General features: G+C 34.9%; 5 protein-coding genes and 1 non-coding gene across 8 annotated transcripts; 3 read left to right on the top strand and 3 right to left on the bottom strand.

Moving 5' to 3' along the window:
* Positions 1-20,537: 20,537 nt before the first annotated feature.
* LOC145612520 (hyperosmolality-gated Ca2+ permeable channel 1.1-like) lies at positions 20,538-30,351 on the bottom strand. The gene is made up of 12 exons (XM_081667872.1): positions 29,975-30,351; positions 28,736-29,131; positions 27,910-28,056; positions 27,073-27,208; positions 26,406-26,507; positions 26,194-26,313; positions 26,028-26,108; positions 24,565-24,905; positions 23,660-23,905; positions 22,917-23,241; positions 22,222-22,455; positions 20,538-21,055 (listed from the first exon to the last, which is right to left on the bottom strand). The coding sequence occupies exons 2-12, from the start codon at positions 29,047-29,049 to the stop codon at positions 20,807-20,809; spliced, it is 2,295 nt and encodes a 764-aa protein (XP_081523998.1). The 5' UTR covers positions 29,050-29,131; positions 29,975-30,351; the 3' UTR covers positions 20,538-20,806.
* Positions 30,352-35,527: 5,176 nt separating this feature from the next.
* Positions 35,528-40,621, top strand: LOC145611987 (vacuolar iron transporter 1-like). The gene is made up of 4 exons (XM_081667365.1): positions 35,528-36,010; positions 36,523-36,608; positions 38,234-38,348; positions 40,124-40,621. Exons 1-4 carry the CDS (start codon positions 35,775-35,777, stop codon positions 40,419-40,421), a joined length of 735 nt encoding a protein of 244 aa, XP_081523491.1. The 5' UTR covers positions 35,528-35,774; the 3' UTR covers positions 40,422-40,621.
* Positions 40,622-41,999: 1,378 nt separating this feature from the next.
* On the top strand, positions 42,000-43,671 carry LOC145610372 (chaperonin-like RBCX protein 1, chloroplastic). The gene is made up of 6 exons (XM_081665716.1): positions 42,000-42,262; positions 42,431-42,525; positions 42,790-42,907; positions 43,009-43,025; positions 43,102-43,164; positions 43,423-43,671. The coding sequence occupies exons 1-6, from the start codon at positions 42,115-42,117 to the stop codon at positions 43,489-43,491; spliced, it is 510 nt and encodes a 169-aa protein (XP_081521842.1). The 5' UTR covers positions 42,000-42,114; the 3' UTR covers positions 43,492-43,671.
* On the bottom strand, positions 43,535-50,284 carry LOC145610371 (uncharacterized). The gene is made up of 15 exons (XM_081665715.1): positions 50,120-50,284; positions 49,820-49,929; positions 49,270-49,360; positions 49,039-49,165; positions 48,767-48,947; positions 48,095-48,239; positions 47,916-48,006; positions 46,962-47,020; positions 46,784-46,861; positions 46,341-46,424; positions 45,950-46,137; positions 45,040-45,168; positions 44,759-44,831; positions 44,433-44,518; positions 43,535-43,852 (listed from the first exon to the last, which is right to left on the bottom strand). Exons 1-15 carry the CDS (start codon positions 50,192-50,194, stop codon positions 43,765-43,767), a joined length of 1,605 nt encoding a protein of 534 aa, XP_081521841.1. The 5' UTR covers positions 50,195-50,284; the 3' UTR covers positions 43,535-43,764.
* Positions 50,285-51,225: 941 nt separating this feature from the next.
* Positions 51,226-51,298, bottom strand: TRNAV-UAC (transfer RNA valine (anticodon UAC)). The gene has a single exon. It is a non-coding gene; the product is annotated as a tRNA-Val (tRNA).
* A 10,229-nt stretch (positions 51,299-61,527) lies between these two features.
* On the top strand, positions 61,528-68,738 carry LOC145610125 (protein STRUBBELIG-RECEPTOR FAMILY 8-like). Of its 3 annotated transcripts, none has more exons than XM_081665390.1 (16): positions 61,528-61,941; positions 62,870-63,002; positions 63,119-63,190; positions 63,274-63,339; positions 63,436-63,507; positions 63,611-63,682; positions 63,833-63,904; positions 64,001-64,066; positions 64,207-64,272; positions 64,350-64,669; positions 65,570-65,826; positions 66,306-66,577; positions 66,665-66,800; positions 67,227-67,366; positions 67,449-67,605; positions 68,126-68,738. In XM_081665390.1, the coding sequence occupies exons 1-16, from the start codon at positions 61,848-61,850 to the stop codon at positions 68,276-68,278; spliced, it is 2,148 nt and encodes a 715-aa protein (XP_081521516.1). In that variant the 5' UTR covers positions 61,528-61,847; the 3' UTR covers positions 68,279-68,738. The 3 variants fall into 3 exon arrangements, with proteins under 3 accessions (XP_081521516.1, XP_081521518.1, XP_081521517.1); XM_081665392.1 differs by lacking the exon at positions 61,528-61,941 and adding an exon at positions 62,397-62,406; XM_081665391.1 differs by lacking the exon at positions 61,528-61,941 and adding an exon at positions 62,424-62,759 and having other exon boundaries at positions 62,870-63,027.
* The last annotated feature ends 3,181 nt before the right edge of the window (positions 68,739-71,919 follow it).

Genomic DNA, 71,919 nt, shown 5'->3' with positions numbered 1-71,919 from the left:
GGAATGAAACCTGTAAAACAAAAGTTACGTCGAATGAAACCCGACATAGCTCTTAAAATAAAAGAAGAAGTACAAAAACAAATAACTGCAGGTTTTATCAGGGTATCTAAATACCTCGAATGGGTCGCCAATGTCGTCCTGGTTCCGAAAAAAGATGGTAGAGTTCGAATGTGTGTCGACTATCGAGATCTAAATAAGGCAAGTCCAAAGGACGACTTCCCTTTACCACACATCGATATTTTGGTAGATAATACAGCAAATCATGCGCTTCTCTCGTTTATGGATGGATACGCGGGATACAATCAAATCCTCATGGCTGAAGAAGATATGGAAAAGACGACGTTCATAACACCTTGGGGTACTTACTGCTACATGGTAATGCCATTCGGGTTGAAAAACGCGGGTGCTACTTACCAACGAGCAGCGACCGCCCTACTCCATGACATGATGCATAAAGAAGTGGAGGTTTATGTAGATGACATGATCGTAAAATCAAAAGACCACCCAGGACACCCAATAGCCTTAAAAAAGTTCTTTGAAAGGCTAAGAAAATACAACATGAGATTAAACCCCTCCAAATGTGCTTTCGGAGTCACTTCAGGAAAACTCTTGGGATATGTCATAAGCTCTAGAGGAATAGAGATAGACCCCACCAAAATCAAAGCAATCATGTCCATGCCACTGCCCAAAACCGAAAAGAAAATTCGAGGATTCATTGGCCGGTTGCAATACATAAGTAGGTTCATATCCAAGCTAACCACAATATGCGAGCCAATATTCAAAAAGCTTTAGAAGAATGTACCAATTATATGGGACGATGAGTGCCAAAAAGCCTTTGAAAAGATCAAAGCCTATCTCTCGAATCCTCCCGTATTAGCTCCAGCACTCCCTGGAATACCCCTAAGGTTATACTTGACCGTCACAAAAGAAACAATGGGAGCTATGCTTGCACAAGAGGTAGAAAGTAAAGAAAATGCTATTTACTACCTAAGTAAGAAAATGCTTGAGTATGAGACACGCTATACACCATTGGAAAAGTTGTGCCTCGCATTGGTGTGGGCCACAACTAAGTTAAGACATTACATGCTTGTACATACCGTTTACGTAGTCTCACGAATGGATCCTCTTAAATATCTATTCGAAAGATCTACACTTAACGGGCGTATCTCAAGGTGGATAGTGAACTTGGCCCAATTCGATATAAGGTTTATGCCTCAAAAGGCAATCAAAGGATCAGTAGTCTCGGATTTTCTAGCAGATTTCCCAATAGAAGATTCGACACCCTTGGAAGAGAATGAATTCCCAAATGAAAGTTTAATGATGACAGAGGATGATACATGGACTTTATATTTTGATGGAGCCTCAAACCAAAAGGGATGCGGCGTAGGAGTCTTACTAGTATCACCTAAAGAAGAGCATGTTCCTATATCCATTAAGTTAGATTTCGACGTCACCAACAACGCGGCCGAATATGAAGCATGCGTGGTAGGCCTCGAAACTGCTCTAGCCTTAGGAGTAAAGAAACTCCGGATATTTGGAGATTCTTCTTTAATCATTAATCAAATCTCAAAGAGATGGAAGGTTAGGAGTGAAAGCTTAGCTCCCTACCAAACATATTTGGAAACCCTCACTGATTAGTTGGAAAAGGTGGAATACACTTATCTACCTAGAGAGGAAAACTAATTCGCCGATGCCTTAGCAAGACTAGCCTCAATGGTTAGAATTCCTAAGGAAATTGAGCAAATGCCTTTAACCATAGAAAAAAGGCATAAACCAGCATACATTCAAGCTATAGAAGACGATGAAGTGATTCAAGAAGAAGAACATGACGAAGAACCATGGTTCATAGATATACTAAATTATGTCACCAAAGGAGAATATCCTCCTCATGCTGAAAAAAGAGCGAAAAGAGCACTAAGACTTTTAGCTTCCCAGTTTGTACTCATAGGAAATGAACTACACAAAAGGGTACCTAAAGGTCGAGCTTTATTATGTGTAGGCAAAAAAGATGCTCAAAGAGCTATGAGAGTAGTCCACAAAGGGATATGTGGAACACATGTTAATGGCAAAATGCTAGTCCAAAAGATAATGCGAGAAGGGTATTATTGGACTACCATGAATAAGGATTGTCATCAATATGTAAAGAGATGTCCCAAATGCCAAATTTATGCAAATTTGCAACATATCCCACCATCTCTCCTCTACACCTACACTTCACCATGGCCTTTCTCTACATGGGGAATAGACATAATTGGAAAGATCACACCTCCCGGAACAGGAGGTCATGAATACATCTAGTCGCAATAGATTACTTCACAAAGTGGGTAGAAGCACAATCATATGCTAAACTCACTGCCAAACATGTAACACTCTTTATCGAAAGAAACATAATTTGTCGATACGGAGTCCCACATGAAATGATAAGTGACAATGGAACTTACTTTCAAGCCGAATGTAAAGAATTGCTACAAAAGTATGGTATTCAACATCATCATTCTTCTCCTTATAGACCTCAAGCAAATGGAGCAGTTGAGGCCGCTAATAAAAACTTAAAGACAATCATTGAGAAAATGACCGAAAATTATAAGGATTGGCCCGACAAACTTCACTTCGCACTGTGGGGTTATCACACGTCAATCCGAACATCATTAGGAAATACGCCATTCAACCTAGTATATGGAATGGATGCCGTACAACCTATATAGTTAGAAATACCTTCTCTACGCATTGCGTTAGAAAGTAAACTTGATGAAGTCGAATGGACTAGAGCACGGTATGAAGAGTTAATTCTACTTGATGAAAAACGACTAGAGGCTCTACATCACACCCAATGCTATCAAACCTGCATGGCTAGACATTTCAACAAGAAGGTCAAGACTAGAAATATCAAGGTTAAGGACTTGGTATTGAAAGCATTAAGGAAAAATGTTTTGGACCCAAGAGGCAAATTTAGGCCTAATTGGTCCGGACCATATATTGTCAAAACAATCCTGTCAGGAGGCGCGGCTAAGTTAACTGCCATGGATGGTAATGAATTTTCAAACATGACAAACCTTGACCAACTTAAGAAATACTACCCATAAGTACTTGAGTAAGATACTCAAGAGAGCTACGTTTGGCCTGATTCCTTAAACAAAGGATACGTAGGCAACCCGGACAGGGTGCAGCCACTTTAATTTTTCAAGATTCTATATCCCTGAGATAAAAAATACATGTCTGCAAAATTTCAAGACTGGCGCCAGAAGATAGCCTCTGTCGCCAGACGACAGTTTTGTCGCCAGGCGACAGAGCCAATCTGACAGCGACAATGGTTCGGATAGTAGCGCCAAGTTTCTGCGAGTGTCTGGGAAAGTTTCGTATATTCTGGAAATTTATTCGACTTCTGTACTTGAATTAATTCTCCGAAAAATAAATATTGTAATTGTTTTCATTGCTTTAATTGAAAAGTTAATTAAAATAAAAGCTGAAATTTTATTAATTAATAAAGAAATTACATTATTGATGAAATAAAAGCTGAAAAATTAAATAAAACAAATTAACTTTGTCTAATAAATCAAAGGAAAAGCAATGCTCTATTCTTTTTTCTCTTTCTTGATTCTCTTCCAATTTTTGTTCTCATTCTCTTCCTCTTGATCCATAACCTTTGCTAGGAGGCATCCATTAGAAGATCTACACTCTATTTTAGTATAGATAGTTTCCCCTTCCGCTAAAACCCCATGTTTCTTCTCTACCCAAACTTTCTTTTCCGTAGAGTCAACCTTCCTTTTTCCTTTGTCTTTCTTAGAGCTTTTCTTCCTTGGCATAATAGGAGTTTTGAATTCACTCCTTTCTCCTAGGCGTTCCTTAGCAGGGACCTTTTTGTCACCTAGACGATTCTTCACATCGGTCTTCTCAACCTTGACTTGGGATTTCTGGAATTTTCCATCAAGCCATTGTTTAACTTTGTTTGACAAACAAGGTGGATCCTTGTGGGTAACCACCTCCCATAAGGGCCTACCACTCCAATATTTGTCAAAGCGCTCAATCTCTTGTGACACAGGAAATTCATAAGGACGACGGAGATCTCCTGTAGGGATGTTTTGTGCAAGACCATATTGTCTCCTAACTCTACAAGGAAAATAGAAGGTCAATCTTGATAAGCTCGGGAGACGACAGTATGCTTGGCTATTACAACCAACCATCGCCTCAATCCTCCACCAAGGGATGACCCAGTTTATGGTAAAATCACCGGCAACAAACACCTTGCTCCATTCACGGCGACCTATCTTCAAAAATCGTTTCTTTCGCCGGACTATGCAATTTAGAATATATGTGTGTATATCGTCGGGAGGATTAATAAATTTTAACCTCTCCATGAGCCATATCTGTAAAATATACATTTGATTAGTATTACAGTATAAATATATTTTTAGTTCTTTGTAATTAAGAATAGTATTATTTTATACCTGTAATAAAATTGGAGAACCTCGAAAAGGTGCTCTTGGATTCTTTCTTAATGCATCCAACCATAGCATGGTCTCTCCAAAAATTAGCGGCATTGGATTTCTCCCGGACTCAACTTGTTCTATAACAGATATAATTATTGCTTGGCCCTCATTATCCTTACCACTAACTAAAAGGAATTGGTTAAACATGCAAAAGAGGAAAGCTCTTCTCTTATGGACACGAAATTCAGGATTAGGATTGTCATAAAAGTAATGTGCAAATTCTGTCAAATCAACTACATTGCCATGCACTATATTTTTTAAGGCCATACCCCTTAGATCAAAGAAGCATTCAAAATCTTTATAATAATATTTACTTACTCTAGGCATTACCGCAAGATCTGTGGAATAATAGCCTATAATGGCTCCAAATTCTTCCGGTAAAGGGCATATTTCATCATGAAAAAATCTAAAACAGTGAGTATTAATGTCCCAATAGTCTATGGCAGAGTAAATAAAATCCATGTCAAGACTCACCCCCTTTATTCCAAACATACCCCCCATACGGAAAGTATCTAATGCTTTTTTCTCTTTAGAAGTTAAAAGACGACACCACTCATTCATGTACCCACAAAAGGTTCTTTTAGCTAAAGGCATGATTACTAGTTAATTAATTAATTAATAAACTGGTTAAATTATGCAGTAAACGGAGAATTCGGGGGCTATTTATAAGCTTTTTCACGACAGAATTCAATTCCTGTAAGAAATAAGAAAAGTAACTCTGTCGCCAAGCGACAAATCTGTCGCGTGGCGACAAAGGCTGTCGCGTGGCGACAGGTTTAATTACGTGGCACCAGTATTTTTCTTCGCAGCGACACCTATTACGCGTTGGAAACCGTGTTTTTACTTGCTTGAATTCGACTTTGACTTTATTATTTCCTATCCATACACCCTTATTATTATTACTATTATTATTATTATTATCTTTTATTATTATTATTATATTTTATTAAGCTTAATTAATTTTAGGCTTCTTTTTGGTAATTATACCTTTTTCCTTCATTTTTTTCATTTCTTTTTTGGGGGAGAGAGTCGGTACCCTCCACTAATATTAAAAATGACGGAAATTTTGCGCAAAAATTACATTTTCTCACACACTCACATGCACAATAAAAATTAATAAATAATAGGTCATGTAAATAAAATGTTAATTAATAATAAGTGCATATATATACAAGTGTCTAGTACATAAGTCATGTGAATAAAATAGACAAAGTCCTACAACAGTCAAATAAAACACAGGTACAACTACGGTGCCGGAGGTCGCAAGTCGCGAGGGACACCAAATGTATCAAAGAAAGTCCTACTCCGTGGAGTATGTCCATCATCGTCCCCTGAGCCACCAGGCGGCGCAAACTGCAACTCAGGGCCAGGCCACCTAACCTCACCCTGGAACCCGACAGAAAGAGGCTGGGGCTGCAAGGGCTGCTGCGACGACGAGCCAAACTCGTACGTCCCACCACCCATCCCACCTCGAATGGTCGGCCCGGTCGGAGCATCCTCAGGTGATGACGCCGAGTCCTCTACAGCGGCGGCCTCAGAACGACCACCCCGATCACCGGAAGTAGTCCGGCGACGCCTCGAGTCGGACCTAGTAGTCTCTCTCCTAGGCTCGGGTCTCGACCGAGTGCGTGGAGAAGGAATAGGCTGCCCCTGCAAAAGTAAATCAAAGTTAGTAAGTGCAAATGAAAAAACAAGTCAAGAATGATAAATGCAAAAAGTAATACCTCCTCAGCGTCGTTGCTACGACAGGTAGCACGGTTCCGCAACCTCACAAGCTGGCTGCGAAAGGCGTCTATGCACCTAGCCATAGCCGTCACCACCTCGCGAGAAAACTGCCAAAGTAACCAACTCAGTAGCAATTACGAAGCAAACATAAAGATGATATATGAGAAGTTACTTACTCGAGTCTGGTGACGAGGAATAGATCGCTCCACAAACTGCTCCCCCTCTGGAGCTGGCGGAATAAGATCCTCGATCGGCCCATACATGCCCTGGTAGCGTATGGACATCCTCGGAGGAATGAACTCCCTAGGGCCAGCCTGTTAAGAATAAAAAGTTAGAAAAATACTTGGGGGCTACCTAAAGATAAATTAAGTGAATAAAAAGCATATCGCTGCCTCCTCTGAAAGGGCAGGAGCCGGCGCTAGCAACGGTAGCAGGTCCTCCTCATAGCTCTGCTCGAGGAGAACGTAGGACCTCCAAGGAGTACCCCGAGTAGGTCCACTGGCACGATCCCGCTGCAGGGCATCATGGAACATATGCCGGGGTGGAGGAGCCGGAACAACAAAAATATCTGAGGAATGCTGGATGGCTACTGTAGACACCCATTTGTGTCTCCCCAAAACCAAACCCAGTGATGAATGCCTTTCACGTTGTGTTATTATCGAATTAGGTGAAAGTGGTTTGAAAGTCAAGTGTTGCGGTTTAGTTTTAATTAAATTCTTTTCTCTCTGTTTTTGAAAATGACTTTGTTTATTTGAAAATAGTCGAACTAGTTTAGTTTGGTCCATAATTAAGGTCCAATAATAGTGTAGATGGATGGGGCTCGAAGAGACCTTTCCAATGATATATTATAAGATCAATTCCGATGAATATTGAGGAAGTTATGGCCAAAATACTAAACTGGGCCTGGTTAATTATTTAAATACGACCCAATGATCTAGAGGAGGGCCCAATATTAATTATTATTCTTAAAATTATTAGGATTAATTATAGTTTTTTAGAAGTTTCTAGAAAGTTCCTTTTAATTCTAATATTATTAGATTTAATAATTAATTATCTTTAATAGGTTTTTATTTGGAATAAAATATCGTTTTGTTATCTTAAATATATATTTTATCTTCTGTACGGATTCCGTAGATCAAGTTGATTAAAGATCGGATTCCGCGTGAAGAAAAACGCGCTAATACAGGTTGTCGCCAAACGACAAATCTGTCGCCACGCGACAGACCCTGTCGCCTCGCGACAGACATTGTCGCGTCGCGACAGAGTTGATTCCTGGCGACAGCGTGGAGTTTTATTCCTTATCAAATTCTATGATTTTTCTGGACTATTTTCATTATAAATAGCGTCCGAATCCCTGTTTTCAGAATAATCAATTCACAATCATCAATTCACAATCATCAATTCACATTCAACTCTCATCCTCAATTCTCTCTATTCTCTCTTGAGCAATATATGCTTTCTTTCTCTCTTTTTCTAACTAGCTTTTCAAATACAATTCCGCATTCACAAGACTTAGAGTCTCTTAGCCAAGTTCGAAGTTGCCTTCGCCCTAGACGTGCAAGGTTTGATAATTTCTGAGGGTTTGGTCCAAAACTAGTCAAAACTTTATTTAATTCTTTAATTCTTTAATTATTCTTTATTTATTTTCATTGAAGTTACTAACTTGTGTGTTTTGTTATTAGAAAGAGGTACGAGGCTTCAAAGTATGTAATCTTATTACTCTCTTTCAATGTAGAAAGCATGCTTATTAATGTTTAATTCCTAGTATCATGTTAGGATGTTATTTTATGTTTTCTAATATCATGTTATCATGTTAGTACCATGTTAGGTTTAAAGCTTTGATCTTTATCGCTTAGTGACATGCTAGGATTTGTTAGTATCATGCCTAGGATCTTGCTATTATATTGAGCTTTATTATGCCTTATCATGCTATTATCATCGTTATTGATTTATTATTATGTTGCTTGATATATTTTATTGTTATTGCTTGATCACACCTTTTATGATTGTTAAAGGGAATTTGTACTTGAAATCACGCTTAATAAGATAATTATTAATTTGGTTTAGGCTAATGTGATTTTAAGTTAAGTGATCGCCAATAATAGTATTATTTGTGCATTAATTTCAACCAACATAGATTAAACAGGGTAGGTTTAATATAATGTTTGTATGTTATTCGAAAAGCGCACATGAATATGAGCAGAACAAAGTAGAGGCCTATTTTATAGGGCGGGTCCTTTCTTTTGTAGATTGGATTCGTACCCTCATCCCCGGACCCTGTTTGGTTCAAGACCTTATGGAGTAGTTGATGGTCCTTTTGGATTGTCTTTTGGGTTTACAAGTTCCTAAAACTTGTTGGCGACTCTTTTTGCTCTTTTTATTTCCCTTTGGAACGCCACCGTACTTTAGTGTATGATCACAGTGGGGTTCAAGTTTGGGGTTATCGTAATGCTTGAAATATTCCCTACAGCTACCCTCTCCCCTAAGTAGACCACCGCGTCGTACGTCCCCAGAAAGTAACGACGCTCAGCTGTGTACTGCGCCGCCAGCGCAGGGATAGGAAAAGTAGCCCAAGGTCGATAGACCGGGCTGGGCTCCTGCAAAAATCACTAAATAAGGCACTAATACCAAAAGATGATAAAGGAAAGGTATGAGTTATGGAAACCTACCGAGAGGATCATCTCTCGAAGGCGTAGCACCTCCGGCGGACCTCGGCGGCCTCCCCAACTGGCAGCAATGGGGAGCACGCGAGGAGAAGGCCTCGCAGGCGCAAGAGAAGGGAAGTACTCGTAGAACCAAATCTATATGAAAAGACAAAAATCAGTAAAGATTATGCTTCTAAATCTAGAGTTAAAACCTCAAAAAGGAAAGGAGATGTACCTCTACGACCCTCCAAAAGCTGGAAAGGGCTACTTCTCCAGACAAGGCCTTGTGACGACATGAGCGCCGCAAGCCCAGTAGAAAGTCCGCATAGGCCATGCTGGCCCAATCATATGTCCTGACCAAGTGAAGGTCACGAACAACGGACAGATAGTAAAGAAGTACTCTACTACCTCGATCAGGGGAAAACGTCCCTAATAGCAGAATCAGCACAAAGATGTGCACCCGCTGCTCTCGGGTGGTAGCATCATCCTCAAAAGCTGCAGCCAGTGTGCAGCGACGAATGCATCGGGAACTCAGTTGTCCCGACTGAGCCTCAGCCTGGGCCCGAACAACGATCGGCCCCAACAACTCTTGAACCTCCGGCGAATAGACGGTGACACCGGCGTCGAAAGGAAGAGGAGTAGACTGGAACTCTAGCCCCGTGATGAGGCTGAAGTCAGCTGGAGTAACTGTCATCTCACCCCAGGGAAAGTGAAAGGTGTTGGTGGTGTCCCAAAAGAACTCCACCAAAGCTCGAACGACGAGGTTACCCCCATCGTATGAAAACATGGCCTGGGTGGCCTGCAGGAGAGGAGTCAACCCACATGACTCCCAGAGACGACGAAGACCCTCATCACGACTGATGAAGTTGTCGTACAGAGAAATGATGGTGGAGTTACCCGAGCCATGGCTACGGGTCCTCCCACTCGCAAGACCTCGTCGGACTCGCTCCGACAAATGATGAACCGGCGCGTAGAACAGGGTGCGCTCGTCCCAATCCGGCATAAGACCCAGCCTGGAAGTAGAAGGCACGTCCTCGCCCTCACTGGTGGGCTCGTCCTCTCGACGCGTGTCTCTCGACCGAGAACCAGAACCACGTCGTCTAGCCATGCTAAAGTATATAAAAAGTAATTAAATTTAAGGCTCTACAGTATCTAAGGTTCGCCTAGGCCGCATGATACTATGTTCGCAAAACAGAGTACGTACTACTAAAACAGAGCAAAAATTCAACTAAGCATGGAAGCATTTTTTTAAGCAAATAAACAATTTCTTGCAAACATATGATGAATATTGTGACAAATTGTACAAGCAAAAGCAGTAAAAATGCAAAGAACGACCCACATTGTTCTTCACGACCTTAAGAGGTCCAACAATGGTGAATCGCTCGTTTCTTCACCAAATTGAGTCAAACAAGTCTCAAAATACTCCCAAGGTAATATACAATCATAGTTAAACAAATTCAAGGCATAAAATTCAACGAACAAAGCAAATTAAGCAAAGTAAGTTTCGAATTTTTCGAAAATTTGTGAACAAGAACGTGCAATTCATCAAAAACCGAGTAGAGTTTGAGCAAAACTTACATAGATCGGGAAAATAGATGAGAAAAGCTTCGATTTCCAACAAGTTTGAGCGAATTTGGTTGAGAAATGAGCAAGAACGAATGAATCGAATTTTTTTGCGAAAGAATGAGAAGCAGAGCAGCAGCGGAAATGAAGAAGAAGACGGGTTTTAAAACCCCGATTCTGTCGCCAAACGACAGAATTGTCGCGAGGCGACAGACTTTGTCGCGTGGCGACAGGAGCACAAGCTCGCGACAGGCGTCTCCGGCCAGCGCTGGAGCGGCGACAGAATGCTGGGCCCCTCCTTATGACTTTATGGGCCTATTTTGGTAGTTTGGGTTCCTTGGTACGCCAGTTAGCCCCTTTAAGAAAATTGACATGATTTAGTCAGCTTGATTGCAGATGCATTAAGTGATCGACTTGATGAAAGATCGTCTCACTTAGCTTAAAGCGCCTAAGTATTGGCTCATAATAAGGCACCGAAATAATGGTTCAATAGAAGCACCAAAGTAATGGTTTACAAAGGCAAAAAGCACCGAATTATTGGCATAAACATAAAAAATGACAGTAATATATTAAGGGTCAATAAGTAGAATGATTCTTTGACGATATCCCAACATAGAGAGGAGTTGTCTAGTGGCGAAGTACGGCCGTGGCGAGGTAATGTCACAAAATTTGAAGATGGCGAAGTAAGGTCACCTTCGGCGGTCCCTCAAGGTAAAGAAGAGATTGTCTATAGCGGCGATGCACTGCCGTGGCGACATACTGCCACAACCCAGGAAATGACGACATACAGTTATTTTCGACGATGTTCCCGAAATACTGTGGAGGATTGTCACCAAGAATATTGAAGACGACGACATATGGTTATCTTCAATGATGGCATTCACGAGGCACTGTAGAGGTTATCACAAGCAACAGCAAAATGGTTACGCTCAGAGACGTGTGCTCGACGGTGCGAGATACGCGTTTCTTAACTCTTTTATCTGTTTTAACTGACGATTAGTTTGCAGGTATCGGCGTTATAAGAATGATTGGGAATTGCAGAACGTTCTGAATCATTCTCCGTCCCTATCGATACTTTGACTCTCGTTTTTCGAAACATAAGTTTCTTCAAACTCAGTCAAAGTGGGGGCTTCTATAGACACCCATTTGTGTCTCCCCAAAACCAAACTCAGTGATGAATGCCTTTCATGTCGAACCATTATCGAATGAGGTGAAAGTGATTAAAAGTCAAGTGTTGCGGTTTAGTTTTATTAAAATTCTCTTCTCTCTGTTTTTGAAAATAACTCTATTTATTTGAAAATAGCCAAACCAGTTTAGTTTGGTCCATAATTAAGGTCCAATAATAGTGTAGTTGGATGGGGCTCGAAAAGACCTTTCCAACGATATATTATAAGCCCAATTCCGATGAATAATGAGGAAGTTATGGCCAAAATACTAAACCGGGCCCGGTTAATTGTTTACATACGGCCCAATGATCTAGAGGAGGGCCCAATGTTAATTATTATTCCTAAAATCATTAGGATTAATTATAATTTTCTAGAAGTTTCTAGAAGGTTCTTTTTAATTCTAATATTATTAGATTTAATAATTAATTATTTTAAAATAGACTTTTATTTGGAGTAAAACATTATTTTATTATCTTAAAAATACGTATTTTATCTTCTGTACGGATTCCGTAGATCAAGTTGATTAAAGATCAGATTCCGCGTGAAGTCGCGACAGAGTCGATTCCTGGCGACAGCGTGTAGTTTTATTCCTTATCAAATTCTATGTTTTTCCGGACTATTTTCATTATAAATAGGGTCCGAATCTCTGTTTTCAGAATCATCAACTCTCATCCTTAATTCTCTCTATTCTCTCTTGAGCAATATATGCTTTCTTTCTCCCTCTCTTTCTAAACTAGCTTTTTAAATACAATATTCCGCATTCACAAGATCTAGAATCTCTTAGCCAAGTTCGAAGTTGCCTTCGCCCTAGACGTGCAAGGTTTAATATTTTCTGAGGGTTTGGTCCAAAACTAGTCAAAACTTTATTTAATTTGATTTCAATTTAATTCTTTAGTTATTCTTTATTATTTTCATTGAAGTTTACTAACTTGTGTATTTTGTTATTAGAAAGAGGTACGAGGCTTCAAAGTAAGTAGATTAGCTTACTCCCTATTTTATTAACAATGTAGATTGCATGCTTATTATTGTTTTATATTCCTAGTATCATGTTAGGATGCTTTTAATGCTTTCTAGTATCATGTTAGGATGTTATTTATTGCTTTCTAGTATCATGTTAAGGATGCCTTTACTCTTTCTAATATTATGTTAGTACCATGTTAGGTTTAAAGCTTTGATCTTTATTGCTTAGTGACATGCTAGAAGTTGTTATTAATCTTGTTAGTATTATGCCTAGGATCTTGCTATTATTATTAAGCTTTATTATGCCTTGTCATGATTATTATTATTATTTAATACTGTTTATTATTATGTTGCTTGATTATATTTTGTTATTGCTTGATTACACCTTTTATGATTGTTAAAGGGAATTTGTACTTGAAATCACGCTTAATAAGATGATTATTAATTTGGTTTAGGCTAATGTGATTTTAACTCAAGTGATCGCCAATAATAGTTTTATTTGTGCATTAATATTCAACCAACATAGATAAACAGGGTAGGTTCAATATAATGTTTGTATGTTATTCGAAACGCGCACATGAATACGAGCAGAACAAAGTAGAGGCCTATTTTATAGGGCGGGTCCTTTCTTTTGTAGATTGGATTCGTACCCTCATCCTCGGACCCTGTTTGGTTCAAGACCTTATGGAGTAGTTGATGGTCCTTTTGGATTGTCTTTTGGGTTTACAAGTTCCTAAAACTTGTTGGCGACTCTTTTGCTCTCTTTTCTTTCCCTTTGGAACGCCACCATACTTTAGTGTATGATCACAGTGGGGTTCAAGTTTGGGATCATAATGCTTGAAATATTCCCTACAGGACCCAGCACCTGAAGATTCAGGTCAATACCAGATCCACTTCCCTCATCCTGAAAAAATAAAATGGCTACATAATTAGCTAAAATGATTAAAATAATATGTGAAGCAATATGAACTTATGGAACTTGACATACATGAGAAAAAAGGGTGTCAAATGCCCAACAAAAATATACTTCACTCCTCAGAGAAAGCATTGGCAAAGCTCTTGCATATCTAGAGTTCAATTTGATAAGTCAAGTCACCGGTTCAACAGAAATAGAATTCGAAAAGGGCTAGATGCTTTCAAAGGAACCCAAGGAAGTTAAAACTATAACAGCAAAAGAGCCTAATATCTCAATTGAATGTTCTCTTTACTTATGTGCAACACACTATAATGAGAAAGGTTGTAGAACAGCTATACTATCGATAATTCAACATCACAATTCATTTTTTAGTAACCACAAACTTCTAGCTATCTAGAGAGCAATACACATAAACATTCCACTAAATACACTATTTAACTACTTTACAGTTTCATCACATTTGGATCTCCTTCATATCATGAGAAAACCTTTGTATGGAATAGCCATGCCACCATAGACATCACATTCCCCATTTGTTCATAACCTATCTCTTTCAGCTATTAAAAGAATGCCACAAATTAAACAATTCTTCCATTAGTGCCCAATTATGCAATCCAGGTTCTTCAAGCCACAGATATTGAGAAAATTGGTGACACTCAGATTAATTACAAATTCCAATTTGATACGATAGATATCACGATTAGTCCCAATGACGTATAACTTTCAAGGAAAAAGAAAAAACTCAATTTCCAGCTCTTATCTCCTCCAGTGGCGGATCCACATTGATGCCCGGGGGGGCACGTGCTACCCCCACCAAAAAAAAAAAAAAAAAAAAAAAACTGAAAAAGCATCATTAATGTTTATATAAACATTATAATATGCATTTATGATTAGAATCTTTAGCGTTGCTTCAGTGGTAAGGGAATTGTTTGGTAAATAGTCTTGGCAGAGAAGTCATGGGTTCGAGGCCCTTTAGCTTCTTTTTTTGCTTTTACCAAATGAATTTCCACTTTCATCAACACAAGGATAATCTATTACTATTGATCTTTCCATGATAATTTTATTATTTTTTTTCTTCAGTTTTCACACTTTTTATTAATACAGTATGAATTACTCTATCCATTATATTCAATGACATTCTACTCATTTTCATTACATAATATTTAATGCATTTATTTGGTCATTATTATATCTTGTTTATATTAGTATGAAGATTTACACTAAAATGAATATAAAAATATCATACTCCATCTGTGTTTTAGTAAATGAAACGTTTTGACTTTTTGAAAAATCTATCGAATTTAATTTGATTAATGTTTGTGATTTATAAATAAGAATAAATATAGTCATGTGGGTACCTGTTGGAATAATTATCTCAATGAAAAATTTATTAATATTTGATTGTTATAATTTTTATTAAAGATATTTTGAGTCAAAGTTTTACATTAGCATACGTGCATAAGAAAAAAATTTATACCAAATTTAAGTTATCCGTAAAAATTCATATGAAACTTTAATTTGACTAACAAAAATATAATAAATAGGTGGAACCGTGAAAAGATTATATAGTATAATCGATATCGAAAATATAAATTATGTTTAAAAAAAAAAACCTTTTCAGTATAAATGTTTGAAGTTGATTGTTAATTATTATACGATACACAACATATTATATCCAACGTAGTTTGTTTGGCTGATTATATAATGTTACGTTACAACAACGTTATATTGTTTTTTTCTTAATTATCTAGTGCTACCCCTAGTTAAGATTCCTGGATCCGCCACTGAACTCCTCCTCTTCTTTGTCATAGGGCGCCTGCATAGAAAAGTACTACATCATAGTTATATACACTATGGTGTTTAAAACAAAACCTTAAACGAAAAAGGTTGGTATATACCTAAGCTAAGTACAAACCTCCAGACTTACGAGGTAACCACAATGTCTTGATGTTGCTGACAATGGGACCCTGAAATTATTTTGGATTAAGACTTAATTGTTGTGTTGAAATTTGGACAGACCTTTTATATTGTTTATTAATGATATTCCTAGCTATGTTACTCGGACACCTTCATTTACCTCAAGAATCGAGTGTCGTATCGTGCCATGTCCGATATGATACCCTACTTGGATACTTCATTTTTAACTAAAATCTTGATTTTTTTTTTCAATAAAATGGCCGAGTCCGATACTTCGACACTCGTATCCGAGTAGACACTCAATCAGTGTCCGAGTAACATAGATTCTTAGCAATTATAAATATAACCAATAATTTTAGACAACTAATAAGTATTGAAAAAAATACCTCTGAAGTCTGAACTACTCACAACCACAGTGTCCTTGGCATAGAGGACACCATCCACCACCACCACTAATAGCAATGTCCTATGATCCATAACTTTTTTAACATCAAGAACTTTGCACTTCATGTTGATAAAACATGAAATAGTTCCTCTATTTATACAAAACAATATAAAAGATAATAGTTCCTCTGTTTATTTTTTATATTTTTTAACTTATTACACTTTTACAAACACGGGATCCTAACAAAATTTCCTAATGGTTAATTAAAAAAGGTGAGACAACTAATCAACTTCATTGGGTTTTAAACTTTTAACCCTCACCACTGACAATCACGGATCATACGTCATACCTCAACTTTCTTTCCAAGAAATTTTCTGTCGATGGTGCCCGACACCTGAAATAGCGTATGCATAAATTCAGGCATGCCTTCTCCTCTACAATTTCAAAAAAAAAAAAAAATGAATACATAAATCTCACTACCTGCAATAGCAATGATAGAGACATACGGAGTAGTAATTAGAAGCAAGTTTGCTCATCAAAATAAGAGTAAACCAAACAGCCCACCTAATTTCTCCCACATCTAAAACAAATATGCAATCTTGACTTATACTTAGCACACAATATTATTGTATTGACCCAAATATCAATTCAAACTCAAAAATTACCGAGAAGCATTATAATAGAATTATAATAACAGACTAAAAGAGAGAAAACAAAGAAAAAATATGCAAAAAATGGGAAAAAAAGGAGAAGTAACGTTGAAAAATCTATTAATATTAGGATTTTTTTGTAAATAACCAAACTAAAATTTACCACGTATTGAAATAACCACCCGTTTTTTTCAAAATTAAAAAATACCACCCATTAATGTCAAAACCAGTAGATATCACCACCCTTCACCTATTCTAATCAGTTTTCCGACATAGTTCGAGTAGTTTTCCGATTAAGGTGCCCACAAAATATAAAATCATAATTAAATTAAAAAAAAACCTAGCTAAACCCACCCTTGGCACCTCTGGTAGGCAGCAGATCTGCCACCTCCGGCACCCCCTGCCTTTCCCCGTTTCTGTTTCCGGCACTCCCTTCCTTCTCCATCCTTATTTCCGGCAATCCCCTACCTTCCCCAGAAAAATTGATCTCGATATTAAAACCCTAAAAAACAGCAAATAAAATAAAATTTTAAAAATTGAAGAATGCAACCTTGGAATGAGAAGAGGAAGCGGTGACATGGGTGGGTGTTTGGTGGCGTTTCGTGCGAAGCGGGGATTTGGGTGAGGTTTCGTGAGGAAGCGGCGACGTGGATGGCATTCCGTGAAGAAGCAGGGAATTGGTGGGTGGGATTTCGTGAGGCAACTACGATGTGGGTTAGGGCTTGGTGGAGTTCGCCACCAAGTTGGTGTAGGGGTGGTCCGACAGGTGAAGTACGAGATATATGAGAGAGAATATTGGTGTGACAGAGACGACGGCAAGAAGAGTGGGTATTACAATAGTTTTAACAACAATAAGTGGGGGAATATGGAAGTCTTCATCATCGTCGGCGGAGTTGGACGGCTACAATGGAGGTCAAAGCTTCGAATTGCTAAAACACGCCGGCACCGGCGAAGGTATCGTTGGGGTGGCAAGAGATGGGGGAAGGGCTGCCAGGCTGGGGTTCAAGGAATTTATTTTTATTTTTTTTTTACCAATCACGCAACGACCTGTGTATCATAAGTCATAAATCTAGCCGGAATTAGAGAAGGGTGGTGATATCTACTGGTTTTGACTTTAATGGGTGGTATTTTTTAATTTCGAAAAAAACGGGTGGTTAACTCAATACAAGTTACATTTTGGGTGGTTATTTACAAAAAATCCTTAATATTATTTATAAAAAATTAACAAATTACATTAAACTACATACGTAATATGATTCAAACTATCATGCACTTTGAAAAGAACTTACTTAAGTGCAAACGATAACAATTTATTCAGTCGCTGCGAGTTCTTTAACTTTCTCATTTACCTGTAACAAAAATTGAAAATAAAGGTTTTTTTTTCAATTGAAAAAAAAATAAATAAAAACAAGAAAGTATATTATAAATTTAAACCTCTGTAAATTGATCTTGAGTCATTGTGTCAATTTGTTCAGCACAACAACACATGTGATAAAATGAGATGTAAACGAACTCAAACAATTGACAACTAGTACAACTATATCCGATGTTAGAATATATGTTAATATATTCTTCGTATATATCTTAATTAGTTAAGTGTATATTTTAGTATTTATCCTTTCCTAGTTTGTTAGCAATTGGATAATTAGTTAGCACAATTGTAGCCGAAGGATGCAACGATAATTTGTATATATTGATTGCACAGTTAATGGAAATGATCAACGATCACATTCTTTAATGGTATCAGTAGGGTTTCGATCCTAATCTCTCTTCCTCCCTGTTCTCACGGCCCATCTTCCCTCTCTTCCTCCATTTTTCTTTCAACCTTCTGTGATGCTCCCGCTACGACTGCGGGGGAGTGTTAGAATATATGTTAATATATTCTTTGTATATATCTTAATTAGTTAAGTGTATATTTTAGTATTTATCCTTTCCTAGTTTGTTAGCAATAGGATAATTAGTTAGCACAATTGTAGCCGAAGGATGCTACGATAATTTGTATATATTGATTGCACAGTTAATGGAAATGATCAACGATCACATTCTTTCATCCGATAAACTCGACAAGACAATTCTGAATTCCTTCCCCGGCATTAGATGACATTTCAACCATAAGAATTCTTGGAATCTCTAAATTGAAATCAACCCCATTTATCTTGGTAATGTCTCCTATGTGGGACTTCTCTAAATGTGAGATCTCGATATTCTAAGTGAAACAATTCTTTTGATTTCCTGTCAAATTCTGACAACCCAAGATACTCAAAAGTTTTGACTTGCCAATCTTAGAATCACCTAGAAAAAGAAAGATCGGAGACCGACGACTGTCGATCTCAATTTTCTAAACTACATTTTAAGGTTTAAAAAGCAGATTATTCAAAAATGTGTAACAGATTATAGAAAAGCAATAAAAAAACAACAACAACAATGGCAGCAATATTCGAGAAAGTCGAAGCAAAAATGGCAAAAGAATTTGAAGCAATAATGGCAACAATATTCGAGAAATTCGAAGCAAAAATTGCAGCAATATTCAAGCAAAAATTCAAAAGAACATACCCAACTCAAAGATATTTAAATAACGAACCAAAATCAACAAGAACAAACCAAAAATCGAACTCCAAAACCTAGATCATTCAAACCTACAAGTTTGGAACCCTACACGCAAAAAAAAAAAAAAAAAAAAAAAAAAAAAAAAAAAAAAAAAAAAAAACCCAAACTCAGAAAAAAAAAAAAAAAAAACCGAAACCCAAAACCCAAAGAAAACGATATTTGGTGGAGGTTTGTAATGGAAGTTTTCGATTTCGTTACCTGAATCACCGTGTTAGATGTGGAGATGACGGACATTGTTTCGCCCTAATCGCACCACCCAGTTTGTTAATCCTCCAATCACCTTGATTGCACCACCTAGTTTGTTAATCCTCCAATCGTCCTGATCTCTACACCCAATTTTCCAAAATTCTCCAATTGTCTTGATTGTACCACCCAGTTTGCCAATCCTCACATCCTTTTTATCGCACCACCCAGTTTTCCAATCCTCCAAACGCTCTGATCGTAACATCCTGTCTGTCCATCTTCTAATCACCCTAATCACAATACCCAGTTTAAATTTACGAGGTGAATGTATGTATAGTGTTACAAAAGAAACACTTTTGATATTTTTTTTATTCTATTTTTTTTTTTGAAACATTATTCTAATTGAAACAAAAAAAATAAATAAATAAAATTGACAATATTGAAGACGGTCAATAATAGGCGATGTTGCAAGTTTAATTAATTTTTTTACTCATATCCATGTTCTTTTGCAAGTTTAAAACACATACTCCTCCTATATTGTTCTTTTTAGATCAATTTTATCTCACAAAAGGATTTCAAGTAGGAAGAACAACAGAAAAAAGGAAGTAAATACCATAATTGTTTATATAAGTCCCACTGTAGGCTAATTAATCATAGCATTTGTAGATTGTAGCATTAATAGGTAGAGGAGCAACTTTGTTTGGGAGGAAATAAAAACCTCTAAAATAGGCTTGAAGCAAAAGTGCTTCATAAATTCAATTCCGGGAGTACATCACACAAAATAGAATAAAAAATTATTAGGATTTTTTTACTTTTACCACCAAAAAAATCAAAAAAATGTTTTTTACCACCAAAACTTCTAAAACTTTTATTTTACCACCAAATAAAAAATTAAAAGTTGTTTTTTACCACCTGTCGTCAAAAACCTAACGGAATTTTTTAAATTCTTTGATTTTCGTGTCAAACACATGCTCTTTAGGGGTTTTGGGGGGCACTTTGGTTCTATGGAAAGTTTTGAGGTCAGAATTGACAAAAAATGATCGGAAATGGCATTTCCGATCATTTTTTGTCAATTTTGACCTCAAATTGGTCCCATAGGCCCAAAGTGCCCCCCTAAACCCATGAAAAACATATTTTGCGCACGAAATTCGAAGGAAATTTTTTTAAGCCGTTAGATTTAACGGTTTTCTTGCCGTTTGGTGGTAAAAAACAATTTTTAGAAATTTTTTTGGTGGTAAAATAAAAGTTTTAGAAGTTTTGGTGGTAAAAAAACAATTTTTTGATTTTTTTTGATGGTAAAAGTCAAAATTTCCTAAAAAATTTCAGCAGGAAATTATCAGCTTGAAGCAGATTTTGACATTCATAGACCAGAACAGCTGGAATAATTTACATGCAAGAGACAGTCGGTGCTTTATACATGAACACAAGTGAACGAGAAGGGAGAAACAACGATAGAGAACCATTAGATCTACCATAATACATTCCCTCCCTAAAAAGTACAAAACAGACCTACTGATGCATTTGCCTGCACAATCTGACTACAATGCCGTAATTCTTTGCTATGAACTAAGCTCATTTTACCCATGAGTTTTCTCACACTCTTCATAAATCGACATGTTTACTTGGAGAAGTTGAAGATGACTTGCTCATTTTGCTTGGCACTGGAGTGTTTCTTCTTGACTGGCGTCTAGTAGGAACAAGCTCGGCTTCCATCTCCAGCTTGTTCTGAACTGCATCATCTTCATCACCCTCATCTTTGAACACAGGATGGATATAGGCATTCTGAAGGTATGCTTTCAAGTTGAAGCCAGGATCTCTTGCACGTTCTAGAGTATCTTTCATCATTGCTTCCTAAAAATTCCAGGAAAATACAGTGTTAATCATTGTACAATAACGAAAGTGTGAAGACTACTGAAGATTGAAATACATCATAGGAAATTGCCACAGTAAAAAAAATATGTAACTTGAATTACTCTCTTCCTCACCAGGGGTTCCCGCGGGGATGGGGGGAGGATGGAAGGTAAGTGCAAAAGTATACAGATGAAGGGGAAGGGCCAAAAGGCGGGGAGGGGGGGCTGTTGGTTGGACACAGATACATCTCTAAGCATCAGACAGCTATTTTATGAAAAGTTCGCATGGCTTTGGTATTTAATGAAGGGCTAAGTCTCAAGTACCCATACCCATATGCCATGTCATAGTATCAAAATCTGACGCGAATACTTTAGGTGAAATAAAGGGTCGACTCTGCCCATGACCCCGACCTTAAACCAAAAAGTGCCCAATTTAACCATGTCATAAAAACTCTCCTATCCACACCAAAAAGGCAAAAACCCATGAGGCCATGACCAACCCTAGCCAGTAGCCATGATACTTGGATGCCCTAGCCCCTAACTTAGACCAAATTATACAACCAACCGCAAATTAGAGGAACTTAAAACCTTTCTATCAATTCTATTTGTAGCAAAAAGCATTCTTCATTCAAAGTTAGTTGTGTCCATTCAAGGAACATCAATACTTACACCCAGTTCAACTTTTTGCAGTTAATATGAAGAATATTGTTTGGCAGAGGAATTATAGAAGTAAGGTTGTTTTGAACATTTCAACCTATACTTTATTAAAAGAGAGGGAGTGGAATTCAGTAGTTTACGCATGTGCCTTCCAGTTTTGTTCTAGCTTGCACAGTTGCACTTATGCAAAGGTAGGTTTCTATGCAGCCAGATGATGCTAATTGATGGGCTTATCCAAAATCTAATAAGTGTTCAGTAGGAAAACAAGGAATTGTTGAATAACCCCGCTTAACCAGAATCACACCACAACCCCAGATCAAACCCAACTACCTAGAAACTATTAAAGAGAAGAAACATCTGCAAGAATCCAGAGTTTCTAAAGCCATTAAAAATATAAAAACATGTTACATGAAGAAGATATGAATTATATACTGGCTTAAATCATCTATGTTAAGCAAAAGTAGCACAATCGATTATTATATTATCATAATTCACTGTTCTCTGACTGACCTGTAGAGGATAAGTCTTGAATGCTGGCTCAAATCGACCCTTGCAGTACCTATGAAACCATATGGTAAGAATCGGAAGTGCAATGAGAAATGGTGTTGATGAAGCAGCCTTCTTAGTGCTCAACAATCCCATCAGAAGCAACTGAGAGAAAACCATTGCAGTAATAATTCGTCCATGGACAGCAGGCCAGAAAGCACCAGCACTTTCATACTCCTGGTTGTAAACGTTTATGATCTGCAATCATGCAACCAAGCACTTAAAATGACACATTAAGGATTTTGTTCTTTTCACCTAAAGGAAACTCTGAACCACACCCAATTTGAGCTAGTAACAATTTAAGTACATGACTGAAGGGATAAGCTCACGTCATACCACACATTAAGGATTTTGTTCTTTTCACCTAAAATGTAAGCTTCAGGAGTGACGAGTTTAAATTTGGGCCAATAAATTCAGATTCAGGCAACAAAAGTTCAATCCACCACAAAAATAAGTAGAGACATGAGTTAACAGGATAAGGGCTAATAAGCTCATAAAAGGGGTCTTGAGGTTTTTTTAAACAAAAATGAAGCCTTAAAACACAGTGAATCCGACTAAGCTTTCATGAAAAAAATTCCTTGTAAAAAAAATACATGAATTTGTGTTCACATAATGTAACTGGATAAACAACAATAATAAGATTAATAATAATCACCAACCTGATGTCTGTACACAAGGTAAGAGAAGCCAAAGAAGACCAAAATGAACGGCAATATAATTGGAGAAACCACAGCATAAACAAAAGCCAACAATATATACAATTGTATCTGAGGCTCCCCAGTGTCAAACCCTATGCTTCCTGCATCCATTGCTGCCTCCCTGTCCTTCTCAGTCTTCACCAAGAACCAATTCTTCAAGTGGTATATAATCAAAGGTTTTAATCTCAGTATCTCACCAGCAACACCAGCCCACCCATCAATCATAATGTAAGTTATGAAAAAAGTTGCTTTCATTGGAATCCCTATACCGACGATCTCAAAGATCCTGTTAAGTCAGAGCATCAGATGGAATTTCACATAAGATGAAGATCTAAACTACATCACTAATTTAAAAGAACCTACATAAGCAACCAGTAATATTATTGATAGGAAGTTTCAGTAATGAAATTGCCATGTTCAAGGTAATGGGGTCAACTGACCCCATTTAATTCTTGTGCAACTTTGTTACAATCAATTAAAAGATAAAAAAACAATTAAATTACCAAACACAAGGAAACAACATGCAAGTTCAATCTACAATATAAATTTAAGGTACACAATTTATTTGGGCCGATAAATGTATACATGCAACATATATATGTATGATGTATGACAATATATGTGCATTTAATTACGATATTCTGCATTCATCCACAGGATAGCATAGAACAAGTAGGATAAACCATAGATTCAGAGTCGCATACTTATTTGGTGGCGATTTAAGGAATGTCTTCAGTTGTTGCATTGCGGTACCAGCTACAACACTAACAAGGAATACATTGACAAAGTTGAACATATAATATCGCGAAGCTGATCTTCTTTCTAGAATTGATAATGCTTCATAGCCTTCAAATTTAGACATCATCATCAATATTGCCGGCAGGAAGATGAGGAAAAGCTTTAAAACAAGTCCAGGTAGGAAGCCCTGAAGGAATGACTTGATAAATGGCCTGCATGGAGAATAATTCCCTAATCAGTGAGGAAAGAACAATGGTTTTCAGACAACAACAAAATGCAATCAACATTATTTCTTAATCAGAGATGAAATCAATCACATCGTAAAAATTCATACAAAATCAAAGATGTTAAACGCTTCATAAATGGTACGGTGGTACATTAACTGTGTGCCTATTTCTATAATACTAAATTTGTTACTTCATCAATTGTATAATAAGATATGAGATGTCACAACTATTTTTATTATAAAGAGTTCAAGAGAGAACTACTATGGGAAGGAGAAAGATGTTTGTCGATGCAGAATTCAAACAAAACAAGAAGCTATTCAGTCTATCAAAGAAACAGTTTTGCCTGCCAGGAAATAATTTATAAAGGCAGCAAGAGAAGTACATAAGGTAATAATAAGATGACACACGTACAATGAGCAAGAGGGTAACTACAGCAATTAGCACCAGGCCAATGTTATCAGGGAATGTTCCTTTTTTTTCTAAGTTATCTTCATTAGTGACTGCATGACTGCATCTATGTCGAACTGGTTAAATTAGAAAATTGTTATCTTTTGAATAAGAGATCATCTCTTTCTTTCAATATGGTTTAAATCAATTTAACATATTCACAGAACGTAATTAATTTACAGGCTAAGCAGACTTACCGCTCTACAATAAAATTTAGAAATGGAGCATATTTCTGAATTCCCTCAATGCTTGCCAGTGATTGTACTAAGGCAATTGGGATCATGAAGAAAAATGTCAGAAAGAAAAATGCAACAGACATTATCAGCCTTCGGATGCTGAGATGAACGTATGGAATAGCTAAGTTGGGCCAATAGACATCACGTGGCTCTGGGGCCCATCCAGTCAACCAAATCGTTGGATTTCTGGTTTGATGAGTCTGTGCACATACAGCCGCACCCCATCGAGTCTTAAAGGAAACAAAAGCAGCAGGCATGATAGACTTTGCATCGTGTTCAACTCTCTCTCTTTCTTCAGCAATCTGGCATGAAGAGATTCAATCAAAACAAGTGAACTCTATGAAAATACGCGAAAAATTAGGGCCCAGATATAAAATTTTAAACAAACTTATATTAACTTATGCTGCAAGAAAACATGGACAAGCACCAGCGTAAATGTATCAATTAAAACTGCCAGATATAAAATGGCAAAGGCAATTAAGCAAAGGAGGAGAAAGACAGAATTAGGAAGAGAGAAAACAAAGGAGATTTAAAGAAGAGGGAGACTCATGCCATGGAAAGGCTGACTGAAAAACTAGTGATCTAGCCCATCCAGAAGCTTGGTGAAATCAGCCACTGGCAGTAGATTTACACTAATCGATTTGCAGCTCCTTTGACTACTTTCTAAAGGGAAGACCGTCCCTGACTTACTGAGACGTTCCCAAGCCATTAATGACCCTCCCCCCCCCCCCCCCCCCCCAATACTAGGAAACATATCAGGTACAGGAAGGAAGCACTTATTGACTTCATTGGATTCCAAAAGCATATTTTCAGCACAAAATTTCTTTGCTCGATACACAATTCTCTTCTCACATATAATATCTATACTAATATATTAAAAGGCGTTACTAAGAACGTCTCTGTGCCACGTAGAGCACGCCACGTCACCTACTTTGTTTCTCATTATGCCACATCATCACTACTCAACCAGCTAGAATATTGCTTTATATAAAAAAAATGATGATAACGGGATTCGAACACCCAACCTTTTATAAGAAAGATAGTTACTTAACCATCTAAGCCAATCATAAGCTATGTTATAAACATGAAAATAAATGTATATAATTGATAATCACAAGGTCTAATTAAAGTAGTAACCGGTGCAACGCCCGGGCTACTCACTAGTTTTCTCATCAAAAGCGGTGTGGATAGATTATAGCATGATACAACTACAATGTTCCAGCTCATGTGCTTCGTTAGTGTGATAGCAATAACTACTAACCTTAATTAAGATAATTTCTTATTGTAAAAAATGAAGAGCTTGAAATTATAAATCATATTTGCTTTATACTACAGTTCTAGTCTCTTGTACTCCGTATAGATTTATTCAAATGTACATATTAGACAAACAAAAGAACCACAAAAGCTAAAAAAAAGGAACTCACTTCTTTATTTAGTCTCTCGATTTCAGCTTTATTATAATCAATGGCATCAACTTTTTGTCCAAATAGGCCAAGAAATCCAGTCTGCAACATCAAGAAAAGAATTTGCATCAGATGCTAATGTGTGTTAAACAAACCCTTGCATGGCTGCATATTGCAGTAATAATACCTTCGTCATGGGCCGTTGATCTGGCTTTCTAGAAAACTTTAGTTCGTAGTAATCCAGCCAATTTTGCTTCTTTTTCCTCTGTTCAACTAAATCTGACAGCTTATTTGCATTATGCACCACCTGAATTGCGAAATCAACCCCTCATGAGCCTTTACACTTAACGTTCATAGATTCAATAAATAAAAGGGAGCAAGAAACTGAAGAAGCCTGACCTGATGCGTGAGATAATGATCAGGGTGATTGACCAAAAAAAAGTGCTCCACGAGCTCACTAATTGATTCATCAGCATCTGGGGGAATATTTCGTACAAGGACCTGGAAATAAATCAATCAATATATTATCAAAGAAAAGGAAGGTTAATGGAGATGAATGGTCATAGATGGTTCAAGTTACAAAATCAGATGCATGTATTATGCTTGAATGTTCACGAGTCAGCACAACACTAATTGTAAGTCATTTATATCACTTCTACGAGTTCTACCTGCACTAGTTCAATGAATCACAGTTACACAAAAATTCAGTTTACAACTACAGTGACTATCAAATATTCAAATGTTCCTAAAGAATATCTTATACTTCTTGTTTATTAGGGAAGAAGACCAGTAGTCAATGACTATTTCTCAGTCAAACTTATATATAAAGAGAAGTCTCACTGCAACTGAAGGAATCAGGACATGAGGAGGTGTGATGAACATAAAGTTAAGAGCTAAAAACTGAATCACAAGAGACTGAAGATGCTATATATTGCTAATTCGCTATACATGCTAGTCTGATCCTTTAACATCATTTACATGGTACAAATCTACATAGTCCACATCATGATGCACAGTCAAAAAGGCCAACAGCTAGAAATTTCATCTAGACAAAAGACGATCATACCGTAAACTGATCAGGACGACGTCTTTCTGCTGCCATAAACTGCAGTCTCATAGCTGTAACCTTTGCATACTCCTTATACAGAACATAGCATGACCAAAATGTAATAGCATATTCCACCACTAAGTGAGCCCAAAACCTGCAATTTAAAAACAACAAACAGGTGAGCAAAGACAGTCTATGAATGTAAGCCACGATTAAAAAAATTAAAAATTAATTATAGCTCCATTACACAACTAGCACTTCAAAAGCCCTTGTATTGCCTATCTAAGGTTTTATTATGATACACCACTACTTTGATCAAGCATTGTATTCTATCCAAAATAATTCTGCATACATCTCAACCTCAACAAATCTGCCAGCAATGAACCCCATAATGTGTGTTGTTATGGTCTTGATTTAGCAGATGATAGACATTTAACCCCCTAACACCAACGGTCAATGGCTTATTTGAATATAGCACCCACTATCTTACCCCTTTTTTTTTGTTTAACTTGCATTCCATTTAAGTCTTTTTTTTTACTTACCCCTCATACCCCAAAGTATTTACACCTTTCCACTCACTCTCTCTTACTTTATCTAACTTTTCTTACACTTGCCCACCTTATTACTCCGTCGCTCATACTTTATCAGTTTATCCACCATCTTTTTCCAGCTACAACCCCTTTCAATATTTCTTTATCTAAATACCTCAGCTCTTAGTAGAACCCATAATAGTCAAAGAGGAAGTTTGTTTGGGAGCAAAAGAATAAAATAACAGGTTGGACAGCATAACCAAAGTAATATGAAGTATAAAAAAATCTCAAGGAGATAAAACCCAGACTTAAAAGAGGTCCAAACCTTGGAGATTCAAGCGGTATATTTGAAATTGACAGCTTATCAATGCCGTTGAAGACTGCCTTGGATACTTGTAATGCATCATTTGTAAAATTGACTGGAAATAAAACCAACATTGAAAACACCGCAACAGGGACAAAAATCTTAAGTCTGCAAAAAAAGAAAGGCATCAAAATTAATAATACTATAATAGTAATCAAAACAGATGCATGTCTACAGACAAAAGCAGCATGATTAATTCTTCTAATATGTTTTTCTCAGCACTTGAACAAAATTTTCTCCAGTACTGCTTTCTCAAATAAATGAGCAGAAGATGCTGAACATCCACAGTTACATCCTTGCATTTCCCGACTCAAACCTTGACATGCAATATCCTAGATAACTTCACCCACTGCTTTCCCTACTATCATCTCAAACGTATGAATAAAACCATCATTCTTAGGATATGTGCCTCTCAGAAATTGGTTTTATCGGTCACTTTAAATTATGTTGACTTCAAGAAATTTACATCACTGAAGGAAACTTCAAAGTTCAACCCCATCTAAACATTCTTATTTAACTAAAATGCATGACAGAAAGAAAACATTATGGTTATCATAAGAGCAGCCATGTCGATGCCATCTTATACAACCTCCTATCTAAGTTATTAAAAATTCTTGTTAAGAAAGCAAATCAAACCTTATGTTAAAAACTTCAATAGCTAATAAATAAATCTGAGTGATCTCATGCATCTAAGACAAACCAAGACTTTTGAGTACATTGCTACAACAAACAACAGAATTCAAAGATGGTGCACCAAGGAAGCACTAATCTACAAGTGGCCGCATACCCAATCATATATATCCGCAAGTAAACCACTGAATCCAATCCAGCATGCTCAATGAGCTCTGATTCAGGCATTTTGATAGCATCTGGCATCCAATTTAAGAATTTCAAGTAGGACTTGAAGTCCACATTGACAAATTTGCTCACAAAAGCTCCTGTGTGAAGCGGGCTGTTTCTTAACCCCCTCAGATACCATTTTGGAAAGTAAACTCTATCGTTGAAAGGTTGAATCCTCAGAAGTGCAAACGCCAACAAGAAGATAAATGCACTTAAAAGATTAAAGCCAGCAGAAAGCGCTATATCAGAGACGGAAGCCATCTTATTTCTCCAGAAGTTCGGTGCCTCCTAATAAACTTCCTCTATGTATGTAATCAGGAAATGTAACCCACAATGATTATATCTACATCAACAAAATATCACTGAATAATGTTAATACTTGAACAAAATTACAGTAAAGATATGCAACATTGGGTTCAAGCAAAAACCACAATGATTATTATATCAGAACACCACATAATCTATATGCAATATTGCCTCAAACGAAACCTCATTCGGACATATTGGAATTTCGGAGCATAATCGAGTTAATCTACCTAGTTTGCAATAACCAATGATCTATATGATTAAGAGAAGAGTCTATAACATATAATGCATCTTCAAAATATAGGCCAATTTGCATTACCTATGATTTCCCATATATCAACAATAAGTTTTTACAGGTTTATGAATTGATTCAATATGCATTATTTCACATGAAAGTGAATTATATCCTAAAAAAGCAGCTTCAACAACTAAAAACCAAAGACATTAATGTTAATTAGAAACAAAATATGTAATGATTCATAAATCAAACCTTTCAACAATAAATTTCCAGAATAACTAATACCCACAATAATAAGCTCATATTCCAAAAACATAATTCAAAGGATTCACTGAATAACTGGTCAAAATTAAGAACTGCCATATCTACACAATTTCTGCACATTTCAAGTAAAAAGTTAAAATTAAAAACCCAAAATTGCTGCCATCACATGAAGAAATCATTCATAATTCCACGGAAAAATTCTAACTTTCAACAGAAAAACATAAATTAAAACTTCATTTCAAACTTCCATCTTTCTCACACAAAACACAATAATTCCAAATACAGGTAAAAAAACAGCATATTCACAACAATATTTAAACAAAAAAAAAAAAAAAAAAAAAAAAAAAAAAAACAAAATTGATATTAAAATGAACTTACTTGTGGGTGAATTTCCCCTGTAAAATTGACCTCAAAATCTTTAAATAAAAAACAAAGAAATTCCCAGAAAATGAAAGATTTATTAAAGAGTAAGGAAGACAAAGATAGAAGCTTTGTTGAGAAGGGTATGTTTTGATTGCTTTAAATGCTCAATCAAAGAAAAGAAAATTATTCCCCCTCTTCTAAAAGCAAAACTCCCACTTTTTATTATTATTATTATTAAGATTTTGAGTTATTAATTAAAATTAATTGGGTATAATTTCTAACTAATAAATAAAACTCCTCCCTCTTTCACACAGGAAGAGTGTGACAGATTTGAGGGAGGAGAGAGAAAATTGATGATGGGAGATGAAACGGAAGTTGCAGAAAAATGAAAAATGAAAAAAATAATTCATAACTCCTGATTTTTTATGGGGGAAATTGTATCGTATAACTGTATAAGTGTACAAATAATGTCAATTAATCAAGTATTTACTACTTAATTAATACTACGTGATTAATTATTTCCTTTTTACAACTAATGTACAGAAGGAAGGTGACAAAATATAATAATCCCTCCATTTTATATTAGTTGTCCACCTGTCCTAATTGAGCTTGTTTTCAATTACTTTGGTACATGATGGTAATAACAAAAGGTGAATTTAATAAATTGTCAAGGTTTTTTTTTTTCGGTTTTTTATTTAAAGGGTCGTAAGGACAAGTGATGATCATAATCGACCTTAAGAGTTAGGATGGATCTCTTGGAACTGAAAGCAAGTATTTTTACCATAAGCTTTTGATTAAATTTACATAGTTTTCTTTTAAGTATAGTTTCTTTAGAGTGCTTTATACATGTAGGTATCGAGTGATAAAAATGCACCTTAATGTCCATAGATGTTAAGTTTGAGAATTGCATACTTCATATGCATCATATGGATGAATATGTTTTTTTTTTCTAATTACATTTGTAATACAACGAACGTAAAAGGATCGGAACTGCGACAATTTGTATAATTACCTCAAAAGGTAAATATACATTTATTTGTGTCATTTTCACTATGGTAATGCATTAGTTGTGCGGAGTTAAAGACAATATTAATTAATAAAGATCAGATATGCATTATAAACCCTAATAAAGAAATTATATCTAAGAAATTAGTTAAAAAGAGGAGGGACAATTCAATTTCATTACTATGTTATGTAGCTTTTTTTTTTCTTAACAAAAGTCAAATCAATGTTGATTTCTTTTGAGCATTACACTAGTTATCATTAGCTCAAACACAAATTACTAGAGGTGATAAAAAAAAATTCGAGCCGGGTCTGACCTTAACATCATAACTCATGTCCAAACCCACCTAAAAGTGGTGCGTTTTTTAAATCTAAACAGGCTTGTTGGACTTTTTCGTACCTGATTCGGACTTTTAAGTTTTAACTAAAATTGTGTATTTAGGCTTAGCTTGTCCAAACCAACCCCCCCCCCCCCCCCCCCCCCTCCAATTTTCAAGTTGGATCAGTATAGGCCATATTTTTGTGTGTTTGTTCTTAGCAAATCTTGAACCTTTTAACTTTATGCTAAATCAACCTAAATATATTTTAAATTTTTGAGCATACTATTTAGTTATATGAATTTGGCTATTTTGCTAGATTTCATACCGGCATGATAATCAAAACACTTAAACCATGATAGTGATCCATGCATAATCTTATACAAGTGTACAACCCCCTTTATTCACTCGATAGGCGTTGAGGGTCGCCCATAGGTGCCACATTTTTCGATCTTCTTGTATACTACTAAAATATCCCCTTATTACATCCCAACTTAAAGATATATACCATTTGCTCTATATAAACACTCTTGAATTATACTGTAATTTGTCTTTATCGGACATTACTAGATTTTTCATCAAATCGGATTTTACCAGACAAACCTCAAAGATAGCTGATATACTAACTATGCAAGTTTCAATCAAACTAGAGAGACATACTAAACACAAGTTTCTTAATCCATACTCAAAACAGTTTTCATTTTAGTATTTTATATATATAAGCACATCATATGGACTATGTTTTGGAAATTGCTATAAATAAGGTGAAATGAAAATAATGTCAATCAAGTCATTTACCACCATATATCATACCAAAAACTAAATCTTTGATAGAATTATAGAAATATCTAAAATAATTACTAGTTGAGTTGTTGAGCTACATACATAATCTACGTCAAGCTACATACAAAACAATAATGTATGACCTTTTGTTGTCAAAAAAGTGAGTTGTGCTATGTACAAGTTAATCAATGAAAACGCTCACTCCAAAAAGCTAACAACAAAGCTACAAACTCCGTTAATTTTTAGTTGCAACTTTAGACTATTATTTGTGAGATATAAAATATTCTAAAGTTACAACTAAAAGTTAATAAAAAGTAGTTTATAATACTACATCCGTTATATATTATTTGCAACAATCATAAGACATTTTTTCTCTCTATTTTATGTCAAATTGTTGCAAATAGTACTCCGTATATAACGAAGGTAGTACTAAGATTATTATATTACACGGTTTTAAAATATAGAGTACCAGATTAGAAGTTGATAGATCTATACGGTGGTGTATAATTAAAGTAAAGTAATAGCAATTCAAAAAAAAAAAAAAAAAAAAAAAAAACAGTAAATATTGTCGGCAATTTCCAACGGTAGCACACATGATGCAACCAAGTCTGGCGCAATCATATGAGATGAAATATGATCGAAAAGGACAAAGGTGGCGCGTGAGAAGTGTGTTTACTACGTGTTCGTTTGTGTAATTGTGTTAATTTATTTTAAGTTTAGATTATGGCCCACTTTATTTTGGACATGTAACTACTACAATAGTGTACTGTGGTAGGGCCATCTCTTCTTCTTCCGTTATTTTCAGTAGAGACTGCCATCAATTTTAGGACACACATACCCTTACAAATATCACAATCCATTTCAACCTCGTTTTGCATTATGGAGTACTCGAATTCATTAATAAGTTCGACTAGCTAATTATTATACTCGTATATGTATTTGCTACAAAATAGGATTAGCATGTCTTGTGTCTGGACGGGCATATCGTGTGACCACTTATAAAAGAATAAAGTAATCCCTATTACACTGATTAGGCTAAGTAATATCAGAAATACCGACCGAGTAACCCTGTAATAATGACTGAGTAACCCTATGACACTGACGAAGTGACTCTTTTACGGAGTTACACTAATCAAGTTATTCCTATTATATTAACGAAGTAACTCTTGTAAAATGGCTAGCCACACCGTGTGGCCAGCTACATACAAGAATTCGTATACAGGTTAATCTAATGAACAACTCAAACCCGACATAAAATTATATGATTTAAATATGGATAAGCTCATAAGCTTGACTTTAGATCATGATCAGTCAGACTATCCCAAATAAAATGAAAGTATTTTTCAACAAAAACGATATGATAGTACTTTATAGATTTTAAACACTCATATTAAATGTGATTAAAGTAGGTCAAATATGTAGTACTCCGTACTATGTACAATTAATTAGCTACAAAGTCTTCATACTTGAAGACGGATAAAGGCAGTAAACAACACAGTAGAAATTAAATTGTGCAAGAAAAATGGTGGCAAACAAATCAATTTACATGTCAATAGCATTTGGTGATACGAGTACGTGTGTAATGCGTTGATGCAATTTGTGGCCGTCCACTAACTTACACAAATTGCTTTGATTTGACGTTGATTAATTTTATTGTTCAAATCTGGAATGTCAAGACTTAGGGCCTGTTATCATTGACTGAACTCAACTGAACTGAACTGAACTGAGTTGAACTGAACTGAACTGAATATTTTATAGGAGAAGGAATTTAGAAGCTGAACTGAACTGAATTGAGCTGAACTGAACTGAACTGAACTCAGCTGAACTGAACTGAACCGAACTGAACCGAACTGAACTGAATTTCAACGTAAGAGAACAGGCCCTTAGTCAATACTACTAGAATCATCGTATTTGAAGATGGCTCTGAAACTCACACAAAGTGTTAAGTCTATCAAAGAAACAAAACATATAGTTCGGTAAAAATGTAAATTAGGCAAGAAACTGACTCTATAGTGGTGTATTATAATGTACCATTATGTACTATTATATATGTATACTGTACTATTATATATGTAATAGTACATTTTTCATTCTATATGTTTGCTAATCCAATAGGAGCTATGCACTAAGGGTTAATTCTGACCGACTTTGTAAAGGAAGGAAAGGTAATGGGAAAATGAGATTTTAACCCGTAATTTTCTTGTCACACTAGTTCCAATAGCAGTATGTTATTGAACTAACTTAACTTAAAGTCTAAGTTGATGATTGAACTTTGTATGGATTTTACATTCCATCAAAGTCTAAGTTGAACAATTATATTGATTACTATGGATATTAGCACGCCTAATGCTTATAAATTTGCTCCATTGTGTTCACCTCTTAGGCCCTGTTCTCTTACGTTGAAATTCAGTTCAGTTCAGTTCAGTTCAATTCAGTTCAGCTCAGTTCAGTTTAGTTCAGTTCAGCTCCTAATTTCCTTCTCTTATAAAATATTCATTTCATTTCAGTTCAGTTCAGTTCAGCTCAGCTCAGCTCAGTTCAGTTCAGTACAGTTCAGTCAATGAGAACAGACCCTTACTGTAGTTATCAATCATAGTCGTCCCTTGTTATGATTTCGAGATGCCCAAAAGTTGTGTTCATTCTTTCCTTACCATGAAGCAAATCGAGTTGCAAATTGGCATACTATTTACATGTTTGTTTACATAATATAACTTTATAGCCAAGTTTTCATCATTATGTATTAATTTTTCTAAGGCCTTATTATGATCACCTTATTTGCACGATTTAGAAATATAAATATGGGTAAGTTACTTAAGTTTAAAATAAGTCGAATTATATCGATTACTTCCTCCACCATATCAATCCAAAGGAGGGTAAATCGAAAGCTTACTACTTCCTCGCATTCAGTCTTTCTGAAATGATTCATGGTATTGCTTTGAAGCAAAGCAATAGCAGGTTCAGTACTTTAAGCCAGCCTCTTAGGACTTGGATATCTGAATACTGTATCTTCTTTTAGATGTTATATACCCATTTGTTTACTTCAATTATATGCTTTTGACAAATTTGAGCCCACATTGAGGTCTGAGTCCAAAATGAATGAAGCCCAAATTCATGCACCACTGATCCACTAATTTTTCTTTAGTCTGCATTGGGCTTATATACTGAATTGGCCCAACCTACATCCAGCTCCAATGTGAGCACAAACTTCTTAGTAAAAAATTTATGTGCAAATCCTTTCAAAAAAAAAAAAGAAATTGAATTTGATCCCAACATCTTATTAGATAGACAAATTTTAATTCTTTATCAACAAAATCTCGCTATCATCCAAGTTATTGAGAATTAGAGATTATCATATACTTGTATACTATAGTTAAATGCAATGAACCACAAAAAGTTATTTGCAATAAACTCTATTAGACTTTTATTTGATTTATTTATCAATTGTGAACACACCTTAGAATATCAAAGATTCTCTAACAATTATGCAAAACCAAACAAATAAAATCTCAAGTGACTGACTTACCAACTTCAGCCAATACACCACACTCTGACACTCCCCTTTCCTTTTTTCTTTAATCATTTTTTTTCATCAAATCTTCTGCCTTTTCCTTTTCCCCCCTTTATAAAACCCCCCCAAAAAATTCACATTTTTATAAATCATTCTTTTCAGTTTTCACTCATTCACTTGTCTAAAAAAAGAGAGAGAAATCGAAATGGCTTTTACAGCAACCTCAGTATCCCAAAAAACGGCACTCTTAGACCAACACAAAGAGAAACACTTCACCGCAGGAGAAGTTGTGCGTGACATTATCATTGGTGTGTCCGATGGCCTTACGGTCCCTTTCGCCCTCGCCGCCGGCTTGTCCGGAGCTAATGCCTCCTCCTCTATTGTCCTCACTGCCGGCATCGCTGAAGTCGCTGCCGGCGCCATCTCCATGGGCCTTGGCGGGTACGTTAATTTCTTATTAGTTTATACGTTTTGACTTTAACACTATTTATATAATTTTTTTTTTTTCATTTTTTTTTTGAGAAGCAATTCATGTAACTTACTTATATTTAACATCAATGTATATATTTTGGATTTCAATTTAGTTTATGATTATTAACAATCAAAGATATTAATATTTGAAATCAGCCAACTGATATTAAATTGATAAATTACTAAGATTTTGTGAGATTAATTCAAAAAATTATGTGACACCCTGTCATTTTACGTATCAACATTTTAAGGTATCTAGTCAAAATGGATATGACCCTATTTTGTAGGAGAATATCCCTGAAATATTTGACCAAGTACATTACAGTAACTTATTAGCATGTACTTGTATGTAGTATCGCCTCGTTTCATATTATGTGTGAATATTTTATATCTCATAAATAATACGGAGTACCTATTGTTACAACTTACAAATAATATAAAACGCAGACAGTTTGTTGAGGTTAATTTTATTTATTTTGAAGGTATTTGGCGGCGAAGAGTGAGGCAGATCATTATGCAATGGAATTGAAGAGAGAACAAGACGAGATAATATCAGTGCCTGATACAGGTGTTTAGCTTATTTGCTTTGGTCACTATCTTTTTGTTTGTTTGTTTTTGTTTAATCGAATTTTGTGGTTATCTTTATTCCACACTATCACTATCACAATAATAAAAGTATTAAAGATAATATACAAAACGTGACGACATTTATGTTGATAGTGGGAGTCACATCTTCTATTTAATAATTAAATGTTGAACTAGGATATTGCTAAAAATCTTGACCTACCTATATCTTAGTAATGTATTATAAATTATTGACCTGGAGGTGTATGAGAGATTTTTATACACATCCGTGTAAGATTGTGCATGTTGAAAACTAATAAAATGTGCACTTTGTATTGAAACTTGAAAATGAGTATTAGTATAAGGCTATTTTGTTTTTTACCACCTCACAAAAACACGAAAATCTCTTTTACCACCTCCCAAAAAAAGTATTTTACTTTACCACCTCATAAAAAACACGAATATAGGTTTTACCACCACTTAACTGATTCCGTTTAAGAATTCGTTAAGTGGGCCCATAAAGCCACGTGTCGTGCTATTATTGGCCAAAAAAAGAAAAAAATAAAAAAAAAAGAAAAAAAAATTAAAAAACTCTAAAGCTACCCAGCCACCGCCACAGCGCCACCACCACGCCACCACCTAACCCACAACTACCCCCCGAACCTACCACTGGCGGCGCAACTCCACCCCCTCCCTCTTCCAACCCACCTGAACGCCCCCTTCCATCTCCCGCAACCGCAATCGACCCAAAAACCACCAACCCACAACCCTCAATGACCACGAATCCCCCCAAAATAGCCACGATTTCGGCCACAAATGGCCGAAATCGGCCGGTTAAGGCCACTCAGCCTTAAAACCGGCCGATTTCGGCCATTTGTGGCCGAAATCGTGACCGTATTAGGGAAGGAGGGTTTTGGGTTTGGTGGTTTTTGGGGGTGTTACGGTTGCGGGAAAGGGAGGGGGAGGGTTTAGGTGGGTTGGGGCTGGTGGTGCGACGCAGGTGGTGGTTTCGGGGAGTGCTGTGGTGAGTTGGGGGGGAAGGCGGCGGTGGCGCGGGGGTGGTGCCGCGGTGGTGGCCGGAGTAGTTTTAGGTTTTTTTTTGTTTTTTTTTTTTAATTTCTCTTTTTTTTTTAACAAATAAAATGCTGACACGTGTTACTGTGGGCCACACTTAACGGAATTTTTGGATGGAAACCGTTAAGTGGTGGTAAAACCTATATTCGTGTTTTTTATGAGGTGGTAAAGTAAAATACTTTTTTTGGGAGGTGGTAAAAGAGATTTTCGTGTTTTTGTGAGGTGGTAAAAAACAAAATTTCCTTAGTATAATGTGCACTATGACTATTGCCTAAGTGGCTCTAATTTGTATAAACGGTGGAGTATAATATTACAGTAACATATTGTGGTACGGAGAGAGTATAAATTGTGCATTGAAAAATACTTATCTACTAGTAAAACGTGCACTATGAGTGTGACTATTGACTACTCGTAAATGACTAAATGAGTCTAAGTCCGGTTGTCCATTTAATTAATTTCATCAATTGCATGTTTTTTGGGTAGGATATAAAATAAGCATACACTTAAATTTGAAAATGATGAAAATAACCACTCATAAATGGATGATAAATGCAGAGGCTGCTGAAGTAGCAGAGATATTGGCGCAGTATGGGATAGAGCCACATGAGTATGCTCCTGTTGTAAATGCTCTTAGAAGAAAGCCTCAAGCTTGGCTTGACTTTATGATGAAGTTAGTCCTTCTTTTCCCTACCCTCAAGATTGCGCATATCTATACTGTCCATACTCTTCGTTTTATGTCTAATAAGTACCCGTATTGGATGCTAGACCCTTCGATTATAGATAAAGCTACGCATTGACGCTTCTCATAAAATGATTGGTCGATCATCTAAAATTACTATAATTGCTCGTTTACCTTCACTGATCACCTTTTGAAACTGCTTGTCTAAAAGGTGTGTTTTACCTCGTAATATAAAGAATAAAAGAAACAAAGGAAGTAGTTACTTGATTATTAAGATGACATCTTTAAGTGGATTACAAGGCACGAAATTTTTGTAGTTTCTCTTTAAGGAGGATTCACTAATATTCATTATTAAGAATTGGACAAAATTGTGATTACGACTAGGTTGTCAACGCAGCATGCATCATTGTCTTTTAAATTTGTTTTTGTATTTAGTTGGATTAATATTGAAACCCTCGTAATATTTGGCACCTTGTATGTAAGTTTCATATACTTGTACATCACACACGAAGTACTTCGTATTTATGTGGAATAGTAGTAGTGTGTGACAAATTTAGTTGAACATAACAATAAACTACTTAGCTAGCTCAAATCAATGAGAAATTGCTTGCTAAATTTGTACTCCATACAACATGTACTTCTATCGTGGATTCCCTTTGTCTTATAAGTTATCGACTTTAATTATACATGTTTTACCACTTGAAATCAAGGCCAATTAGCCTAGTGCTAACTGCTAAGCATAATTCTTGTACACCTACCCTTGGAGGGGAGGGGGGTAGGGATGAGGCCGGGCGGTAGAGGGGAAGAGGATAAGTGGATTCCGGTGGAGGGTGGTGGTTGTCGTGTAGAGGGGGGAGGGAGGAGGAGAGGGAAAGAGTTGACAAGAGCAGCATTGAAATTACCAATGTAACATAACGCCTTAATGTATTATATATTATTATCATTAATGAATAGATTAGTTATTGATAAAAACTTTCTTGGATGATAGAAGTTGGAAACCTTTGTTTGTATACTCAATAAAATTTGAAATGTGACACCATATAAAAATTGTTTTATGGAGCATGAGAATAAGCATAATGAATGATTCCCTTTACCTTGAAAATGATCAAAATACAAATGTCAGTTAGTGTTAGCTTGGGTAGGGTGATGGTATCATGTATATGCATGCTCAAATTAATTAATGTTTGGAAATTGGAATCTTACAAGGTATAAGCCAGAACCTGAGCATCTAATAAGCTCAGGTCCAATCTTTGAGGTCCCCAAATTAGCCAAACTCCTGAATTCTGACTTTGCAGCTTTTTACATACCCTGTACTATACGAAATATCAGACTGACAAAGCCTATTTTCTCTCCTAGATTTACCAGCATTTTTTCTGCTACTTGGCAGTGCCCTTGAGCACTTGAGCTTACATATAATGTTGCTCACGGTTGACTTTCTATTGCTACTTGCCAAACTGACACTCGGGTTTGGGTACGTATTCAAGCATCGGATTTGGCTATGTTGTGCGAAAATGCGACTTTGATCCAAAATGAAGTGTTCATAGGTTGATTCCGTGGATCGGCAAAATTGATTTATCTCAAATCTTGTATATAGACTCATAACCGGAGTCATTTGACATACAAGTATATGACCTCAATTATTCAGGACACAACCAAAGTTATACTTCCTCCGTATTAAATAAATGAAATGTTTCCCTTATGCATTGCCGCTATTGAATTTGATTATTTTACACCAATAATACTAAATGTGATGAACAATGTTGCAGATTTGAGCTAGGTTTGGAGAAGCCAGACCCAAGAAGAGCCCTACAAAGTGCATTTACAATCGGCATAGCCTACATAATTGGTGGTTTAGTCCCCCTTTTTCCTTACATGTTCATCCCTGTGGCAATGAAAGCTATGGTTGCATCTATTATTGTAACCTTAATTGCGCTGTTTATCTTTGGTTATGCTAAAGGCCACTTCACTGGCAGTAAACCGATCAAGAGTGCTCTTCAAACCGCGCTGATTGGAGCCCTGGCTTCTGCTGCTGCATATGGCATGGCTAAGGTTGTTCAGGGATAGCACATATGCGAAGTTGCAAGCCTTTTTAATACTAGGATTATGGATTTTGTTCTAGTGTTTTGATGTTTGGTAGAGAGTTTTTGAGTTTTAGTTTCCTTTTAATTGTACTTTTGTTTTAGATTAAGTCTTTTAGCAAAATTTTTTGTGTTTTATTCCAAATGACTGCATTGGTATCCCTATAAATCTTTTACCTTGCCTGATATCCTTTTGGGTGATGCTTAGATTGCTCACTAAACTAAATAATTGGAAAAACAGTCCCATCTCAATATTGCTCCATCTATTGACACTTAAACTAAAACGCCTATGAATACGGAGTATGGACACTTCATTTTGGATCAAAGTCACGATTATTTACAACATGGATCTGCGGAGTATTATATTTTGTATAAGTAATATCTGTACGGTCAAAGTTTATAGAGTTTGACCACTAAAAGATACTTCGTAAATTCGTACTTCTTTTGTTTTTTTTATACTTGCAAGTTGTAACAGACCTTTTATCACGCTTATCGATGAGGTGATTAAACTAGATAAACAAATACATTAAGCTATGAGATTTAAACCGTAGCAACTTATCCCTTTCTTCTTATAGTGTTAAAAATTTGTAATTAATTTATCCGTTTACCTAGTTTAATATTTTTCTTAACACGCGTGCCAAAGGGGTGTATTGCAACTAAATAAAAACGGAGGAAGTATGTTGCAAAAAAACAAGAAGAAAATGAACATCTTAGGATAAATGTTGGGTCCAGATGAACCTTTTTGTTTGGGGTCACAAATTGAGGTTATAGTTTATTAAAAAAAAAGATCACTGTTTGGCTTGGTTAGATGTTCTTGTGAAGTTGTGATTATAGTAGAGAGTAATTTTTAGATAAATTTATATAAAAATAAACAGAGCTTTTTCCAGTGCGGCAGGCCACATGGTGCGGCAGGGTTACTTGTATTCTGGAGTTACTTGTATGGATATTACTTGAATGGATTGAGTAACACCTACAAGTAACCCCAGACCAAAACTTCATACCAAACCAATAACACCCTACAAGTAACCACTGACCAAAACCAGTAACACTAAAAAATGTAACCCATAATACAAGTAACACCTACAAGTAACCCTTAACCAAAACCAGTAACACCCATAGAAGTAACTCCGGAATACAGGTAACACCTACAAGTGACCTCTGACAAAACCAGTAACACCCATACAAGTAACCCTAAAATACAAGTAACACCTACAATAACACCGTACAAGTAACCCTGCCGCACCATGTGGCCAGCCGCATACAAAAATTTGTGAAAAATAAGTATGCATAGATTTATTGTATGGTCATAAAACTTCTGTTATTAAATATCCTCCAAAATCAGAAAAATACTTGAATCACTTATCTACTTCACAAAAGAAAAATGAGGTGATGATACATTCCACAATATATGAGAGTTAGTGATATCAATTTTCATCCCGCCCTTATGGCTCTCTTAAATCTTAATACCAAAAAAAAAGAAAAAAAAATTCCACAATATATTCACTTTGCAGTTTTAATATTTAATGACAGCAGGCCTTCAGATTATTTTTATTTTTTTCTAGAATGGGACAAAGATATTTTTTTTAGTGTTACTTGATATCAATATCAAGTCAATTTATGGACGATATTTAGCTTTGCATTTGTGGCAGCAAAACTCAGTTGTTTTTGAAGTTTCATCAATGGAATCCTCTGCTATCTTCAGGCTTTCTTCTCCTCCCTCTTTTCTAACACCAAAGCCAAACATCACTAAATCTCACACATCAATTCCATGGAAGTTCAGAACTTCTTTGCCTACTCATCTGCACTGTGGCAAGATGTTTGTCCCTGGTAATCTTTTCTCTTTTACTCCCTCCCCCTTTTTTTGAGGTACGAGTTTCGACCCTGTAGGCTACGGGGTTGAATATCACAGGAGACTTTTCGGAGGCATGAATAAGAAAAGAACATGAACTGTTTTGTTCTTGAACTCATCTGTCACTCACTTTTCTTTTCCTACAGGTTTTGGAGAAGCATCTCCGGAAGCGCAGGCAGCAGATAATCTCCACCAGTTCTTTACTTACATTGCAGTCAAAATAGTTTCTGCCCAACTTGAGGTAACTCTACAATTTCTGCTTCTTACCTTTCTTTCCTACTATGATCATTATGAGAATGTGTGTATATTAGTGTTGTGTCTTGTGTGTGTGTGGGTGGGTGGGGGGGGGGGGGGGGGTTGGGGAGGCGGTGAGTAAACCTGACAACAGCATCCCATATCCGATTATCCGATCTGAATTACCCAACACAAAATATCAACTGTGCTAGTGCAGAGACATTAGAGTTCAGAATAATGTGAACTTAATAACTATGTATTGTCAGAGCAGAGCTATAACCCTGAAGCCTACAAGGATTTGATGGAATTCTTGGATAGACACTCTCTGAAAGATGGAGACAAGTTTTGTGCAGATTTAATGAGAGAATCCCCAATGCATAAAAGCTTAGGTATGTTTCTTTAACCTCAACAGTAACTCTCAACATCATTTAAGCAACTAACAATTGTTTTTGACTTGCTTTGAAATGAACACAAAACATCACTGTTTCAGCACTACGAATTCTTGAGGTCAGTCCTTAACATGCTTCTCTAAGGTTATCTACTAATGTTATGAAAATCCAGTTCTCATTCGTACTTAATCCAGGTTCGTTCTGCTTACTGCAAGAATGATTTTGAGTGGGACAACTTAAATCGGCTAGCTGTTAAGGTACCAAAATATACTCCATCTTAAATCAGGATTCCAAGCAAAACTTTTTATTAAATGTAACAGCTTTTTCTGATACTTAAAACTAGTTTATGTGACTGCTAATTCTGGATGGAAGGAGTGGATCACACTATATATTTTAGCAGTACCAAAAAAAATCACTAGTTCTGCAATAGTGACATCCCAGAGAGGCTTTCTGGTGATTATCTTAACAGCTGTTGTTTTCAATCATCTCATTAAATTACTGACCTGTGAATGCAGATGGTAGACAAATCGAACACAAAAATCATGAGGGATTATGTCCAGGAAACAAGTCAGGTTGAAAGTTAGAAGTGGAACAACATATGGAGTATAATCATAATGGCCAGCACACTGAGAAGAGCAACATTTAACAAGTGAACCAAAATATATAGGATTTCAAGGCATTTACATGATGAATTCAGTTTGATAATATGTATAATCTGTACATTTTTACCAGAAAACTTGAAGCATTTAGCTGTTACAGGAAAACTTCTACTAGTGCTTGTTATGCCATGCTTGCTGGTAGGAGAAAATCTACAAATACATAAAGATCCAAGTGATACTAGTGTAAGTATCCTACCTCTATTCCACAAGTCTCCAAAGATCCGATGCAGCATTAACATGGCCCGAGCTGAAATATGATTGGGCATTTTCTTCAATGTTGTCCAACCTGCAATACCATTGGAAATTTCAAGCCTGTACAGAGGTGAGGATAACAAGACCATATGTGCGTGGGAGATTAAAGATCCATTTAACCATTTTGGTTGGGGTTTGCATTAAAAGTATTCTAATTGCAATATGTTTCAATTGAACAATAGAAATTCTCTTCATTTACAGTTCATAATTGGCTACGAAAAACATCCTTATGTTATGCTTGTATGTTTTACAGTACAAAGTACGAACCTTTTCGGTGAGGGAAGGTACAGAACTACAAAGTCAGGTGAAGTAAGAGCCTGAGAGGGTATAATAAAAATCCTTCTAGAATAAAAAGATCAATCAGACTTAGAAAAATATGAAAAAATTATCTACCCTCCCACACCAATATTAAACAACAGGGGCAGAGGGCGATATATCCTGTATAATCAAACTGAGCCAAAATGCTGTCATGCACCTTACTCTGAGATTAAACTTCAGAGGAAGGATGCGTGCAATACCTCCTAGGTTCCCGCAACTAAGAAGCCCAAGATAATCCTTAAAATACTAATGAATGGGCACAGATAAAACATGCATGTTTGGATAGGTATATGTACCTGTACATATAATTAACCATGATACCACCGCTTTGCAAGAGTCCTTTCTCTGATCTGTCGGCCATCCAGTTTAACCTCTCGACCATCTGTTTCATAAAAGCATTATACAGTGTCAATGCACAGATATTATTTCAACATAAAACTAAGCACCCTGCTTCAAAGTTCAACCTCTAAAACCTGGAAAGAAAATGAAGAAAAAAAGTGTAAATATTGATTATTCATATTGAAAAATCCTCCTTTTTAAATTGAAAAAATGGAATCATTGCTTTGACCAAACTTAAAATTAATCAGCTTCTGGAAACAAAGCTCAAAGTTCTTGAACCTACCGCTCCGTTTTGCAAGTGAAAGTTTGCAACAGCATCTAGAGCTTTTCCCCTCTTTTTTTCTTGAAGAAGGTACCTGAACAGATATTCATTAATATTGAAGAATCAAAACAACTTACATTGATTGCCTACATCTATCATCAAATGGCACAGCCTAGAAGGCATCATAGCAAATTTCTATATCATTCATGAAGACCATATTAGTTCATGTTCTATTACTAAACTTTATTTCTCATAATGTCAAATACTCTGAAGATTTCAGAATCCCATAAGTGCATCTATACCTGGCACAAAGTCGCATCAAAATAGGTTTCAGTACAGACAAAACCCTATCAGATTTGCTCCATTCATGGTTTGGAGATTTCAGCAAATTCAGTATGACTTCGATGCCCGTTTTTCCAGATGTAAATTCCCTGCAATTGATAAAGTCAGAATAACAGCCTAAGATCTAACGAGTCTACTTAGTATACTCTTTAAACAAACAAAAAATGGTTGAGACAATAAAAATTTAAAAACATCATAACACAGAAAACCAATGGCGACAATCTCATCAATTTAAGGCATTTACAAGGCAAATATATTCAGGATTGATCAGCACTCAGCAGAGCTTAAAAAACAACATAAATTGCTTATTCGATATGAGTGTTTAAAAGGGTAATAAGGCAAAAGATTCTGCTTCCATTGTTTGGACAAACCAGTAAGAGAGGATTAGAGGAAGAGAAGAGAACTCATATCCTTCAGAATTTTTAACTCCTGATTTCGTACAAAGACAAAATTGTTTAACCTTCTCTTCCACCTGCAACATCCAGATAAGGGGAAGAAAGCACTCAACTTTTCTTACATGTCCTGCACACCAGATAAATTCAAAAATAGAATTTGAAATGTGATGACCTTCAGTTGAAACAACAATAAAAGCAATAAACGATTCTCTACGAAATGTTAACTGACTGGTTGTAGGTTCAAATCCTACATCATGCACCCACAAGTCAACAACATCAAACATGTTATTGAAGAAGTTGCTCCTTTCAATGTTAACAATTCCATATCTTTCAACATAAATTTTGATGATACCCTCTTGCATGAAAGCCTCATACGAAGCAGGAATCACGTATGCACATTAAAAAGCTAAGGAAGAAATCCTTAGTTTGCTGCTTTTCAGTTTGCACATTGCACCATAATTAAATAAAAGCTCACCCCAGTTTATCTAGGACTTCTTTCTCTTCCCCTGCTGTTAGAACATCTTCTCTGAATGCAGAACCTGTACTTTCCTTGGAAGAGCCCGACATGTCTATAGTCTCTGCTTCTGCAAGCTTAGACTGTGATGCCAACTTAGATATCAACCAACTCATGAACCCAGGGATCGGACTAAGTGTTGCAAATGTCTTCACAAGAAAGGGGAAGAAAATACTAATGTGTCAAAATCAGGACAGCTTGAGTAAATTCTAAATAATGCCATTGCAGGGCTCATCACTAGGCATTTACCAAAGAAGATCTAAGCAATTGTAAAAGCTACATAATTTATTAAAGAAGATAAGAGTAATATCCCATTGTTATGATGGATACAATGGGTGCCAGAAGTACTTACACATATATGTGGCATATCTTGTTTAACCAGTTCAATCACACGTTTAATAAGGAACTTCCCAAGGTTAATTCCTGCCAAGCCTGGCTGCCAAATTTGAGAAGCATATTAAGGCATGGAGATAAGACTCAATAATCATAGATTAAAAAAACAAAATAAAAACAAAAAACTAAAGATTAGAAGCTTAATGGGTTCAATACTTCAATAGATATAAGTTACATGGACTCGGGTACCCATGTCCGACATAGGTATGTGTCCAAGAGTCTGACTTGGCTATTTTGTGAAAAAAAATCCATGTTTTTGAACCAAAATTGAAGTGTCCAAGTGTCATACCCATGTCCGAGTGTCGAGGGTCCGACATGGGTACTTGAGGTGAAATGAAGAGTCCACGTAACATCATATCATCATTAGGGGGCAGAGAAAGTACAAGACTACTCATATTTCACCTGACTAGATGAGATTGAGTAAAATAATGCGCAAGTTGCATCACATTCAAGTATTGGAGGATCATCCCAGAGAACTTCCTGAAAAATTAACAAGCATTAACAAATACCCACAACATAAGGAAGAAGCTGAAAAGACGTTGAGATTTGCATAAATAAACAAATGAATAAGAAATGGTACCTGTATAGTCTGAGCAACATTTTTTAACAATGCTACCTCAATGAAGATCAGAGGTTCACCTGAAATTTGATTATTTCTTCCAGGATTAGTGCTAATACAATTGGTACTTATCATATATCATAAAATTAAAATTTTAATTCGATAATCAAACTCAAATGCATTTTTTCCATACATCAAAGATAATCTTCAAAAACAGAAATTATTACTCTGTACACAAAGATGTGGAAAACACACCGTCACAAGACTCACAGCTATGTACTGATATTTATTGCCTTTCAAATTGACAACTAAACTTGTTACATAGAAGAAGTGTGGTAGGACAGTTAACCATGTAGAAAACACACCGTCACAAGACTCAAAGCCATGTACTGAAATTCATTGCCTTTCACGTTGACAAGTAGACTTGTTACATAGAAGAAGTGTAGTAGGACAGTTAGCCACAAAATTGCAGCTGTATCACTTGTATTTGGGTCCAGTTGCAAGTGAAAATACTGATGCTTGAAAGTGAACATACACACCTCCCCAACCCCCCCCCCCCCCCAATTACCACACACACCACACACAGACCAACACACAGATAGACAATAACAGAAAAAAATAAGAGGACATAAAATGATCGAAACAGGCAAACATTACATCATATGATTGCAGGTGAACAAGTAAGAAGTGAATAGAAGGAACAAGAAAACAAATAAATAAATAAACAAAAACCTAGCCATTGGCAGGAGATAAAGAAAGAAAAGATAAACGGCATAAAGATCAAGCAGTAGAACAACAGCATACACCCTCATTATCAGGCAGCAGAACTACACCAGACCACTGAAGACCAGTCATACAGTCAAGGAGAAACTCATGAATTCAACAAGGTTATAATAAAGCAGTTTCTCTTCCACCATACATATAGGGATTATTGGAAAGGAAGGAAGGAGGTAAACATTAAGGAGAGGGGCTAACCAGGAATTGCAGGATGCAGATACCCAAAACAGCGACGGCCTACTCCTAGTCTCCTCTTAAGATCAAGTAGACTGCTGATAGGATGAACAGCCTTTACACCAGAATGACCAGATCTTTATTAGTCAATCGACCAAGCATTTTAAATTGCCATCTAAAAGCATCAAGGAAGGGAATAAAACCTCATAAGCAACAATTTTCTCCAACAATGAAGCAGGATCATCCCAAGTTATGTGGTGAAGCTCCAATGCAGCAGGACTTAGCCATGTGATAAGCTTCTCCTTTAAGTAGGAATCTAGTGCTCGCAAAGATGGAATGTTGTGTTCCCTATAAAGATGATAAGGCCAATATACAGAGGTTAATGTTCTTCTTCACGTCTTTGTTACTAATAGCCTACAAGCTAAAGAACCAAAAGAAAATGCATCGTCAGAGCAAGACTAGTACAAAGTTGTACCACACTCTAATAACCAATCAAAAAAGAATTGAATGTCCCAGGGATTATTTTACCCAGCATGAACGTAAAGACCTATACAACATTACTCTCTAATCTTGATTTTATCAATGTCAAAGCATATGCCCAATCGACAATAATTAAACAACTGAGATATGTTGGGCTGTAATGGCCAACAATCATCACCATCCAAGGTGATGAAAGGAGAGGAAATACCTATCATCAAACTAGGGACACTTCTTCAAGAAAGATAGCTCTTTACAAGAATAAGCATGTACTTTCCATGAATCAATACATTTTTTTCCTCAAGTTTACATTAAGCTTTACAGTTACATAACGATAAACACGAGTGTCTTTGTAAGTTGCATATAAGTAATTGTTTATGATAAGCGCATGTTCTTACTTGATTGTAGAAAGAATATCAGCACGAAGTACTGACAAGAATTTTAATCCTCCAGGATGGGTATTCAACCTTTCAAACAGAACTTCATAAGTTGGCTGTAGTGCATGCCTCAAATGCTTCTCAGTGCGGTAAAAAGTGGAAAGTGAGCCATCGTCCTCAACACCAATTTCACCTTTATCGCCTATCAGAGAGCTTACAGTATTAAAAACTCCTCTTCACTTGACAATACAAATGCACCAAAAAAATATTGTGTATGAAGTCAATAGACCAACCAGCAGGAAGCTGAAGGCCAAGATATTGCTTCATAAGATCACGAACATAGGTCCTGTTGAGATCATACTCTTTGGCAAGTACCATAAGTAATTCTCGTCGGTCTTCAATAGAAAGACCATAATAACCCTGATTATATAAAAAGTGATTACAATGATAAGCCTCACAGGTGTTGTAAGAAGCCATTTAATGATGAAAATGCAACATATAAGAAAAGTGAGCATATAAACCACCTCAGAGAAATCACTTAGAACATTATCCTGAAGTTCAGTCTTGTTCATTGATATAGCTGAGTGCATTCTTTCCCGCACAAGCTCAATTCCTCTGCATTTAACAACTTATCATCCCTCAATGTCATGCAACAAATAAATATCAATATCAGTATTATAAACTGAAATTGGGATTTCATTATCAACGACCGGGGCATAACTATGAATTCTTTATAACATAAAATTAGGAAAGGTTAAGTTTAAGAAAAATAAGTTTAGATAAGTTCTTTGTTAATTATGCCCACTGATAATCATAGTGAAATATTATTACATTGATATTCTAAAGTGACTGATACCATATATTAAATAGAGCAAATATTATGGAAGTACTAGTATAAACTAGCTATAAAATTATATATTAATATCTACTATGAACCAAAAGCCATAGATAATTAGATTTTGCCCAAAAAAAATAATATTGTGAGCTAAAAAATACCCAAATCCAAAACTAACAGAAAAAAACCCCTAAAACATCTAAAAAATTCCCAGAATTATTAAGATATAAAGAAAGGACCTTTCATGGGTTTCTGGAGAACTGAGCTTGTGATCAAATTTTGGGTCTCCACCATTAGCAGAAATTGGTTTTCTGGGTTCATTTCCCTCTGAATTTGCTGACATTTTGTTCTACATAAACACAAAATTTAAACACAAAATTAACAATAAATGACAGCTAGAAAAACAGACAAAAATCAATTGATAACACAATATTATTGAAGATATAGATACACCCAGAAATTTAATTAAGAAGCTTAATCAAAAAGCCAAAACCACCCAATCATAAAAAATTACGAAAGAGTCAAAGTATATAACTTACAGTAGCAGGAGAAAGAGGAAAATTTATGGGTTTCATTCGAGTTCTCATCAAAATTGCAAGACCTTTTTTGTTCATAATTCATCCGGGATTTTCTCCAGAAAAAGTATTCTGTTGTTTACATATCACTTTCCTTAACTGCCGGTTGTTAATTCATTGGTTTTTCTTTTTGTTTGGATTTGATGAGGTTCAATTTGGTACTCATATTGCTTAGACAGGCCCAATGGCTGTTGCAGGCCTTGCAGCAAATCAAATTCGGTTGCGTTTAGCCGCTTACTCCCGTTATAATTTTACACCCTTTTATATTCTTCTTTCTATTTGCACAATGGTGTAGGACCAAATGATTTATCATTAGACAAGCCCAATGGCCGTGCAGCAAATCAACCCCCTAGCCGCTTGTGCTTAGTGATTTAGACTAGTTGTGAATTTACACCTTCTCACATTCTCTAGCTCATGGTGTAGGACTATAAGACATAATAGTATAATCGAAACATTTAAATATCAACAAAGGCGTTATGCGGTCCAATTTAAACTCTACTATACAAAAATAGTGTTGCCAAATTTATCTCCTTGATTAATGTTGTAAACACAAATTTTAATCTGCAAATTATACATTCAAAACAAATAAAAATAATTTGATCTTTGACTAACATTATATTTAACATGAGTACGTGACACTTAATCAAAATTTTCTTGCGTACAGATGTATATTCAAAAAATATATATACAAAGTATAAAAAAGATGAAATCATATATAACAATTATGTATCCCAAACATATAAAACTTGTACATTATCTTAAGTAATCAAATTTTAGCATAAAGAATTGAATTTTAACATAATTCTTAAAGGAGTCAAAATACAGTTATCTAAGCCTTATGTACAAACTTGATAAGATTGTTAACTATATACTTCTCTTAATTACGAAATTGACATTGGTTTAACATTATCATGGAGATAAACTTGGAAATTCCAAATAAAACATGCCTAAACATTTGGCACTTTAGGCAAGGACAGAATTGAAATCAGCTTTCTTGTTATGAATATAAAATCATATTAAATCAAAATAAAAAATAAAAAATAAAAAAAAAAAAATAAAAAAAAATCAACTGTTGCTGCCCAGGATCGAACTGGGGACCTTTAGTGTGTAAGACTAACGTGATAACCACTACACCACAGCAACCAATAGTGTTTATTATTCAATTAATATAATATAATATAATTGTTACATTTGATTCAAATAACGTTTTACACAAAAATCATCAACCTGCATTTCAGCATATTCTCATATTGCTATCCTATTACTTGTATTAGACACTGAGTAATTCACTAATTTGTAATGGTATGCTTGTATATATATATATATATATATATATATATAAGTATTATTATTATTTCTTAAATATTACTCCGCAATTAAAAAAACACTTATACGTTGCATAATTGTTAGTCTTGTTACTAGTCTTTTACTATGATTCTATATATGATAGTAGTAGCTTATTTGTATTATATTATTTAATTGCTCTACTTATATGTTTTTTTGGGTTTTTTTTTTTTGAACTTATTTTTTTCATGAAATAAGTGGTAATAAGGTAAATATATACTTTATATTATATATATAGCTATTTTCACGCGCTATATATATTACGTCTATTATATGCTGTATGAGCCTTTCTCCAATAATACTCATTTGTGTAATTGAACACACATCACTCATATAAACGCATGCATCAATAAATGTACAAAATCTTGTTTGCGCTCCCTTGTCTTCATTCTCACTTTAAGCTAAAAATTGTAGTATTTGTTAATATGACTCACTCATGCTGTCATGCATCTTTCTTGAATTGTATAATGTAGCATTAGTATATAAGCTAGAAGCCAAGAACAAATAAAGATTTAAAGTAAGACAAATTAGCTATAATACTCCAATAATTTATAATAGATTAATTTATATGAACTAAAACTTTACTCAAAAAGTCTTTGAAAACATCAATAATTTCCTTGGAAATTCACTTAATATCAACCTGCTACTTCATTAAACTGAAAATGATCCTTGCAGGGCCGTCTCCGACAATTTGGTGGCCCTGTTCTAACTTTTAAAATTGGGCCCTTTAATTTTAAAAGACTATTTTAAAAGGTTAAAAACATTATTATTATAAAATGGCTTTTTTTTTTCGAGTACAGTACTACAAATTATTATAGAGCTTAAATATTCATAGTAATAAGTTTAATAGCAATTCAATAGAACAACAAACAAAAACTTTTTATTTAAAAAGTGTCATCCTTTTAATATTTTTTGAAGCAAAATCCACAAATATATCTTCATAATCAAATATGAATTTTTAGGTTTTAGTTTGAAAATGATGGTTTTTTACGAGGAAGAAGGTGAATTTGTAAGGTTATAATTTTTATTTTTGTAAATTATGGGGCCCTGATTTTTGGAGGCCCTATTACATGTATGAGAAAAAGCATGTCTAAAGACGGCCCTGGATCCTTGCATGCAGCTTTATTAGTGCTTATTACTTTATAATTGTACATATTATTAATAATACTATTATTATATACTTCATGTGCGTTACTTCAATATATTAGTACTAGATTAATAAATACTATATTGAATTAAAATGTGTGCCTTGCTTAGGATTGAAGAGAAAAATGGGAAAGTTATAAAGCTGACTAGGCAGGTATAGAAATTTAATTCCTTGCCTTAACGTAGAGTTAACCCACTGCAAATTATTCTTTGCTGCTTTCAATGCCTAATTGTATTGTACTATAGTACTACTATATTTGGTGCTTTGCCAAAAGAAGGTGCGTACAATCATCCAATAGGATTTTTTTGAAATGCATTCGATAAAAGGACGATTAAGGATCTGTTCTCATACGATTATTTTCAGTTCAATTCAATTTAACTCTAACAAGTTCAGTTCAGCTTCTTATTTTCTTCTCTCATAAAATATTCAGGTCAGTTCAGTTCAGCTATAATAAGTTCAGTGATCCTAAATATGAAGTAATTCATACGAATATTTTTATGAGAAATTCGTGAAGAATAAGGATCTTTTAATTGGTTGACTACTTTTTGTAAAAGAACCTTTAAGTGAAAAGTTGTGAAAAATAGCCTTTTAGGTTGTATTATATTTTTAGGGGTTACTTGGGTGAGTTTTCTTGGTGGTCAATGTCGGAGCTCCGACGTTGACTTTCATGTGTTAGTCACGTGAGTTATAATTTTTTAAAAAAACGTAGAGTAGTGTGCTTGATGAAATAAGTACAAGTATTTGGCAGTGGTGTGTACAAGACACTCAGCACAAGGAATTAATCCTATATTGTACAAGTTAAGAGTTTAAGTGATCGAACCAGAATAGGAGAGATTGTCCGTGACATTAAATAGGACTAGATTACAAGAAATTAATCCTAAATTGTACTACATGCTTAACTTTTTTACAAGATTACTAACGAAAATTTTCTTTATTTATTTTATTTTAATGGATGGCATCTTATAATCATCAACTAATGCACGTTTAGTTTTACACATGATCAATAATGTCTTCTCAAGCACATTAATATATTAATTAATCAATTAAATAAATAAAAAGTCACACATACCTTTATATTGTTGTGTATGAAAACAATCATATATTGTCCGAAAAGATTATATATAAAGTTACAAATTCATGAAAGACATGCAAATTCTCCAACTTTTTGAGCAATTGCCAATATAGTTTGCTTTTTAGTGGAAAACTTGGAATCCTCTTTTCATATACCATCACATAATTCTCATTATAATCACACAATGTTGGATTTATGGTCAATGCGATCGAAAAAGCAAGAAGAAAGGAATGAATTTGATGGAAGTCATTGAATGAACCCTTTAACCTTTTTTCTGTTTTTCATTACTTGTAAAAAAATTGCCTCTCAATGCAAAAAGAAGGGCTATATATCATTTATACCTTTGGAAAGTAATTGTTGCAATAGTATACGTAATCTTTGCTTTTACGTAATATTTTTTTAAACAGTGTGCAATATAGTGGTTGCACTATAGAGCATGGAGTACGTATACTATTGCAAGATTGCAACAATGGCAATTGATAAACACAAAATGTTTATCAAGGAGATGAACATAGATTTCCTCCCATCTATATATTCATGGGCGTAGTAGAATGGGGAGTGCAAAGTGTTCCATAGCACAGGGCCCCGATTATTAGAGGGCCTATACATTATTTTATTTTTTTATTTTTTATTCTTAGCAAGATTAGCCTGGTCTTATCCTAAGACTTTTTTTTTTTTTTCATGCCACATCAGAAGTCAATAACTTTTTTATATTTTTTAATTATGTTAAGACTCTTTAAGATTCAACTAAATTTAGATTTTCATTCCTAAGACTTGTATAATATAAGAGGACTTCTTAAATATATGTATTATTTATTTTTCTTTTCTATACATGATATTTTAATCAGAAAGTTTGCAATGGTGTCGTAAGTTACGTATATATCTTACATATATAGCCAGAAAAAAAAAATATTAAACCACTAAATACATAACTATAAATAATAATATGAAATTACATGAATATTATGATATACATAATACCATAATCTTACAATGAAAACAATAGGAAATAAAGAATATTTTAGGTTATTACAACGGTAGATACTAGATAGCAAATGATAGGATACGAGTAGTAAAATACAACAAACTATTTTATAAATAAAATTAAATACAACCATCAATTGCAAAACTCAACATTTTTTTCAATTATTTTTAATCAAATATTATAAATGACAGTATTCTTATGAAAAAAAGTTGATAATTAATTATGTTTCATCAATACGGCATGCTTTGGTATATGCATGTAGGCAAAATACAATGTACTCCCTCCGTCCCTAAATTACATTCCTATTTTGAGCATTTATTTCTCACATAATAGAGGGAAAGAGAAATGTAATTTAGGGACGGAGGGAGTACAGAGTAATGAAATGAGTCTTAAGTTGGGTTATGAATTTTAAGACAAAGCTTCATAAATGCATATATTTTAAAAAATCTTGTTTTAAGACAAATTTATGGTGATTTGTTGATGTCATGTATAATCTTAAGACCTAGGGCTAATCTTGCTTTTTATTTAATTTTTTTTAATGCTACAACACTTTTCATATTCTTCTATCAATTCAAATTAGTATTTTCACAATATCATCAATTCGATCAATTCCATGAATTTGTAATGTATATTTCTCCATTCCAGAATTTTCGACGTGAAAAAGTTAATTTCAGCCAAATTAAAAATAAACGATTCGTATTCTGTAGCAACGGCGAAGCATTTAAGCAATTAAATTTTATTTTTCATAATATTTTTATCAAGCTTTTAAATATCTTCCCAATATATAAGGATTATCTATTTGTGTATGGTGTAAATAATAGGTTCAAAATTAAAATTTTGTATGTTTTCAAATTATCAAGGGTTCATTTTTTCATTTTAGAGCAGGGACCCTAAATTCATTGCAACAGCCCTGTGTATATATACGACATGTGCAAACAATATTTATTTGATCTACGTAGTATGTCATTTTGAGGATAACTTTTTAAGGGGGTAGTGGCTGGTGGACTATGTAACTTTTATAACTTTTATTATATGTCTAGTTAATTTTACTATATTTGTCTTATCGCTCTTGCCGACAAACTTTAATAAGTAAAATTGCTTGAAGGTCAAAATCAAAATCACTACAAGTCTATAATCCATGTAGAGAAAATATATATACGTTGTGTATTCGATCTTATGCGATTAATTAAGATAAGTTTTAGTAAAATAATCCGAAGTATTTTTTTAGAAAACTTCTTTATATATTTCGTACATTATTATGACTCCATTATGTAATAACTTATAAAAATATCAATGAAAATCAATCAGTTTGATTGAAGAGTTCCTCATAATCTTACACGCATTTGCAAGTTAAAATTTTGGAGTAAACCAGACTATTAATTTAAGGTCAATTACATCAAGAAATTCCTACTACTACTAAATTGGTTATTAGTACTAATACATTGCTTCATACACTAAATTTGTATTAACATTATTGATTTGGAAAATTAATGCCTTAAATAAATAAAGTAATTACCATACTTTTAGTATACGTAGATCATTCGTAACAACATTAATTTAAGCATACTTAACTTAGATCATTTGTAACAACATTAAGTGATCTGATCTCTTACTAGCTTATAATTGAAAATGTGTAATAAAATCTTCCTAATTACATGTATGTAGGTTCCTAGTTAGGTGGCTGTATTCATAGTTTGCTATATTAGTACTAGAGCTGTCAATTCGGGTAAATGGGTCAGGTTTGAGTCGGGTTTGTGTGGGTCGGGTTTGAGTCGGGACGGGTCAATACGAGTTAATGTCAGGACCTATGTGGGTCGGGTTCGGGTTGGGTCATGCTTGAGTCGGGTCACGTCGGGTCATACATCTTTTCGGGTTCGGGTCGGGTTTAGGTCGGTCAATAAAAGGTCGGGTTACATTCGGGTCGGGTGAAAACAAATCGGGTTAGATTCGGGTTTTTACGGGTTTAAATGAGTTAGGGTCGTGTTCGAGTTCGAGTCGGGTTCGGTTCAAGTCAATTATTTTCGGGTCATTATCGGGTTTGAGTCGGGTTCGGTTCAAGTCAATAATTTGCGGGTCATAATCAAGTCGGGTCATTTTCAAGTTGGGTCATTATCGGGTTTGAGTCGGGTTCTATTCAAGTCAATAATTTGTGGGTTATAATAATCAAGTCGGGTCATGTTCGAATTCGGGTATCAAATATTGGATTAATAAGGTTTAAGTTGATATCAGGTCGGGTCATATTGGGTCCAGTTACATTTTTTTTTAATTTTTTTTAAAACTCCAAATTAAATTACGTAATTTAAAACATTTTCTAAAAAAAATATTAAACAGACAAGTGAATAATAAAATTTGAATTCCCTTAAAAAAATAATAATATATATAAAAAAAAAAAAGATAAGTCAAGTAAGATGAGAAAGACCTGCTATTGTCTGTCCAGTGCAGTTTTTCTTTGACGAGGATTATGTAAGAGATAAGTCAAGTAAGATGAGAAAGGCCACTTTTGTTTTATAATTGGAATCCATGTTAATAAATTGAAAAAAAAAGCCTGAAACTCAATAGTCAATATGGAGTACTCTTTTTATCCTAAAAATTCCTAAATCCTAAAATTCAGGTTAGTAATAGGTCGAGTTTAAATTCGGGTCAGGTCAATAACAAGTCGTGTTGAATTTGGGTCGGGTCAATAACAAGTTGGGTTGATTTCGGGTCGGGTTTAAATTTGAGTCGGGTTAGGAACGGGTCGGGTTGAACTCGGGTCGGGTTAGTAACAGGTCGGGTTGAATTCGGGTTTTGACGGGTTAAATCGGGTTTGGGTCATTCTCGGGTTCGAGTCGGGTTCGGTTCAGGTCAATAATTTACGGGTCACATTCGGGTCGGGTCCTCTCTAGGTCGGTTCATGGTCGGGTTCGGGTCTCAAATACTCGGGTCTAGGGTTGGTTTCAGGTCGGGTTTGGGTCACCATTTTTTTCGGGTTCAGGCGGGTTAGGGTTGGGGTCGGGTTAGGGTTGGTATTTCGGGTCGGGTCAACTTTTGACAGCTCTAATTAGTACTCGTATTAATTCATAATTATATTGGACCATGCAATTTGATGAATTTATTAACTAATTAAACACATACTGACATAGTAGACCTACTAATTATATTTAAATTATAATTAAAGAATAATGGGATCTCGAAAGTTGTGGCAGGTGATCTACCAGATTCTGATTTAATCATATACTGTCGTATAATTATTAAATACGGAGTATTTGATTGTAATCGACGCCAAATTAAAGCTGATATCAGATTTAATCTCGTGAGCTCTTTTATACTCGTATAATATAGTACTCCGTATAATGTTGAAAGATAATAGTTTTGTTTTTTTTGGTGAAAATGTTGAAATATAATAGTAAGATATACTATAAAAGATTATTATGAAAACCACCCAAATAATGATTCATGATCCACCCAAAAAAAAAGGTGAAGTGGGGTTTTAATAGAGCACGAGCAAAGGACAGCAAATATTATTGAAATTTTCATGAAAAAAGTTACACATAGTTGCCAATAATTCTAATATTGGACGTTATTGTCGTTTTCAGTCCATATCTTGTAATAAATTTATTTTCCTAATTTCCAAATAATGCATATAGTGCTAAGAAAATCTCTTGTTTTTTCTTTTTATACCAAAGTTTGTTCTAGGAATAATAGTACTTTTTAATATTCAAAGTGGTCCATTTAAAATCTAATGGATGAGAAACTTTAAAATTACCACATATTTAAGGTGTCTTTTACCTAAAGTGCTAATGGAGTATATTCTTTTTAATTGTTTCCAAGAAAATTTGTTTTTTCACTCCCATGCTTTTTAATTGGTGGGTACCATACTACCATGTACCAATGCATGTTTGAACGCTAACATAATTATCACTTTGCCCTCAATAGAGTAGTGAGTAAAAAAAAATTTACCCTACCAAATTGATGATAAAGTTTATTAAGAAGTGTTGGATTAGTCGATATGAAGATTTGTAACTCCGTAATAAAAAGAAAATGTGCATTTATCAATCACTGGAAGGGTGTTTTTTTTTTCTTTTAATTAAAATTGTTTGTTCTTATTCATTCGTATTTTAAACACTTCTAATGAAAAATGTTAGAACATACTTTGATCTACTGTTTGTCCCGCTACATTTTTTTTTTTTTTTTATTATTGTTATAATAGAAGTTAAGGTTTCATACAATTGTACAAGTCGGATGAAACCTAAGTTCATTCATGTTTTAAGAAATAATGGTATCATCATTTTACATGTTGTACCCAAAATATAATAGTAATATAATAACTAATTCTTATATGATTATGAATTATGATCAAACGTTAATATGCCTAAAATGACATCAAGTAGAACTAATAAAGTAGTAAACTCATGTCGTCCATTGGTTAGTGGAGCATACATTTTCAATGTGGCTCCTACTCCATGAGAGTCTTTAGTTGATCATGATTGTTGATTGGATGTAATCACCTTTTCTCATGTTGTAATTACTAATTAGGAAAGCCAATAAGAAGACACATACAGATACAACTCATCATACAAATATACTCCCTCCGTCCCAAAAAGAACGACCCATTTGGGTTGATTACGCGGGTATTAAGAAAGTTAAGTAAAAAGAAGTAAAAGTATATTGGAAAGATAAATTTACACGGGGTTTGTAAAATAATAAAGAGAGAAAGTAATAAAATAACATGGAAAATCAAATTTTTATATGGGGAAGCTAATTTTGCACAAATATTGTAGCAAATTGGTGGGTATTTTAATGCAAATGCATCATTCTTTTTGGGACAAAGTTTTGACCAAATGGGTCATTCTTTTTGGGACGGAGGGAGTAAAATGGCTCATCTCAATATAATTAAATACTATACAATGGCTCGCATTACTCCTTTTATCTTTTTAAAATGTTTCAATATAATTACTTACCCTATTCATAAAATTCACTTTGCTAATTTAATAGTTTTATTATTATGTAGAAAAAATATCAGGTATTATGTTATTAGATTTATCTCAATGTAAGAGTATGTTTTTCAAAACAAACGTGCATACCTCACAGTAAAATAACTACGAGTACGTTAAAAAACAAAGAGAGTATTAATTAAATTTGATTCTTTCAATTTTCATCTAATATTATATGTTAAATTTAAGGTCAAAATATAATCAAAATATATGTAAATATATCAGATGATGATTTCCAATACATAGATAAGTCGAAAAAGTGAGGGGCCTGGTTTATTTAATCCTTCAAAAACTTTGTCCCAATGTTGTGACACAATCTCCACATGAAATTTATTGACACTTCGCATGGTTTGAGCCTACCAACTTACCAAGTTTTCACCGACAATATATGAATTCATGCTCCATTGCACACATATTTTGTTAGGTTTCTAGGTTTTTGGCTTGACAAATTAGGAACAATGACCTAAACTTGTATTTTCCTATTTAAAGAAAGAGGGAATCTGCTTAAATTGTTTGATTTTGTTTTTATTAATCTACGATATGTGCAATGGTGGGATCGGAATTAGGGTTTCCATATAAGTAAGATATCCGAAGTAAAAGTATAAGTTAAATTAAATATAAGGTAACAAACATGATTTTGCCATAAATTTTTAAAGTAATATGGAGTGTACTAAATCAACAAATGTAAGTGTTATATATATCACTTATATGCCTATTAAAGTATTTTAAACAAATGGAGCAATACTATTCGATTCAATTTACCTAGTCTTAATTTTAATGTTGCATTGAAAACATAGGTAATCGTATACCTTTTTTTTTTTTTTTTTTTTTTTTTTTTTTTTTTTGTTGAGGGGTAGGTGATTGTCTACTCATATGAACTAAAGTAAGTCAAAAAATATAATCGTTTCCAGATTTCAAATCATTATTTGATTTCAGGTAGATAAAGCATATATTCATGTTGTAAATTTAACACACAACATTATTTTTATTCTCAATACTAGAATCATTGACAACTTTTTTTCCGCCTTTTTACTACTCCGTAGGTAGTAACATTAAATTCCGACCATTATATATTTATCATTAGTGGATGTGGCTCTCATCTTATAAGAGTTATAACTATCACAAACTCCACAAAATAACTATAGATGGTTCTACTCCTAGGGATGCAATTAATACAGTCTTTTCCCTAATTAAATAAAAAATTAACTATAAAAAATTATCATGGTGTTATCTTATTGCACGACATAATCTTAGTTTTTTTTTTTTACACAAACACAAAATAAACTTCATACTACCATGATTATTGTAATGGAAATCAATAGTCAAAACTTCAACAAAGACAATGACTAATTGTAACTATATTTAATTAAGTTAAACACAAGAAATCAAATAATTTGACCACATTTCACCCTAGTCAAGAACTACCCTACATAACATAACAACCCCATTTCCCAACTCCCACTTATTCCTCCTCATTTTGATGCCGACAAAATGCAAAGTCATTAAAATCCTCAAAAATCCTTAAAAAATCCCAATTCTAATTAATTATACTTAGTACTAATTCTAAAACAATTAATTAATCAATTTTCTTCACAAAGAATAAAATAAAGGAAAATGCTATACATAGCCCTAAGGGCTACATATAAGCATTTAATTTACTCTTGAAAATTGTTCAAATTTAAAAAATCATGACAAAAACACACTAATTACACCGATTTGCGCGTGTTTTTGTCATGAATTCCCAACTTTATACATTTTTCAAGAGTAAATTCAATGCTTACATATAGCCCTAAGGGCTATGTATAGCATTACCCTAAAATAAAATCAATTAAATTACAACAATAAAATAATAATAAATCTCCAACTAATCAATCACTCACTCACTCTGTCACTCACACTCTTCAATTCCCTCCTTCAATTCAATCCATATTCATTTACTCCTCTCTCTCCCCTAACCAAAGCTTCGAATCTCTCTCCTTTCTTTCTCTCTCCTCCTTTAATGGCGATCAAACTCACCCGCCTTCACTTTCTCTCTCTACCCTTTTCTTCTTTCTCTCTCCTCCTTCTTCATCTTTCAACATCTTCTTCTTTTTCTACAATGTAATGTAATCATCATCATTCTGCATTTATTCCTCCTCTGAAATTTTAATTTGTTGCTCAATTTAATAAAAATGGTGAAAATTTATATCTTTTCTTCTTTGATTATCTTTATTTTGCTCTCTGTTTCATTGGGTTTTGTCCAGGCTAATACTGATGCCAATGACGGTAAGAATTTCACCCTTTTAGCTGTATTTTCTGCTATAATTTGGATAATTTATTGATTTCTTGGTTTATTTCAAGTTTTTTGCATCTGGGTATGTTAAAGATTTAGTCTTTTTAGCAATATTGATACTGATAGAAATAATCTGGGAAATTAGAAGATTATTAGGAAAAATGAAAACTTAATTCTGGGATTAATAGTACTCTGATTTTCCTAGGTGGGACCAGATTATATGTTTTGTGTTGGTGTTACTTTGAGTTTCTGAAGCTTGTTACTAATGTGGCCAAAAATTAACCTTTGATAAGGTTAAAAAGGAGAAGAGAATATTGAGAAGGGGGGACCTTTTTTTCTGGGCAAGAAAGTTTAATTTTATTTTGGATTATTAAGAAGTTTTTTGTTGGGGACCTTTTTAAGGAAAAATGTTGCATGTTGTTGTTCAATTTAATCTTACTGTGCTTAATTATTTTGCTGTAAGCTTGTTATTACTGTATATTTTACAATTTGATTGAATGTTATGAGTTTTTGTGTGATTGTTTCTTGACTAGTTTTGGGCTGTAAGGGCTTATGATTATGCACCAATGGATTTCACAAGACCTTTGGTCATTATGGGAGCTATATTGGTATTGGATTTTTGTGGGGTTTTAGAGACATGTTATAATAGTTGAGTGTTTAGGGTTTGGTTGTGTACATCTGAACCTCCTTATACCTCGTCCGTTGGGGAACTATTCCGGTTTGTCGTTATAGTAGTCGTAGTCATAGTCGTCTTCAAGAAGATTATTGAAGAGCAGAAAGGAAACCAAATTCCTTTCTTCCCTTAATTATTGTACTTTTTCAGGAGCTAAAAGCACTTTTTTTATGCAAGCAATTCAAGTTTTGTATGGGTTTTGTTTTTGATTTATTTTTAATAATGATTAGTGGTTTTTGTGATTTCAGCACAAGCACTTCAAGTTTTGTATGGTGCATTGAATAATCCCTCTCAGCTAACGGGATGGAAAACGAGTGGCGGTGACCCATGTGGAGAGTCTTGGAAAGGTGTTAAGTGTGATGTTTCGGCTGTTGTTTCCTTGTATGGTTCTACAATTCTACTCATGGTGTGCTTTTTGAGTTGTGCACTGTTTTATGTTTTTATTCTTGTGCATTTATGTAACTTATTGAGCCAATGGCACATATTTGGATTTACAGGGATATATCCGGGTTAGGAATAAGCGGTACAATGGGATATTTGCTGTCAAACCTTGCCTCATTGAAGACATTGTGAGAAAGCTTTTTGAAGGATTCTTCACTCTTATTTATTCGTTATTGCTGAACAGTTATTGATAGTTTAATCTTGTTGACAGGGATATGAGTAATAATAATATTCACGATCCTATCCCATTTTCAATGCCGCCGAATCTAACATCTTTGTAAGACTTTAGTTGTGTATGTGTATATGACACTTCTCTCTGGTTTGAGAAAAGATTACTTGAATTATCATCAGTTATGATTCTTTGTTTGTGCAGAAATCTAGCACACAATAATCTGAGTGGAAGTCTTCCATACTCCATTGTGAACATGGTTTCACTATCTTATTTGTAAGCAACTCTTCTCTTGCTTTTCGTAATGTGTTCGGTCATATTGTGGTTCTCTTACAAGTCTGCTACCTGTTATTCAACACTTTTTACGCTTCCATTGCAGGAATGTTAGCCGTAATTCACTCTCCCAGCCAATTGCAGATGTGTTTGCTAATCATACAGCCCTTGCAACCTTGTAAGACTACTAAAGTCACACACTTATTGTTGATATTCTGTGATACTATTTCATTTTCAAAAATTTATCTGTCAGTCAAGTTGCTTTTTAAGCATTGCAATATGTTTGCTGTTCAGAAAGAATTGACTGTTAACTTGCAATGTCATGCAGGGATCTATCATACAATAATTTCACTGGAGATATTCCAGCTTCTTTTAGTGCCTTGTCTAATCTTTCAACACTGTGAGTTCTTGCTAAATCCAGCTCTTTTAGCCATTCCGTTTATTAATTAATTCATTTGTTGATCAGACATCTCATAGTACCCTGTTAATTCTGCAGCGAGCTTCAAAACAATCAGTTAACTGGCTCTCTTGATATTCTTGTTCCTCTGCCTTTGGATAATCTGTAAGTTTTTACCTCAAATTCTCTTTTCGGATGCCTATGGTTATGATTATTGTACAGAGAAAGAGTTTTTTTTATTTTTATTTTTTATTTTTTTATATATTTTTTTTAATTTATTTTTTATTGATCATGGTGTTGAACAGAAATGTTGCAAACAACCACTTCACTGGTTGGGTACCACAAGAGCTCAAGTCATTACCCAACTTTATGTAAGTTGTAGTTCTCATTTTGTTTTTGTAACTTTTTTCTGTGGATTATCATTCTAAACTTGGTTGTCCTTTTACAGCTATAATGGTAATTCATTTGATAATGGCCCAGCTCCTCCACCACCACCATACACTCCACCTCCTCCTGGAACACCTTCTAAGCGAAGGCACAGAAGTTCAGGAGGTACTTCTCAATCACCTGAGAGTCCTGATAGCCCGGCCTCCCATGGAAAGAAAAAATCTTCGCATGTTGGAACTGTCATCGGGGTAGTATTAGGTGTTGTTTTCCTGCTATTGTTCGGCATCCTGCTTGCTCTTCTCTTCTGCAAGCGACAAAGGAGAAAGAAAGATGATGGTGGTCAAATGTCTGTACGAGGTGCCTCTAATGGCAATGAAAAAGGTAGAATAATGTCCTATGCAATGTCTAGTAACCTAAGTCTTTTGAATCACAACAATCTGAAAATATAATTGTTTTGGTTAATGAGGCCATCTTAATCGTATGCTCATCCTTTTTCTTGGCAACTGTATTATTCAGCACTCATCAGTGATTTCTCATAGATAAATTTGCAACTTTGTACGATATCTTATAAATTAGTATCTAGACAATATATTGTTTGTTTCACTACACATGTCTTCATTGATAGTTTAAGTTCTGCACCTTGTCCAGTCTCCCAAATCAAATAGCTTGTAAGGAATCCACAATTGATATACACAAGGTTAAATAGTGAAATTAAAAATTATAAGAAAGTATGTTATGAATAGTTATTGGCCCAAGGAGGAAAAGGGAAGATGGGCAAGATATCTGGGAAGAAATTTCAGTGTATACATACTCGTTATCTCTATGCCTCTTTAGGGTCTTTCACCTTGTGTAAGGTAAGGGTCAGTGAAATGTATGGCACTATGCAGCCTTGCCCCTGCAATTATAGAGAGGTTGTTCCTGATTGACTCTTGATCTACTCCGAGGTGCTATTTGTGGTGCAGGTAGTGACCATTTATGAGGATTGATTGATAAAAACAAAAATGAGATTCATTGTGTTTTCGGATAGAAAAGGCACTCACCAATAACAACAGCTAACTCTATCTTTTGGTAGTCTTTTTCCATGCTGAACAGACTTGCTATTGCTCCTTATATTATTTCTGTTTCTAGCTTAGCTCATGAAGTACTATCGGATCAACCATTGATATTTAGAATTTCCATATATATTTTTCCACATTTAAAATTTAAAGTTCTTTGGTCAATGTCATGTAGCTTGGATTCTCCTTTATATGTTGTAATTGTGCTTTTGACTTGAATTAACAGTTAATACAGAGATGCAAGAACAGAGGGTCACAAGCATGGCTGCAGTAGCTGATCTGAAGCCCCCACCAACCGAAAATTCGGTGGTTGAGAAAATGCAGGGGAAAAATGGGTCTTTGAGACGAGCGAAATCCCCTATATCTGCTACTTCGTATACAGTTGCTTCTCTTCAAATTGCAACTAACAGCTTCAGTCAAGAAAATATTATTGGTGAAGGCTCACTTGGTCGAGTTTATAGAGCAGAATTTTCTAATGGCAAGGTATGTTTTAGAACATCGTGTTTTTGGTACATTCTAATATGAATCGAATACTGTTTTGGTTCTGAAGGAGTCATTGATAAGAAATCAATTCATCTAGTCAAGCATTTTAAAACTTTTGGTGGCTGAAATCCTCAGTGTGATCATAGTTAAGTAAACTCTGCGTCAGTGTCCACCCTAGACTCTCTCAGTCTGTCTTTTTCCGTTTCAAGAAGCATATACTATTGCTCACATATCCCCAAAAATGCTCTCGGAAGTTGTCGCTTTTAGTATCAAAAATCTTATCACTAGATTTCCTGCCTTAGTAGAAGCTTCGTATGAAGTGACATCATTTCAGCTCTTCTATCTCATATTGCTGCTTGCATAATAGTGTCCAGACTCCAGAGTAATTGTTTTACACAAAACATTCACCAATATGGCCTGGCTTGTAATTTATGTGCTTGTATACCTTCTATTACTTATGAGTTTTTGCGCTAGTTCAGGTCTTGGCTGTTAAGAAGATTGATAATTCGGCATTATCCTTGCAAGAGGAGGATAACTTTCTTGAAGCTGTGTCAAATATGTCGCGCCTCAGACACCCAAACATTGTCTCACTTGTAGGATACTGCACAGAACATGGACAACGCCTTTTAGTGAATGAATACATTGGGAGTGGAAGTCTGCATGATATGCTACACTTCTCTGATGATGGAAACAAGAGATTGACATGGAATGCACGAGTCCGAGTTTCACTTGGAACAGCCAGAGCTCTAGAGTAAGCTATATTGCATTAACTTTGTACGAACTCAACTTTGTCCCTTTTTGTTAATTATTTTGTACTGAAGACCTTGATCTTCTGTAGGTACTTGCATGAAGTCTGTTTGCCGTCTGTTGTACATCGAAATTTCAAGTCAGCAAATATTCTTCTTGACGAAGAGTTCAACCCTCATTTGTCAGATTGTGGACTGGCTGCTTTGAATCCAAACACAGAGAGACAGGTACAGATTTAAGACTACAATTAGCTCTGTTGTCTCAAGTTAGTAACTATGATGGGCATAACCTTTCCTTTTGAATTCTTAAATGGTGTGGAATCTTTAATTATCTGTGGCGTGGTTAAATTATAACAGATCACATAGTAATTCTCAATTCTCATGGCTTAGTCATTCTTGGTCTCAAATTTCAGTGGATGTTGTCATGTTGTTGCGTTTAAGTATCATACCTGAGCAAAATTGACTCTCACTAACTGATGCTAGTACACATTTTTGGATACTTTTTTACCAATCATGTATTAAGTTCTTAAACTTGTGATTATAGAGCATGGATCTGAACATGACATATTATATTGATGAATGTTTAGAGTAAAAGTAAATCCTGTATATAGTACTAAGAAATCTAATATATTTGCTGGTACATCCCTAAAACAGGTGTCAACCCAAATGGTAGGTTCGTTTGGTTACAGTGCTCCAGAGTTTGCTTTATCTGGAATATACACCACAAAAAGTGATGTATATAGCTTTGGGGTGGTGATGTTGGAGCTTTTGACAGGGCGTAAGCCTTTAGATAGGTGCAATCTTCCCCCGCTAAATTTCTTTGTTTCATAAATGTTAGCTTGCTCGTTTTTCTTAAAAATATCCTGTCCTTTTCAGTTCTAGACCAAGGTCCGAACAATCACTTGTTAGATGGGCTACACCACAACTGCACGATATAGATGCTCTAGCCAAAATGGTTGATCCCTCTCTTAATGGCATGTATCCTGCAAAATCCTTGTCTCGGTTTGCTGACATCATTGCTCTATGTGTTCAGGTAACACCTTGACTTTCTTTGGTAGTTATAGATGGTGTGCCAAACATTAAATTACAAAGATATACTAGTGTCTTAAACCATGTAATTGGATTTTTTTTTACTCTTGGAACCTCTTACTCCGTAGTTTGTTTATGGTGTATATGTTCATGAGCTGAAATTTCGGTTGTGTTTACCTTCACCTTGAGCCGAACTTAACTTATCCATGAACACTTCAATTTTATCTTTTTTATTATAAAACCTAGAAGATAGTTCAACCATTTCAGAGATGGCCTGGTAAACAAAAATCCAATGTTTGTGACAAAATTTAATAATCTGTGTATAGGATTAGATTATATCACCATAGAGATGGGGTTATTGTGCTTCAGTTGATTAACAAGGATATATTCCTTGTGTGCTACAGCTTACAATAGTCTTTTTACTTTATTGTACGGAATAGTTGTGACATGGTCATAACCATTCTTCTATCACGCAAATCTTGTACAATTAAGCTTACATCAAAACCATCTGTTTCTCTTTATAGCCTGAGCCAGAGTTTCGACCACCAATGTCAGAAGTAGTACAAGCATTAGTCCGGTTGGTGCAGAGGGCGGGTGTTGCAAAGAGGCGATCCAGTGATGAATCAGGTTTTGGGTTCAGGACACCAGATCATGAGGCAATCGACATATCATTTTAAAAAGTCCGGAAAATGAGATTAATCGGCATCAATTTTGTTTTGAAGTCCTAACCGAGTTGTTTATACCCCATCTACTTGTGTTGCTAGAAGCCTTGCGGGAAGACATGGAGAGTGCAAGAGTTGATCATAGACGGAGTCTATTAAATCTGTAATTAGTCTCTAAGCATGTAACAGAACTTGTCCTGGACTCCTGGGTACATATATTTATCTCACTGGCAATGTAATTAATTTTTTTCATCCAATAGAAAATCTGTGTGTAAAGTCAGAACGATCGTCATCTACTGTTTTGGAAACACTTCACCTGCTTCCAAGGATCTATACACCTTACAATGAGCTGCAAATATGAGCTGCATTTCTGTTACCTATGTTACTCCCATCTCGAAGATAATGTCTCAAATATTTTATTCTTGTTAAGAGTTAATTAATTTAGTCAAGGTGTGAATGTCCACACTCCAATTTCTTCATTGCATTTAATGTAGTAGCCAACTCTAATTGCCACCCTCTAAGGTTATAGCCCACAATGTAATAGTGGTTCTTACTACTATAAATAGCCATGTAATTTCACTTGTATGATACACAAAAATATTACCAAGAGTAATATATAAAAGTAGTAATACTTCTCTTATTACCTTCTTCTCTTAATCCTCTAATTTCTATATATTTCATAACACGTTATCAGCACCATCTTCAATCAGGTATACTTATACCGATTATCCAATTTTTACAAAGATTCAATTTCCTTCACGAAATATATTTTGAGGAGTATGCTCTATAGTTGCCCATATGGGATCCTCTATACCAGAAACTCATAATATATTTCTCCACAAAATTACTCTACATAATTAGCCATGTTGATAAAAATGAGGATATCAATACATACCTTATTTATGATATTTAGTTTGGTAACTCTCATGCATGGTTATAGAAAGTAATATATAATTACTTTTGCATGTGGAAATATTTGTTGTATGCATGTTAATAAAGTAAATTTCATGGTCACACAAATCATGTTTATACTTACTTACTTGTGCATAATTACTGAAATGAAAAAAATGATGCAGCCTTTATATTTATTTAATTTTTAGATTACACACTTTTATGTTTCTTTCAGTTTTCGAACCCTTGACCTCATGAATAGATTAGGGTTCTCGGACCACTACGGCTTGCATCCCAGTGTGATACTTATTTACGTTTGTAAATATTTATAGTTTGATTACGATTATTTTACCAGTCTACTAGAACATTGTATGATATTTTTACAGTAGTGTAAAGCTGAAACGGATAATTTACCCCCCTATAAAAGGCGGATTACACCCCCTTATTTCACCATACAAACCTTATCCCCTCCTTAAACTTTACCCAAATTATCTCCTCTTCTTCCTCCTCCATTTACACCGGTCACACACCATGTTCCCCGTCGACAACCGACAACCACCACACCCCTTTACCTTTGAAGAAGATTTAAGGAAATTAAAACTATATTTAGTTTTAATTATGGCCCTAGTAGTTTTATTAATGGCAATGATGATTTTCATCATTTTACATAAGTAGCGCTCGGTTTTTCGACAAAGGGAATTCATGCATGTAATCTCCGTAGTACTTCAAGTTTTTTTGTCTTCTAGGTAGATTATAAGTGCATTTTGTTATAATAAATGTTCCTTTTGTCTTATCATTAATGTATGTCATTAATATTAATATTATTATTGTTGTTGTTGTTGTCGGTGATATAGTAATAGTAGTAGTATTTATTGTTATTGTTATTATTATCATTGTTATTGTTATATTTGTTGTTGTCGTTGTTTACCTAAAGTAATTATCATGTTTAATTTTAGCTTAACTTTATGTAAATCATAATAATAACCCAAGGGGGAGAAGCAAATATGTTTTAAATGGATTATTATTATGATTACAATTTGATTACTTTAATTATCACTTGCTTAATTGGCTTAATAATAATTACCTATTTGATTGTAGTTAAAATGGGAGACTTGATGAAAAGACAATTTGACGTATTAGACTTGTCCGGACATAATTATCTTGAATGGACAGTTGATGCCCAAATGAATTTAAAGGCTCAGGGATTGGAACATACAATCAAAGAAATTACCATCCCAGGAAACGAAAAAGATGCCCCTGCTCAAGTTAAAGTTCCAACTGATCAAGAGAAAGCAAAAACTATAGTTCTCTTAAGGCATCATTTACATAACAGTTTGAAAACTGAGTATTTAATGGTGGAAAATCCCAGAGAACTATGGGATAGCTTGAAAGGAAGATATGACCACCATAAAAGGGTACTCCTTCCTTCAGCACAGTTTGAATGGACAAACCTGAGATTTCAGGACTTTAAATCTGTCAGTGATTATAATTCATCACTATATAAAATCGTATCAATATTGAGATATTGTGATCAACCAGTCACTGAAGTGCAAATGATAGAGAAAACACTCTCTACATTCCATGCTAACAACATTGTATTGCAACAGCAATACCGTGAAAGAGGCTTTGCAAAATATTCTGAGCTTATTTCTACATTATTGGTTGCTGAAAAGAATAATGATCTTCTGTTGAAGAATCACAACCTAAGACCAACTGGGTCTCAAGCATTCAATGAAACAAATGCTGTAGAAAGCTCAAATCCACCTGAGACAAATGTTGCTCATAGAGGTGGACGTGGAAAATATAATAACCGTGGCAGAGGTCGTGGAAATTTCCGTGGACGTGGTTATGGCCGTGGTAGAGGCCAATTTCCCCCTAGAAACAACACTCAAAGGGGGCATCAACAAGGAAACAAAAATCAAGCCACCACAAAAGGAAAAGACACATGTTATAGATGTGGCATGACTGGACATTGGGGACGTACTTGTCGTACGGCCAAACATCTGGTAGAACTATACCAGGCTTCCATTAAAGGGAAAGAAAAACATGCCGAAACAAATTATGTTAATGAAGAAAATGTCCCTGGAATTAGCCTTGATGTGTCTGATTTCCACATAGACAATGGTGAAGCTGGTGGTGAATTTATCTTTGGAGAGAATAATCATGTTTAGATAATTCATCAATTACTATGATATGTATTATGTTTTCATTATGTACTTTTCTTGTATGTTTTTTTTTCATGTTCAAGTTATGTACTTTTAATTTTTCATCATTAATAAAGTAAGTCCAGTTTAATTATCTTAAACTAATCTTATACTTATTATTTTATGAAGATATGGATCTGCCCGAAGTTGGTTCCAAATTTCAATGCCTTTTGGACAGTGGAACAACACACACTATTCTGAAGGATAGAAAATATTTTTTAAAGTTAAAATTATTTCAAGCAAATGTTAATACCATTTCTGGGTCAGCCAAGCTAATAGAAGGTTCTGGAAAAGCTTGCATAATACTCCCAAATGGAACAAAATTAATCATTAATGACGCTTTATATTCGAGTAAATCTCGAAGAAATCTTATAAGTTTTAAAGATGTGCGTCAAAATGGTTTTCATTTAGAAACAATGATAGTGGATCAAAAGGAATATTTATGCCTCACGGCAGAAAAACATGGCAAGAAACATGTGTATGAGAAATTGTCAGCATATTCTTCAGGGTTATATCATATAGATATACGACCAGTTGAAATAAATTTGATATCTAACCAGA

Source organism: Chenopodium album, chromosome 24 (genome assembly GCF_948465745.1).
Source record: "Chenopodium album chromosome 24, dcCheAlbu1.1, whole genome shotgun sequence".
In the NCBI taxonomy this organism is placed as follows: domain Eukaryota; kingdom Viridiplantae; phylum Streptophyta; class Magnoliopsida; order Caryophyllales; family Amaranthaceae; genus Chenopodium; species Chenopodium album.
This window is presented reverse-complemented; position numbering and strand designations above follow the sequence as displayed.

Coding starts and splice junctions, on each gene's coding strand:
- LOC145612520 (XM_081667872.1), bottom strand. CDS start 29,049: ATGGCTTCCGTCTCTGATATAGCGCTTTCTGCTGGCTTTAATCTTTTA. Junction 28,057..28,735: donor TTGCGGATATATATGATTGG/GTATGCGGCCAC, acceptor CTTTTTTTGCAG/ACTTAAGATTTTTGTCCCTG. Junction 27,209..27,909: donor ATACCGCTTGAATCTCCAAG/GTTTGGACCTCT, acceptor TTTAAATTGCAG/GTTTTGGGCTCACTTAGTGG.
- LOC145611987 (XM_081667365.1), top strand. CDS start 35,775: ATGGCTTTTACAGCAACCTCAGTATCCCAAAAAACGGCACTCTTAGAC. Junction 36,609..38,233: donor AATATCAGTGCCTGATACAG/GTGTTTAGCTTA, acceptor TGATAAATGCAG/AGGCTGCTGAAGTAGCAGAG. Junction 38,349..40,123: donor TGGCTTGACTTTATGATGAA/GTTAGTCCTTCT, acceptor ACAATGTTGCAG/ATTTGAGCTAGGTTTGGAGA.
- LOC145610372 (XM_081665716.1), top strand. CDS start 42,115: ATGGAATCCTCTGCTATCTTCAGGCTTTCTTCTCCTCCCTCTTTTCTA. Junction 42,526..42,789: donor TAGTTTCTGCCCAACTTGAG/GTAACTCTACAA, acceptor TTGTCAGAGCAG/AGCTATAACCCTGAAGCCTA. Junction 43,165..43,422: donor TAAATCGGCTAGCTGTTAAG/GTACCAAAATAT, acceptor CTGTGAATGCAG/ATGGTAGACAAATCGAACAC.
- LOC145610371 (XM_081665715.1), bottom strand. CDS start 50,194: ATGAACAAAAAAGGTCTTGCAATTTTGATGAGAACTCGAATGAAACCC. Junction 48,948..49,038: donor TGGCCTTCAGCTTCCTGCTG/GTTGGTCTATTG, acceptor GCTCTCTGATAG/GCGATAAAGGTGAAATTGGT. Junction 48,007..48,094: donor AGAAAATTGTTGCTTATGAG/GTTTTATTCCCT, acceptor TCTGGTGTAAAG/GCTGTTCATCCTATCAGCAG.
- LOC145610125 (XM_081665390.1), top strand. CDS start 61,848: ATGGTGAAAATTTATATCTTTTCTTCTTTGATTATCTTTATTTTGCTC. Junction 63,003..63,118: donor GTTTCGGCTGTTGTTTCCTT/GTATGGTTCTAC, acceptor TTGGATTTACAG/GGATATATCCGGGTTAGGAA. Junction 64,670..65,569: donor CTCTAATGGCAATGAAAAAG/GTAGAATAATGT, acceptor TTGAATTAACAG/TTAATACAGAGATGCAAGAA.